The following is a 72,089-nucleotide window of genomic DNA, read 5'->3' as shown; positions in this document are numbered from 1 at the left end:
AGGAATATATATAGATTTTTTCACAGAAAGGGTGTTAATGCTTGAAATGCCCTCCCAGAAGAGATGGTGAAGACAAAAATGGTAACATAGGCGTGGCATAAGTACAGAGGATCCCTAATGGCTAAAGGATGGAAATGAAGAAACAGAGTAACCTGTAGTAACTTTAGGTGTAGCATTTCTGCATGGGGGTAACCCGCATGGAGCAGCAGTTACAACCCTAAACACTTGTTGTAGTAGGCTGGATAGACAATTTTGGTCTTTCATGCTGCTGTCATTTACTATATTACTATAGTAGGAGTGGATTCAAAAATCAAAAAAGTGATAGGAACAGACAAATCTCTTCAAATGAACTATTATTTTTGTTATTCTTATTCTTATGATTCCATGAAAAATGCGAAGATGTCATTTATAAATGGCAGTAAAAATCTCTTAGGCATAGCAATATAAATAAGAAACCACTGATATTTAATCATAGTCCAAATCACCACTCTTATTTATTGAAAGTCACTCATGAAATCAAATACAAAATTTGTGTTATATCTTATAACTTGCTTCTCATTTTCTTTTATTTCAAGTGAAAATGTGAACTTGAACCCATCACCTATTTTTTCATAAAATGCAGCTCAGAATCCAGCCGTATATTCAACATCCATTGTAGCTCAGTGTGCATCCTTTTTCTGGGGGTTTTCTATTTCCTCTAGAGCCATAAAACATTTGTTCTCTGGGGCTGTCTTCTCAGGCATTTTCCACCATCCTGCAGAGCTCAAGGAGTGGATTTTTTCTAAGGGGGTGAAGGTAGTCCTTCGTGGCCCAGGTGATGGTGTGCCTTTCCTTAAGTGTGTGTAATTCTCAGTAGATATGTGTAAGCTGAGACAAACAGCTGGACACAGACTGAGTGTTCAAATAAAATTTACTGATTATTTCCAAAACTTCCATCAGTGTCCAAAAGATATTCCACAAATGAAACTGTACAGTGGAAATATTACAATGTCTCTCAAATGATGGGCTTGTCATTTTCTTCTCAGTATACAAACTGCCCCAGTGTGTGAGGGGCGGCCTTTTGGGGAAATCCTGAAGTCCAAAAAGATCCTACCTGAGTCCATTGCACTGCCTCTTGCCCCAGCCTGTGTCCTGGTGCCTTGGAGTGCATATTCTGTTGAAGGTCTCGAGAATTTATTTTCCTTCTTCCCACGCACCAGTAAATGTGAAATGTGACTTCTCTGAAGGACAGTCATAAGAACATAAGAAATTGCCATGCTGGGTCAGACCAAGGGTCCATCAAGCCCAGCATCCTGTTTCCAACAGAAGCCAAACCAGGCCACAAATACCTGGCAAGTACCCAAATACCAAGAAGATCCCATGCTACTGATGCAACCAATAGCAGTGGCTATTCTCTAAGTAAACTTGATTAATAGCAGTTAAACTTCTCCTCCATGAATTTATCCAAACCTTTTTTGAACCCAGCTACACTAACTGCACTAATCACATCCTCTGGCAACAAATTCCAGAGCTTAATTGTGAAAAATAATTTTCTCCGTTTAGTCCTAGTCCTTCTTTTATCCGAAAGTGTAAATAACCGATTCACATCTACTCATTGAAGACCTCTCATGATCTTAAAGACCTCTATCATATCCCCCCTCAGCCATCTAATGCTCACATGAAACCAGCTTTATAAGCCTAGCTTCCCTGTGAGGATGGATGGATAAAAATCCTCCTCACAACAAAAAAAAAGGAACCTTCTGTACTTCCAAAAATCGCTCTTCAAAGCTAAACATCTCACTCTGGGGTGATGCTGTCTCTGCTGTTCCTTCTCTTGACTAGAAAGGAGACACAAGGCTCTTCATCCACTGGACTTTGGATTCAGAGATGGCCTTCACCGAAAGGTATAGGGTTTCACACCAGCCACTGAAGATCCAAAAATCTTAGTAAGGTCTATCTCTCTCAAAATGAAGCAGACCCTCTCAGGCAGGCCCAACCCAGCAGGGAAAAAAACAAAAATCTTCTCCTCACTTTCCAAAGGCTAACTAAAACTGACCACAATGCTTCTATTCTTAGCCTTCCTAGTAGAATGAGACCTCCAATCACAGCCAGCCTCGGAGGAGGGCTGAAATGAACTGAGGTCTCCCACTAAGCTGGAAAATCATCACATCAATATACAGCTATATTCACAACCCCAACATAGCTGTATTTCAGCAATCCCATCACCTGCTTCAGGAGCTTCACTTCTCTACTGCAATACAATCATTCATGCTGTAAAACCAACACATTTTGAATAACATTACCTGAGAATCACATCATATTCCTCAACCAAGTCGATAAGTTACATATTCCAAACAAACCAATCACACTCAAATTATCTTCTTATCCAAAAGAAAGGGAAAATCCCCAATAAAACCCAAATATAAATTATAACAGGATTTCCCCATTCTATATCGAAGTTGAGGCCAAACTGTTCAGTTTGAAGTTTAAAAGATCTTTTGTTGTTCTCTTTCAGATAATAAACAGTCAGAATCACCTTCTCATCTAGGAGAATGAACGATCAAGAATGAGCCACATAAAATCTTCAAAAGCATGTCCCATTTTTTTAAAGGCTGAGTTATATCGGAGCTGATAGCTTCTTCATCATTATACAGCTCCAATGTTCAATCAATCTGTTTTCACCATATGTTTAGTCTTCCCTACATATAGTAGGGCACAAGGACACTACAATACGTAGATGACAGGCTTTAAAGTACAGTCAGTGGCATTCCTTAAGGGATAACTTTGTCTGGAAACAAGATGTACAAATTGCCATGTTTTAAAAGTGAATGGACACACAGTACATTCTCCATAGCTCCTATGGCCCAGCTGTGGTTTCCTATGAAAAGATATTGATATCCCTAAGAAATGTTTACCATTAATGAATGCACCACGCTACATTTTTCATGGATTCATAACAATAAGAATAACAAAAACATAATAATTCATTGAAGACATTTGGCTGTTCCTTTTCGATTTTTGAATCCACAGGATGATTGAATATTTATAAGTAATAGATTTTGTTTTGGTTTTTTTTGTTCTCCAGTTTGGATAATCACTACATAATAGGAGGGCAGTATGCTACCTTAACCCCGCTCCAATCTGGGAATTTTGGTGAGATACTACCAAATTCCCAGCAGGTTCTTCTTCTTACGTGCTATGTGACTGCCTTACCAGCAAACATTTCTACATCCTTCTGAGAAACGGGCAAGGGCAGGAGGAATTCTCCTTGGATAGTGCTTGCAGCAACTCTATGGCTCCATGCAGCAATATGGGAGCTGATTTTGGGCTCCTGCTTCCTCCTCCTTCCCTCTTGACCCTGCTTTTCTCCCCTTCTCTCTAGTCTCATCCCTTAACACATTTAACTACATTTATATGTCTCCCCTTCCCCTTTATCCTCTGGGTTCCCTCGCTCCCATTTCAAAAAGCCTCAACAGACATGGCTCTTTATCTTGCCATGCACCTTGTATTCCTACTTCTCTTCCCCTCCCGCTTCTCTTGCAGTGCCTTATTTCTCTCCCACTCCCTTTAGTGTTTCCACTCCTCCTCATTCCCCCCTCTCTTTTGTTGCTTGAACATTATGGCATATCCTTAGCAGCTATTGCAGCTACTTAAGGGTTTCTTGGCATGCAAACAGCTCAGCTGCTTGGCAGCATGGACAGAAAATGAATGCTGGTGTTTAATGGTAAAACAAAAAGAAAATAAAGCACCGTGTCAACAGGTCTATGCAGCATAGAGTAGATGCATTCTGTTGCCACAAAAACAGATTTGCATTTGAAATTATGAAGCAAATCTGCCTTTTATAGGGTTAACATGAACATTTAAGCTAATTATGGATTTGCCTTAGTTAAGCTTGCATTCTGTCACTGGGAATCTAATCTTGTTTACACTTACTCAGCATTGCATTATTTGTGTAGGAACAACTTTGAGTGCAGGCCATCAGGAAAAATAATATATCAACTTTCCCAAAGTGAAAACAATGTGTGAACAGCTTTGCATATTTCAGAACCACAATGACATGTTGCTAGCACACATACTGATTAGTCTAAATACCGCTTGCCACAACACAGGATAATTGAACCAAATGCTGGAGATGAATCATTTCTACATGCGGAGGTTGTATTAGGTATTTTGTTATCATGCTGTGTGCAGCTCAGTTCGGAGGTGCACAAACTATATTTTTCTGCTTTGGAAGTCAATACATCCATGTTGAGGCTAGAAAGGAGGATTTAGTGAATAGCTGTTTGAGGCTGCCAACAAATAATGGACCTGATTTACAGGCCGATACAGTACAGTGCGCTCCGGCGGAGCGCACTGTTAACCCGCGTTTGGACACGCGTTTTCGACTCGCTAGCTTTACCCCTTATTCAGTAAGGGGCAATAGCGCGTTGAAAACGTGCGTCCAACCCTCTCTCCCCCCCCGAAACTAATAGTGCCCGCAAATTGCAAATGCATATTGATGGCCGCACATTTTACTTTCAGAAATTAGCGCCTATCCAAAGGTAGGTGTTAATTTCTCTCGGCACCGGGAAAGTGTACAGAAAAGCAGTAAAAACTGCTTTTCTGTACACCCTCCGACTTAATATCCGACTTAATATCATGGCTATACTAAGTCGGAGGTCCCAAAAATTAAAAATAATCAAAAATTTTTAAAAAAAAATGTAAAATTGGCCTGCGGCTTCCGGGTTGAAAACCGTTCGCTCAATTTTGCTGGCATCTGGTTTCCGAACCCGTGGCTGTCAGCGGGTTTGAGAACCGACGCTGGAAAAAATTGAGCGTCGGCTGTCAAACCTGCTGACTGCTGCCACTACTGTCCAAAAAGAGGCACTAGGGACACGCTAGTTTCCCTAGCAACTCTTTTTACCGCAGGCCCTAATTTGAATAATGCTTTTTTCTGAATCGCGCACACAGGAGATTGGCCTGTGCGTGCACTGGGAGAGCGGGCACTCACCCGCTCTCCCGCAAACTTTACTGTATCGGCCTGTTAGTAAGGCTTTTCTCCCAATCTGTGGTCCAATATTTGCTAATCAGTGCTGAAGCAGGGACAGTACTGAAGACTGACTAGGGATTAATAGAACAAAAATGGGCATGTGGAGGGGCAATTTTCAAATAGCCTGGGTAGTTGCAAACTACATAAATGCTTTTTTCGCATGTAATTGTAACCCCCTCTTGGTTTTAGAGTCTCTAATCCAGAGGTTTCAACAATGCCCAGGGCCTCTCTCACCATCCCAGACCTCTAATCTTTTGCTCATGTATGCAGACTATTGATCCTGGATGCTGGGGTACCACTGGCGGAGAGGAGGATCTAAGCCTTGCAGGTGGGTGTCTTACACAGTCTCTTACTCCCAACTCTCAATGTCCACAAGGGAACTCACTTAGATCATCTTCTTCCAAGCTGTTCTCAAGTGGGAGGTAACAAAATCACACACAGGCCGATACAGTACAGTGCACTCCGATGGAGCGCACTGTACTGTTGACGGCCCTATTAGGTATGCCCGCGCAATACAGAAAATAAAATGTGCAGCCAAGCCACACATTTTACTTTAAGAAATTAGCACCTACCCAAAGGTAGGAGCTAGTTTCTGAAGGCACCGGGATATTAAGGCGATATTAAGTTGGAGGTCCCGAAGGGTAAAAAAAAGTAAAAAAAAAGAAAAAACAAATTTAAAATGGGCTGGCAGCTGTTGGGCCGAAAACCAGATGCTCAATTTTGCCGGCGTCTGGTCTCCGAACCCGTGGCTGTCAGCAGGCTCGAGAACCGACGCCGGCAAAATTGAGCGTCGGCTGACAAACCCGCTGACAGCCGCCGCTCGTGTCAAAAAGGGGGCGCTAGGGACTCACTAGTGTCCCTAGTGCCTCCTTTTGCCCGTTTCTACCGCACCACCTAATTTAAATACAGAATCGCGCGCACAGGCGAGTGGCCAGTGTGCGCGCCAGGAGAGCGGGCGTTTGTCCGCTCTCCTGCGGACTTTACTGAATCGGCCCGACAGTAGGGTGAAAGTGGTGTTCAAAAGAAAAATGTTTACTGCAATTTAAAAATAAATCCTCTTCATGAATAAAAGAATGACTCCTAGTATCACTGTTTCCTTTTCCATCTCCCAGCTTGAATTTGTCTCCTTTCTCTAGTGGTTGGAAAGGGAAAAATAGTGAGTAACCCCACCCCAGTGTGCAAATCCAACATGGGAGGCTACTTAAACGTATTTGTTTGCTCTACAGGGAAGGGACCCTGGCTAGCTTCTCTGACTCTTCCCTTCCCAAGCCACAGGTCCTTTTGACTATGGGTATAAAGGCATCCTCTCAGGACACAGTGCAGGGCGGTTAGTTTTATGCGCTGAATTCCCTGTATTAGATTAATTTTCTCAATGTTTAGGATGCTGTGTGCTGGGTGCCAAAGGAGACACAGAGACAACTGAGCAAGTGTCCAAAATAATTCTTTACTATAAACAGCTTGGTTTAGTGGCACAATAAATAAGATTTCCAACTCCACCGTTCACTTTCTTCTCTCACTTACAGGTCGATACAATACAGTGCGCTCCAACGGAGTGCACTGTTAACCTGCCCTTGAACGCGCGTTTTCCCTTACCCCTTATTCAGTAAGGGGCGGAAAACACGCGTCCAACCCGCAGCACCTAATAGTGCCCTCAACATGCAAATGCATGTTGATGGCCCTATTAGGTATTCGCCCGCGATACAGTAAGTAAAATGTGCAGCCAAGCCGCACATTTTACTTTAAGAAATTAGCGCCTACCTTTGGGTAGGCGCTAGTTTCTGCCGGCACCGGGAAAGTGCACAGAAAAGCAGTAAAAACTGCTTTTCTGTGCACCCTCCGACATAATATCATAGCAATATTAAGTCGGAGGTCCCGAAGGGTGTAAAAAGTAAAAAAAAAAAAGAAAAAAAAATTTAGATTGGGCCAGCGGCTGTCAGGCTGAAAACCGGATGCTCTATTTTGCCGGCATCTGGTTTCCGAGCCCGTGGCTGTCAGCGGGCTCGAGAACCGACGCCAGCAAAATTGAGCGTCGGCTGTCAAACCCGCTGACAGCCGCCGTTCCAGGTCAAAAGGAGGCGCTAGGGACGCGCTAGTGTCCCTAGTGCCTCCTTTTGCCCATTTCTACTGCACCACCTAATTTACATACTTAATTGCGCGCACCGGCAAATGGCCGGTGCGCGCGCCGGGAGAGCGGGCGTTTGTCCGCTCTCCCGCATTTTTACTGAATCGGCCTGTTAGTGTACAATTCTTGCAGCCTCTATCTGTGCAAGAATCTTTGGTAAGGCCAGGAATCCAACCACTCTCCTGGCTTAGGTGGAGCAGTGGTTACCTTAGGTTAGGGCTCCTTTTGTGGGCCAAAGCCCCACTCGGATGGTAACAAAAGTCTGTCTTGGCACAGAGAGTTAATATCTCTATCTCTCCAGGGTGTTGGAGACTCCAGATGGGTGTCCTCCCATTAGATCTAATATTTACTTACAGTTGTGGATCCCTGGTGGAAGGGATCCAGGATGGAACTGCAAGTCCACTGAGGGGTAGGAAGAGGGGCAGAAAAACCTTCCTCCCAGGTCTTGAAAATAACTTCTTTGTTCCCCAAAATAGATAACATTGGATGTCCTCTGCAAAATGTCACCACCACTTCAGGGGTAGGTCTTCCCTAAACCTGGGCATCTTCAACTCAGGATTCCCCAGTCCCTGAGTATTGGAAAGGCCCAGACCTTCAGCAGGGCTCCTACTAATCAAAAGTCCAAAAATCGAACTCAGTCCCTGAGCAACCTCTCTGCACCTTGTATGGAAAGATCAGCAATGAAGCCCTGACCTGCCCTGGAGGGGTCTCAGAGTTTCCAAGGCTTCAGGTAGGCCCAAAAAGTAACTCAGGATAAACCTCCAACCTTCCTCTTTAACTTTCAACTTAGATTGCCTGAGAGCCCTTTGCGGAGCTCTGCTATAAAGCCTCCTGCAGGGGATATCCATTTCACCCGCCACTGGGAGAGCCGTCACAGAATGGGTTCTCTATCTAATTCCTTTCAATAACTGCACTGCAAGCCTATATCCAGGGCTTAATGGTAACCCAAAAATGTGCCCAAGTTACAAGTGCTTTGAAAGGTGGGGTATAAAGGTAAAGGCCAAAACAATTCCTCCCCTAAAAATAGTAAAAAACAACAACTTCTCTTCTGCTCAATAGCTCTCCTTCTGAATACTGCAAGCTTACCTGCTGATAAATAGACAAGCAGTCTCAACCCTGCGCCTCCCAGAAAGGGGAGCTTCCCTTCAAGCTCAAAACCCTAAGTCAAAAATTCTCTCTTCTCTGCCTCACTCTGTGCAAGGAAAATCTCTTCTGATCCATGAAGACCCAAAAGATAGGATTTCTCCCTTTAACCATTCTTGTAGGCCGTGGGGCCTACTGGGATCACCAACAACAAAATTCCAAACTTCCAAAACTCAAAACTACAGCCAAACAATTTGAGCATGCTCAACCTCAAAATTTGAGCATGACCAATCTCAAAACAGAGGGAATGGTCAACACCTGATCAGGATATAAAAATGCAAAAATCTCCTAGCAGATGGAAAGAGAGAAAATGTTCGGTAAGGGTGAGAATTCACCATTATATATTTTATGCAGTCCTTCAAAGGAAAACAACCTGCAGGATTTCCCATTGAAAACAAAAAGCTACAAAGTATGTGTGAGAAAGATTCCACCTACAATGCAGCTGCTATTTCTGTGAGTCAACGTGCAGAGGCCTAATAGCATGCATTCAGCTGAAAATCTCCTGTACATATGCTATTTTACTGTCCTGACCTAAATGCCCACAGGAACCTCTCTTTTTAATACAGTTACAAGTACACATCCTATGGAGCCATATTTGAGGAGAATATTTTGCAATCAGGCCATTTTTACACAGGTAAATGTCTTTGAAAATTCCCTCTCAGTAAGGCATTTCGGGCCCACACTGTTCCAAGCTCTGCAAAGCATTAGTTGCCTTATATCCCTATGCAATGACCACATTATCTCTTTTTGAAAAAGCAAAACCACTCAGATGAGGTCAGTCCACTATAGTAAAAGGAGTGGAAATAACACTGAGCATGAGGTCAGCACAATAAAAAGACAATACACCTACTCAGACTTTTATCTCCTCACTGCCTCATCTGAATAATCTCAAACATTTTTTCACCCCAGCTCAAAAGGAATCAATTAGGAAAACGTCAGCATTCACACACAAATGCAGAAAAAAATGTTCATTACAGCTAGAAAACAAACTGCTAATACCTTAGCAAGCTGCAGAGCAAAACATGAAAAACCAACATTATGACCAAATGAAAAAGAAATAACACTTGTTCCCTTCGATAATATCCTTATTCTGCGTCCTTATACAAGCTATGCTTTCCTTGAAGGAACAGCATTTACAGGACATTAGCCACTCACCTTTTCCTTACACATATCATAGAGTCCTCATCCTTGCATTACTTTGATAGCCTCACAATCTCGCGATCCCTTCCACATAGGACAGAAATGTTTGGATTACTGGGCACTAGATCCTTATCTATTATACACAAGGGATTCATCACTATTATCGCTTATTTGGCATTCATAGCAGTAATGCCATAATGCAGAGATTTTGCCTTTGTACATCTCACTTCTGCAAGCACTTTCCCTCCTTCTGCAACCTAGCTAATTATCCATCATACATACTGGCTGGCTGGCATAGTTCCTTTTAGGCCCTATGCACCTTCTGCGGTCACTGCCCTAAACAGAGAAGCATGTTGTTACTTATAGAGGCAACCATGCCATGAGCAAACAAATGGATAAAAAGGTGACTGTTGGTCCATTTGTTTCTTGACCATTGCGTACAAGTAGCTGTTTTTGATATCAAAGAGTACACAATGCCTCTCAGCTGTGTCTAAGCAGCGCCCTCTCAGCTTGGCCTTGGTTGCCCTATAAATGCTAGTAATGTGCCAAGTTATCGGTGGCCCTGGCCACAGTGAAACCATGCAGGCATTACATGTTCATTGCCTGATTAAGACTTTAAAATGACAGAAAGCAGCTCAGCTACCACCTCCAGCTGCTGTCTATTTGCATTCCTGCAGCTACTCCTTCAATGATTGGTCAAGGAGGATTATTTCTATCTCCAGTAAATCTGTTATGTCTGGTCTCCTTTCTTGTGCATGAGAAGGATAGGTTCACACATTTTCTTGATGGGTCCGTTTTGTAATCCCTGCTACATTCTCTGGTCAGATACAAGGGCATTTCTGGGATATGAGGAGCCATTGAACCTCTATGGGGTTTCTGAGTCCTCCCAACAGGGGGAAAAGTCAAAGTTTCATGACCCTTAGGCTTTGATGTCTTCTGCACCTCCTAATAAAAATCTCAAAGCCATACAGTATGGAGTAGTTCCAAAATAAAAGTGTATTGAGGTACTTGATAGATGTGGACAACTTGAAAAATAGTACACTTTCTTCTAGTGCAAGCCATTCAGAAACATAAAATCCAAACACAGTCCAAATGTTACAGTCATCTACAGAATCTTGCTAAAGGATTTTTCCTCTCCCACTTCGCAGCAGAAATGCTCCCAACTCTGGGACTTTCCTCTTATTGGTACCCAAGTTAGGTTGCTGATTCTATTTACCAATAGTAATTTTTTTGTCTTGGCTGAGAGTAAAATCTCCTTTCTCCTTCTGATGCTTCCTCAATTTAGAGAAAGCAAGTTTGCTTACCTGTACACAGAGCTCTCCGTAGGCAGCAGAATGAATCAGCCATAATGCATGGGTTGATATCATCTGACAGTGCCAACATGGATCTAGCTATCAGAGCTCAGAATAAGTCTCACTGAGCATATGCCAGAGTTCCCCTGTGTGCCTCATGAGTCACTCAGTTTCTTCCAGAATTTAAGCTTTAGCAAGACAGAGATGTGGCTGGGTATTGAGTATGTCTGAGTTCATCCTGCTGTCTATGGAGAACCCTTTTTATAGGTAAGCAAACTTGCTTTCTCAGTTGACAAGCAGCCATGAATCAGCCATAATGTGTGGGGAATCTCAAAAGCTGAGGGTTGCCTTGTGGAATAACTACTAAACAGACAATCTGAACCCACCAGTTGGAGACTGGAGGAACAGGCTATGCAGAACTGATTTTCCAAAGTTACCATCTGTTCAGGACTTGCTATCTAGAGAGCAGTAGCATGTAAAGGTGTGGAATGATGACCAAGTAGCAGCTTTGTATGTGTCCTCAATGGAAGTGGTCCTGAAATGAGACATTGAAGTTGCTATGGTTCTCACTTGATGAGCTTTGACAGAGACTGTATTCTCCAAGCCAGCCAGCACATAACAGTTAACTATACAGTTCACTAGTTAATTAGACAGAGTTCTCTTGATAATTGCCCTTCCCAGTCTACTGGGATCAAAGGACATGAACAGTTGAGAAGCTTGACAAGGAAGTTGAGTTCCCTGGGTAATATCTAAACCAAAATGAGGGAAACCATAAAAATCAACCAGTATGGTCAGCAGTTAGTACTAAATTATATATAAGGTATCAGCAAGTCTGTCAGCGTGTCCAAGAAACTGGACTGCCCGGTCAGTTTGATCATCCACCTTATCAATTAGAAGAAAAACGTTTTTTAAAGACATTTTTTTTAAAAGCATGTAAAATAATCACAACAGTCCTGATGTTACATTTAAAGTAAGCCCAACACAGCCTATGTTTCGCTTAACTAAGCTTCATCAAAGGTAGGATACACATTCCATGAAAAATCATCAGACTGTCATCTATAAAATGCATAAGAAACATATGTAAGTCAACATATGCAAATAATAATAGTGAAAAGTACTTATCTGCAAACCAGAGTATACTATTCATCCAGAACCAAAAGTCTCAGCAAATCCAACTGACAAAAACGAAGAGTAGATCAAGGCATCTTAAAGCGTCCCAATGACGTAACCAAGGTAATATGCCAGGACTCTCTTGCAGTCCAAGAAGCAAAGAGCTCATTCTCCTTTGTGAACATGTGATCTTCAAAAGAAAATTGGCAGCACAATAGTTTGATTAATGTGTAAAGCAGCCACCACTTTCACAAGGAATTTTGGGTAAGTACACAGAACCATCCTGTTGTGAAAAATACTGCAGATATGGTAAATATGAAACCAGGACCCATAATTCACTTACTCTTTGATAGAGGACTTGGAAATGATACAATTAATCTATACCTATAACAATTTAAAATTTCCTGTTAAATGTTAAATTTGTATTGTGTTTTCAAACAAGAATGTATTATCTTGATTATAAAGTGTTTAAATTCAATAAAATATAAATTTAAAAAAAAAAAAAAAAGTTTCTAGATGCTTTGACAGAAAGTTTTCTGTGATAGGGCTCCATCAATCACGTCACCCATATGTGAGGACTACATCCTGCTGTCCTGAGATAACACCTATTACAAGGTAAGCAATTTTGCTTTTTCTCCACACTCTTCCTGACTTTGTGCTAAACAGTTTTTCACCATTTAAATTATGCATTATTCAAAAGATAATCCCTAATAAAAGAACAAAGTTTCTCAAAGAAAATATTTTCAGGAATGGACTGGATAAATGACATGAGAGAGGGCAATATTATTTTTTGTTAAATATAATAGATGAGAAAATGCCTTAAAACTGAAACTTATGGTAAAATTGGCTAACACAGTATAGAGTTTCAGGGATCCTATTCCCAACTCTCAGTGGAAGTTGTCAGCTGATTGCGACTGTCACAGCCCATGCTGGAACCTGTTAGTTTACTGTATCCATGGTAACCCCAAATGCTTCAAGTTAAGCTGCCAGGACTGTTGTTGGAGCTGGGCTTCCAGTCAGAGTGTGGCAGTTGAGAGAAACAGAGCAGAAGAATTTATATGTCCCAGCTCTCCCAGATCCTGCTCAGAAACTTTAAAAAATAGTAAAGCACAGAGGGGAAGGCACACACCAGACAGTATGAATATTTGTATGTGTGAGTGTATACAAAGTGTTTTAGTAGTGGGAATTCAGTATATTCTAGGTAAGAATCAGGCTAGAGTCAGTTAATCCCATAAGATTGAGAGGTCGGGTAGGCTTCATGCCTGCCCGGCCAAGATAATATGGCGCCAGGCTCGTGGATGCAAGCCTGGCAGGCGCCATTCCGGGGGGAGGAGAGCCTCTAGGTGACTGGACGGTCACCCGAGCTCCTCGTGTGCTGCTGCTTAGGGATTGGTGGTTCGTTTGAACCACATCGTGGTGGGAGCCGATTGGCTTCCATGGTGGTTCAGTGGGGGGGGGGGGGGGGGGGGGGGGGGGGGGGGGGGGGGGGGAGCGGGTAAGAGGGATTACCTGATTTCCTCGGTTCAGTCCCTCTTTCAGCTGGGCTTTTGGTGCTGCAACAGGGGCTCCGTCGGCGTGGAGGTTTTTTCTTGGCTTTTTCTTCGTTTGCAGCCGGTTCCGATTGCAGGTATGGCGATGGTGGTTCCGGGTTGTGGCCTTGTCGTTGGCAAATCGTGCAGTGATGGCATCCGAGAAGGCTGAGATGGCAGCAGGAGAAATGGAGGGCCCGGTGCCTGATGAGCATGGTAGTGATACTGGAGCGGAGGAGATCGGGTCGGTGGTGAGTTCTGGACGGGAGCGGCAAGGGGTCGAGTTTCCCATTCCCGGGCGCAGGGGACAAAGCTGCGTCGATCGGGAGGAAGGGGGGCTCTTCTGCGGCCCTATTGACTGCTGGGGCTCGGTCGGGTTCCTGTCCTTCACCTTTGTCCCGCGATAATTCACAGCAGCCTGTGCTTGTGCACTCAGAGCTGTCCGGTGCTGCAATGAGCAGAGCTGCAGCAGTTGAGGCTGTGCTGCCTCCCCCAGCACCTAGGCCCAGCGCTGGGCCCGATCCGGGGTTGGGGGAAGTTTGGGACAATTTTGTTAGGGATTGGGGTGGCGCCAGTGGTCGGGCCCCCCCTTTTGGGCCTCCTGGGTGGGCTCCCTCAGGTTCCCCCAGTGTGGGTTTTCCTGGGGCTTCGGGGGTGAATTCGGTTTCGCCAATGGATGATTATGGTTTTTTCCCCTTTGGCGGTGGTACCGAAGAAGGATCCGGGTAAGTTCTGGCTGATTCACAACCTTTCCTTCCCAGAGGGTAAGTCAGTAAATGATTACATCCCGAAAGATCTCTGTACAGTGAGGATTGCTGGCAGGGGGTGCAGGGCAAGGCTGGGGTCCAGGTGATAGCTGGGGTCTGTATTTTCTGCATGGTTGGAGGGTCCCTCGCCATCGTGGTACGGTGGTCTGTCCAGATGGTTCCCTGCTCCTTCGGTTCCACCCTGGGGTGTCTATTCGGGTCCTTGGCATGGTGCTCTGGCCCTGGCCCCTTTGGGGGGGGGGGGGCTCGCAGGGTAGGCCTTACTTTTTTGAGGGGCCATGGGCGAGTCCAGTTGGTTTCGGGTCTGCGGGGCCTGCGGCTGCTGCTTCTTCTCTGTATCCGCAGGTTTCTCGGGAGGAAGAGCTGGAGGATGGTCCAGGACCTTCGTGTGATGGATTGCTGGCAGGGGGTGCAGGGCAAGGCTGGGGTCCAGGTGATAGCTGGGGTCTGTATTTTCTGCATGGTTGGAGGGTCCCTCGCCATCGTGGTACGGTGGTCTGTCCAGATGGTTCCCTGCTCCTTCGGTTCCACCCTGGGGTGTCTATTCGGGTCCTTGGCATGGTGCTCTGGCCCTGGCCCCTTTGGGGGGTGGGGGCTCGCAGGGTAGGCCTTACTTTTTGAGGGGCCATGGGCGAGTCCAGTTGGTTTCGGGTCTGCGGGGCCTGCGGCTGCTGCTTCTTCTCTGTATCCGCAGGTTTCTCGGGAGGAAGAGCTGGAGGATGGTCCAGGACCTTCGTGTTGGAAGGATTGGTGTAATGATCCTATCTCTGCAGCTACCAACATCCCTGGACCCTCGGAGCTGCCGTCTGGTGTGAGTGGTCTGGCCAGTGGATAGAGTGTGTCTGGTTCGGTGGTTCCAGCTTCTGTTGAATCCAGCAGTACCAGTGGTCCGAGTGGTAAATTAATGGCGTCGGGCAGGGGTGGTATTCCGCTGGTCGTCAGCGCAAACGATTTGTCTGATGCTCCTCAGGCTGGGATTCTGGAGCCCATGGTTGCTAGTGCTGGGGCCCCTAAGAAGTGTGCAAAGACTCAGCGCAAGAAGAAGCATTCCCGTTCCAGCTCTTCCACTTCTTCCTCTTCTTCGTCATCCTCGTCAGACTCGTCCGGAACGCTGGTCCTCAAGGGGGGGGGTCGGGGGGACGACTCTGGAAAGGGGGGCTCCCACGCTAGTTAGCTTATCAGAATTTTGGGAGGATGTTCTGAAATCCCTCTGTCGTAAGATTAGGCAGCGGAAATACATAGATATCTTCATGCTGCTTAAGGGCCATCGGGGAAAGAGGAAAGAGAAGAAATGTCGGCTTGGGGATGATAGGCCACATGGTGGGGATCGCCGGGTGGCGCATAATGTGCTTAATTGGACCTGATCGTTCCTTCGGCTGGCCAGTGTGATGGGTCATCGTGACCCTACCCAGTATGGGCCATTACTGGCTTAAGCTGATGCCATTCTGGATGCCAGCCGGGTGTACGAGGGGTGGTCGTGGCTCAATTATGATGAGCGTTTCCACGACTTAATGGAGGAAAATAAGTACATGGCATGGGGAAACAGGGATGTTGGCCTGTGGTTGACCAGATGGGTCCTCTGATGTGGGGAGGGTCTCTAGTGTATCCGGAGTGTGGCTCTTTTGGTCCGGGGCGAGCCCAGCGGGCGGCAATCAAGTTGGGATCACCTTCCCCGATGTCTGTTGGAAGTACAAACCCGCGGCTTGCAATTTTCCCGATTGCAAGTTCAAACATGCATGTTCCAGTTGCAGACTGGGCCACCCCACCACCAAGTGTCCAAAGCGAATGGGTGGTGGGTCTGGGGCGGGGTCATCCCTAAGAACCTCTCTAAGTACAATTTTGAGGGCAGCTCCTACTCCTGTCCATTTGGGAACCATGCTGTCATGGCTGGGTAGGTATCCAAAAGTGGAGGACGCTCGTCTTTTGTGGGGTGGTTTTGAACAAGGTTTTCGTATCCCTTTTGAGGGACCGGTGGGGGTGGGTGGGGGCCAAAATTGTCCATAGGTTTGCAAATTGGCTCACGTAGTTAGGGCCAAATTGCAAAGTGAGATTGCTCTGGGATGGATCAGGGGTCCTTTCTTGGTTTCGCCAATGGATGATTATGGTTTTTTCCCCTTTGGCGGTGGTACCGAAGAAGGATCCGGGTAAGTTCTGGCTGATTCACAACCTTTCCTTCCCAGAGGGTAAGTCAGTAAATGATTACATCCCGAAAGATCTCTGTACAGTGAGGTACGTGTCCTTCGAGTCGGCGGTGGCAATGCTCCACCGTTGTGGCGTGGGGGCCTTGATGGCCAAGGTGGACATAGAGTCTGCTTTCAGGCTGCTCCTGATCCACCCTGAATGTTTTCCGTTGCTGGGTTTTCGATTTCAGGAGGAATTTTACTTTGATAGGTGTTTGCCTATGGGATATTCCATTGCGTGCGCCTGTTTTGAGGCCTTTAGCTCCTTTGTGCATTGGGTGGTGACAGAAAGAGCTGGGATTGCTAGCCTTGTTCATTACCTGGATGACTTCATGTTTGTAGGGGAGGCTTCGGCCACATGTTTGCAGTTGTTGCAGTGTTTCCAGAGTACGGCGGCAGAATTTGGGATTCCCATAGCCGAAGGTAAGACAGAGGATCCTTGTACTCATTTGGCCTCCCTGGGCATCGAGCTGGACTCGGTCGAAATGACTTCACGACTGCCTGCTACCAAAGTAGTAATGTTACAGGATCTTGTCTCCCGGGTGGTGCGGGCCTCCGGACAGGCGCAAGTTGCGTGCACCAGCAGCCTGCCGACACACGATCCTCTGACACAGTGGTAAAGGCACGCGGCCCGTGGCTTTACATGAGTCGCCGGGCCTTTTGAAAATATATCATCCCTATGTACTTATGCACAAAACTGATTGGTAGGGAAAAATCTCAGACAGTGCACCTTAAATGTCATAGAGCTTTTAATGGTGCTAGCAGCCACAAAGCTACCATCATAGGAAAAAAAACCTTCCATTCAAGACCTTTGTTTGAGTCATTTATTCAAGTCATTTATTCAAAACTTCTCTTATTTTCTTCAAAACACAATAGTCCAAAAATACTTATCTTTCAAATATGGTCGATATGAACTCCTATAATCCCAACAAGAGATGCCAACATGACCATGTGTCACAGGTCCTGCTGTTGTTTCAGTGTGTCCTGTGTCTTGTGCATAAGTATCTATATTTAAGATGGCTCAATCATGGAAGACGGGTTTCAGCTATACGGAAGATTATATTAAAAGTTTGTTGCAGGAAGGGATTGGACTTGAATCCACTTCTAATTCGCAATCGACAATAAACTGGCAAAATATAGTGCCATTGTAAAAAAATTGCTACACACTGAATTGCATGGTTCATCTTTGATACAATACTGTCGCCAAGAAAGGATATCCAGAGGATTTAGGATTATGAAAGAACCTAAGTTACATGTAGAGGATGAGGAGTTCTTGTCCAGTTGGGATTCAATTTTAAACAAATGCTCTCTGGACCCAATGGTGTTGATCATCGAAACGACCACTAAATATGGAAAGATCTTGAGGGAGGAGCTAGATGAGCATTTGAATACTTTAAAGACGGCAGCAACCATAGATGTGTATGATTCACATTTTGAAGATCTACAGAAGTCGATGGAAAAATTAAAATTGGATTTACGCTGATTCAAATTACAAAAATTTTCCCAAGATGAAAATAATTATCAAAAAGGATTGATTTGTCTGCAGAGACAGTGGAGGTGTGTATTTATTGTTTCAGAGATTAAAGTTATTCGACTACAGTTAGCCAGTTAAGTTTACACATAACTGACTATATTCAAAATATAGTCAGTTTTACATTTGATTGCCAGTTAAGTGGCAATCTATGCCAACCTATTCCTTTCCCCCTCTCCCTTCCTAATTCTTAGCATTTTTTAAAATGTATCTCTCCAGGAACCCCCAACACTATCCCTCCTACACACTCTCAATACTTTAAATTGGAATTTGTTATATAGCCTGGATCGCAGCAGTGTCCTACTGCTATCTGGGCCCGATGTTTCGACTTTTGCCATTGATAGATTGTGTGGAAGGGAGGAGGGGCCTATAGCCTGTGAACAGAATTATTATTTTTTTTTTACATTGAATCATCACTTAACCGGCTATATTCTTGTCAATATCTGGCCACACAAGGCTGAATAGCTTTGGACTTGCTCTGAAACAGATCTAAAGTTATCTGGCTAACCTAGCTGAATATACTCGATATTTGGTTATGTTAGTTGGATATCTCAGCCCCTTCCTGGAACGCTCCTAGAACACTCCTTTTTTATCTGGCTAAATTATAACTGGATAACTACGTATCTGTCTATAACTTATCTGGATAAATGCTGACTATGTCACATTTGCCATTTAAATGGATAACTTTTGAGTTATTTATTTATTTTATTTATTTGGCATTTTTCTATACCGATATTCTTGTAACAAGTTACAAATCACCTCGGTTTAATCCGTCTAAATGGCTTTGGAATATGGACCTCCCTATGTCCACATTACCTGCTCCTCATTTAAATACAGGCTTCTCAGTCACACTTTCAACCCACTGTGTTCTGTTTTAATTTTTTGCTGGGGGCTGCTGTAATTTGTGTTGAGTTCAGCACCCCATCCACTTTCAAATGTTGATTTCTATGTACACAACGATGCGAGCATATTTGAAAATTGTCCCTACATGTCCCAATATATATATTTAATGTGTTTTATTCCCTCCTTCTTCTTCACCTGTTGCGCCAGGAGGTGGACTCTTGGCCTAGGGCAGGATTGGTAGGCTCCCTGGTTGGACCCAGAGAGCATCTGCCACAAGGAGGTGGAGCACAAGAGGAGATAGAGGTTAACTGGAGCTTCACCACTAGCAACGCAGGGTGCCCTCGGGTTGAGCCCTTGGGTACCCGGGCTGCCTGGTCTTAGGTGGGCCTCGCAGGATCTCCTAGATAGAAAGTTCAGAGGTGTGCTCACCACGATCAAGGGTGCGCGGTCGATATTCAGGCCAGATGTCCGGAATGAGTGAGAAGGCCAAAAGAGAGTCTCTGAATGTATGGCAAGGATCAAGGCCAGATTCAAGGAAGCATGGTCAGCCAATGCAAGGGTCAGAGCCAGTAATCAGTCCGTGAATAGTCAGGCAAAGCAGGGGTCAATTACCAGTAGTCAGTTCATGGGTAGTCAGCCAAAGCAGAGGTCAGGTTCCAGGAGACAGTCAGACATGGTCGTGTTCAGGCAGAGGTCAGTTCCAGGCAGAGTGCAGACGTGGTTGGTAATCAGGCAGAGGTCAGTTCCAGGCAGCATGCAGACATGGTCGTAGAAACAGGCAGAAGGTTGGGGCAGGCAGCGATCAACGTAGTCAAGAACAGGCCGAGGTCAGTACTGAGAAACAGTCTGAGAGGTATTACCTGGGGAGACAAGGAGACAGAAGGACACTGAAACAGAAAGATGCTGGAACAGGACTGAAACAAGGCTGGAAGAGCCTGGAACACAGACTGGAACACATAGGCAAACTAGAAATCACGATGTGATTGACCCGAGTGCTCAATCAGGGGCGCCGCGGAGCTGGGATCCGCCCCTGACCCTTTAAGGCACCGGGCGGTCCGCGCACACACACCTAGGGGTGGGGCCAACACCACAGAGGACAACAAGCACTGCCGTGAGGCCTGGCTGAAGGAAGAAGGCCCGGCGACCGCCACCGCAGGATGCCGAGGCCTGGCTGTCATTGCCACCGCTGCAGGGGAGGACGACCCAGAACCCTTGGAGGAGCTGGAGAGGTGAGCAGGCCCGGGCACCAACCGAGCACGGACGGGACACCCAACATTCACCCATACCTCTTTCCTGTATCTTTCATTCTTCTCCTTGCATTAGCAGGCTAAAATGATTTTTAACCGGCATTGAACTGTGGGGGCAATTTTCAAATGGATTTCCAAAGGTGAATGAGAGTTTATCCATGGAAAACAATCTTTAAAATTGTTCTTCCCATTCCCCCTTCTCCTTTCCCCATGTAGAAAAGAGGCAATACCCGGAACAGGGTTAGAACGGACCAGGTGAACTACCATTTTGGAATCTCCACAGACAGCTTACCCCACATATGTTGCAGCTGCTACATTACTTTCAAAGGGATATGCAGCCATTTTCATAGATCCCTCAGTGTGCGCTGGATAATTATCTCCTTCCAGTGTGACACAATCTGTAGATGTGTTTACAGAAAATATAGACACAGATTTATCTGGAGCTGTTCCAAGCTTCTGACCTTCTAGAATGAATTCTTAGAAAGAGCTGGAGTAAGCCCAACTATGCTTCTGTGCTGTTAGAAAGTATCATAAGGACTTGATTCTCCCTGGAGGCCAGCCCGCTCTCATAAAACATCAAAAGCCCTTACCCTTTACAGCCCCCTCCCCCATCCTAACATTTTGTTTTAATTTATATTTTATTGATTTTCATAATTATCATGACATATACAGTCACAGACAATATGGATATCTATTGTCCTAAATATACAATTGTCAAAATAATATCGACTTTAGTATCTTAAATAAGCAAATATGGCTTAAACCTAGATATCCTCATTACCATATAATAAACATAAATCCAACATTCAATAATGAGCTTTATAAGGAAAATATCTCAAATAACATTTTTAACAGTGAGCGGTACATTGGATTACATTTTTAAAGCACTTAAGTAGATGACTATCCAATTTTAAAGAATCAGTTTTCAAAGATCCAAATGGTTGGGGAATAATTTCTCTCATAAGAACTTTGCTCATAAAAGGAGTATTTGTATCTGACCTCAAGTGCATGCTTATAAAAGGAATCCAGCCACATAAAAAATAAAAAGAGAAAGAGAACTCAAAAAAAATTACAATGAATTATTGAAACAATGTTATTAGCTTGGCTAATAGTACTTTTTGAGGACAAGTGTCAAGTATGCTAGCTGGGTAGTTACTGCGTTAGCCAATTAGATCCCTAGAAGTGAAAACTGTGCTTCTCACCTCAACATACACTTTAGGTGCCTTAAAAAGAACATCCCTGGGTCATATTTTAGGTTGGAGGAGTTAACTACATGCCTAAAACTGGATTTTCAAAAGTTTTTCCTCAGTTCCTCTGTCCACACAAATAGCTGGTGCAAAGTTTGCAGGCATTTTTATATCTGGAGAAATGTCAAGCAAATTCTCAAAGAGAAAGTATCCACGTACTCTCTCATTTAACAAACCCCAAGGACGTCTGGCCGGCGGCTTTTGCTTGGCGCAGACAGCACAGGAACCCACATAATTTTGTACGTCTTTCTTCATGGTTGGCCACCAATAATACCGCTGTAGCATAGCCAGGGTATGACTCTGTCCTGGACAGCCGGCCAGACGGGAATCGTGCACCCTCTTCAACAGCTTCTTCCTTTAATTTCTGGCCACAACCGTCTTCACTGTGGGTACTGCATGGGTGGCTGCAAGGACCACTCTCTCAGGGTCAATGATGTGATGGTGTTCGTCTGGCACATCCTGAGGGGAGAAGGATCATGATAGAGCATCAGCCCGAGTGTTCTTCTCTCCCAGACGTTACTTCAAAAGGAAGTCAAATCTGTTAAAAAACAGGGACCATCTGGCTTGACGGTGATTGAGTTGTTGAGCCTGTCTGAGGTACTCCAGATTTTTCTGATCGGTGTACACTACTATTTGGTGTTGTGTGCTTCTAGCCAAGGATGCCACTCTTCAAAGGCCAGCTTGATTGCGAGTAACTCTTTGTCTCCAATTCCATAATTTCTTTCGGCAGGCGAGAACCGCTTTGAGAAGAAGGATCAGGGATGGACACTGTATATGCTATTCAGAGTAGGTACTGGCCTAAAATGCTATATACAGGGGGTTGTACTTAAATGACTTTTACATGATATGCACCCTACTCAAGTCCAGTTTTTTTAACACAGAATCTAATTTGTTTTATTCTTCAAACTTACTAAATATCTTTTAGGCAGAATATTTTCTGAGTTCCAAATCTGAGTAAATCAGTCCCCAAAGAAGCAGAGTGCATCTATTCAATTCAAAGACTAGTGTTATATGTCATCAGTGTATTTATGAACAAGCTCTTCTCACTCAAATATAGAGGCGTGTACCAACCAGGCCAGCTCAGCACATAATTTGCAAAAACGCCTACCTTGTGATTAGGCTTGTTTACTGTATGACCTTGTGGATGAAAGGCAGCAGTTTACTAGTCAGTCAAAAGACAGCCTCTGACAAAACAGTAGAAGATTTATAGCATTTTGTTGATACATACACTACAGTTAATCTACTCACAAACTACTGTCATTAAATAGTAGCACCGCAATCTAAATAGCACCTCCCTATGACAGAGACCTTTTCCTACTATCGTGGCCACTGTTGGAGACAGGATGCTGGGCTTGATGGACCCTTGGTCTGACCCAGTATGGCATGTTCTTCTTATGTTGGTGAGGTGTTAGATATTTCTGTATTGCAAGTCTCCTATGTAGCAATGGGTCCAGAGCCCACCCAGCAATGTCTGCCGGGTAGGGAGGGGAAGCAGTGATAAATTTAGGATAAACATCTTGAGAACCTCTGAAATAAATAACTCCTAAGTTAAAAGGTTTAACATTTTATTTTTCTAAAAAGAAAAGAAATAGTTTCCTTGCAGTAAACAGCATAAGAATTCAAGTTTTTTAGCATGTACTTTTGGAATAATACTTCAAAAACATTTGCTAACAGTAAACAACAATTGAAATTTTAAAGACTTAACTTTTTTTTACATATAGTAGTACTAAAACAATATTAACAATTCTATTCTCTTTTTTGCAGAACTTTATACTGAATTCAACTCAGAGTCAGATAAATATTACTCTTTGTTTCTCTTTGTCCCAAAGTCCAAATTTGTACCTTAAGAAATTGAATCTATTGTTTTTTTCTCTTTCAGACTCTTTTGAAACAAAGAGGCCTTCTTATTTATTTTTATTCTGCTTTTTGGCACTTCAAAGCAGATACCCAGAGGGCTCACAATCTAAAAAGTAACTTGCCCAAGGTCACAAGGAGGGGCAGTAGGATTTGAACTCTAGTTTGTAGCCTGCTGCTCTAAACACTAGGCTATTCCTCCATTCCTCTTATGGTAAATATCCTTGGGGTAAATATTCAGCCACTGAGTGGCTAGTTAAGTTAGCTGAATACACATATCTGGCTAAATTAACCGGGATATTTAGCAGTGCAACCGCAATTCTGAATATACCCAGATAAGTTAAGTTAGCCAGATATGTGGTATCCGTCTAACTTTAGACCTATTCTAAGGTGCATCTAGAGTTAGCCAGTTACCTCCTGCTCCAGGAATGGCCCCGACTTACCCAGCTAAATTTTAGCCGGATAATTCATTATCTGGCTAGAATTTAGCCAGATAAGCCTTTTAAATATGCGCTAAGCCATTTAGATGGATAACTTTCCCATTATCCATCTAAATGGCTTTTGAATATGTACCCCTTTGTCTTTCTTTGATGTATGTGTTTGTTGCAGTCTTGTTTATCTTTTTCTGTTGCATTCCTAATGAGCTCAATAACTTTTACAAGACTGATAGTCTGGCCAGACCTAGGGTGTGTCTCTCAGATGTGAATGCATGCACTTATCTGGGGTGGCTGGATCTTTGTCTGAGCTCTGTCCATGCAGTGCAAACTCTGAGGTGATGGTTTCAAATGCAGCCGCCTACAGGCAAAGGGTCCTGATGTCACTGGCATTGTGACTTCCTTCATCTGCTTATGCTTCCAGGGCGTACCTTCTACCTGGCTATAACCAAACAATAACAGAGATGCCTCCCTAGCACCAAGTAATTTCCCGCAGCTAAGAGTTCCCTAGTGAGGGTGTCTAACAGCTTAGTAAAACTGATGATATAGTTACAGAAAACAACAGATAATCAATAATTCCCTGTCTTTATTTCCCAGGGAAACAGCTCTTACTTTTTCACAATCTTCCCACTACCTATAACTAGAACAGGTTCAATGAGACCGCATTCCTGTTCACTTTTTTACTGTTAATTAACTACCCTGTCCATTTTTTACCTTAAACCAGGGCATAGGAATCACTATGAATTTAAACTCAGGATTTTCTTTTCTTCCTTGATTCTTCCAAATTTTTCAGTTTCCCAGCAACAGAAGTGTTTCTGGTTCCTGTGGCTGTTCCCCTCAGATACAGGCTGGATCCATCACAATTTCTTTGGAGTGAGGCAGAGCTGGTGATCAGCACTTCTTCCTCCTCCAAAACCCTCCTCTCTTCTCTTCAATTTTCTTCCCAGAGCAGATCCCTGGCTCTGCTAAAGTCACCCAAAGTAGTGCTACTTTTAAAAACTGTTACCTCCCCTGCACTGCCACTCAGCCTTCTTAGTGACAGAGTATAGGTGCCAGCCAGCTCTACTTAATTTCCATAATCTTGTAAAGTAGCTGTTCTGTCCCAAAAAAAAGTCCCCAGGGGCTGGTCACCTTGCTTCTTAGTGCCCCTACATTGGGCAAATCACTGCAAAAGCAATGAGACTAGCTCTCATGATTTTGGGCTTGCTACAGGGGATATAGTGAACTTCAGGCAAAACCTGGACCATATTCCTTAAAAACCTAGAGTACTAGCACAGGGGCTTTCCCTGGCCACATTAAAGCATCCAAACGCCTTGGCACAGGTGATGGGGGCTAGTTCTAGCCACCTCAGTAGTAAATCTGGTCCAAGCATTTCGTTTTATATTGTTTTCTCTGGGGGCTATGCTGCCTCCCAGAACTTCTCTCTCTCCCAGGAACACTCTCCCATCTTTGCAGCAGAAGCTATCCTAGGATCCCTTTCTGCTGACCCTACTCTAGCCCTGTGCATGCTGTTATTCCCAGGGAGGGGAAGCCTGTTGTACTCATGGCCCCGCATCCTGCTGGCCGTTCCTTCTGGCTCCGTTCCTTGAGGCCGGGGGGTCCTCCCCGCTGTGGCACCAGTGCAGGCCTTCCAGCATGCAGGACGCAGCCGGCAGCATCCTCTGCCAGCCCTCTGCTTAGGCTTGTGCGCGCGCCTTCAGAGGAGATTTAAAGGGCCTGTGGCAGGAGAATGCCGCTGGCCTTTTACTGACGTCAGGGCCCTGCCCTTTATAACCAGGTAGCAGATGTCTTTCCGGCGACTTGGCAACAAGTCTCTTTTCTGCGCTCCTTGTGGTTTCTTAGCTTGCTCCAGTTCCTGCTCCTGCCTACCTGTTCCCACTTCCACCTTCCAGCACCTGGTCCTGCCTTCCTCTGCCTGTTCTGGACCCCTGCTCCTTAACTCAGGAGGATTTCCCTGGTTTGACTCTTGGATCGGATTTCACCACACTTGTTTGCCGCCTGCCCCGACTTTTGGACTGGACAACACCTCGCCTGCTCGCCGCCTGCCCCAACCTTCAGACTGAGCCTCTCCTCATTTGCTCACTGCATGCCTCGGACAGTCGGATCGGACTTCTCTACGTACACTTGCCACCTGTCTTGAATCTGACCCTGTCCTGCCTACCGGCATCTCCTAAGACCAGCCGGCCCCGGTACCCAAGGGCTCAACCTGCAGGGAACGAGGGCTGGTAGTGGCGAAGCTCCAACTGGCCCCTGCTCGCCTCAGGCCTCGCCTCCTAGTGCTGGTGACCCGTGGGAGCTCAACCCTTGTGGGTAGTGTCAACATGAACCTAGGCCAAGGGTCCACAACCGCCACCCAGGCATAACAAAGCCTAAGCATCCTGTCACTGTGGGGAGAGGGGCTTAGTTAGGGCCCCTGTTACTTCTTGTCCCTCCCCGTGTCTTTTACTTATTTTTAATTTAATTTTAATTTTCTTCTTTTTTAAATTTTTTTTTTTACTTTTATGCTACCTCTGCAGCGCCTCTGTCACCCGGCCTCTTTAAAGAGTGCCGGATGATGACATCATTGCCGGGTCTGCAGATCCAGAAGAAGCCTATTTTGCATTTCATGGCTCCCTACCACTTGCTGCCCTCTTCTCCTAACAGCCCCGTGCTGCTGCAGCAGTGGTAGGGGCCTCCTTTATCTGCCATGGCTGAGCAGAGCTGTGGCAGCAATGTAAGTCTGGGCTCCTCTTCCCAGTCCCTGAGGCAATGAGGGACCACAGGAGGCAGAAGGAAAGCTACCCTGCAGTTACTGCAGCTGGTCTTCTCTCTCTCTCTCTGCCTCTCCCCCCCCCCCCCTGCGAATATTATGGATCTATGGGAGGCAAAGGGAAAGACTCCCTATGGCTGTTGATAACTTCCTGCTCCAGCCTGGCCAGGTAAATCTTTTTATTTTTCTTTATCCTGTCCACACCCATATTAGCATTATACTGTACATAGACATTGAAACGTGACAGCAGACAAGGACCGTGTGGCCAATCTAGTCTGCCTATCCGCTCAACTAATTTAGCTTTACAATTCTTATCATTCCTTCAGAGATCCCTTGTGTTATCCCATCTTTTCTTAAATTCAGATACTACTTTTTTGCCCATCATCTCTACTGGGAGGCTGTTCTATGCATCTAGTACCCTCTCTGTAAAGAAATATTTCCTAAGTTTACTCCTGAATCTACTCCCTTTCACCCTCATCCCAAACCCCTCGTTCTAGAGTCTCCTTTCCATTGAAAGAGGTTTGCCTCCTGGGCATAGAAACTTGGAAGTGTTTAATTTATCATATCTCCCCTATCTTGTCTTTCCTGTAGGGTATACATATTTAGTTCTTTAAGTCTGTCCACATATCCTTTGGAATGAAAACCACTGATCATTTTAGTGGCCACCCTTTGGATCAACTCATCCGGTTTATATCTTTTTGAAGGTGCAGTCTCCAGAATTGCACACAGAATTCCAAATGAGGTCTCGCCAGGGACCTATACAAAGGTAATATCACCTCCCTTTTTCTGCTGACCATTCCTCTCCCTGTGCAGCTAAGCATCCTTCTGGTTTTTACCATCACTTTATCCATCTGTTTGGCCAACTTCAGATTATTAGATACAATCACCATCAAATCCCGATATTCTGTCATACTTAGAAGAATTTTACCTACAGTACTATATCTTTCCTTTGGATTTTTGCATCTTAAATGCATAACTCTGCACTTTTTAGCATTAAATCTTAGCTGCCAGATCCTAGACTATTCTTTGAGCTTCACTAGATCCCTTCTCATTTTTTTCACACCTTCTTGGCTGTCTATTCTGTTGCAGGTTTTGGTATCATTGGCAAAAAGACAAACTTTCCCAACAATCCTTCTACAATGTCGCTCACAAAAATGTTGAAAACAACCGGTTCAAAGACCAATCCCTGAAGCAAACTACTAATAACGCCCCCCTCCTAAGACTGAAATCCATTCCATTACCCTTTGTTGCCTCACGCTAAACTGTTACATTTGGTGGTCTATGGGCTATCCCCACGAAATGCTGCCCTCACTTTCAGTCCTGGGCTAGCTGTGCCACTCCCTGACATGGCAATATGCCATTGGACCACAACATAGCAGGACACCACTGACTCCAACATGCCGCACCTCTCCCTAGGCATGCGCATCACTCCCCTACTCTTAAAGGGATTGTGGCAGGAAAGCCCCACAGCCCCTAGATATGACATCATCATTGTTGCCCTATAAAAGGGCAGCTCCCCAGAAGCAACTCACCTCAGCCAAAGGCAGTTACCATGAATAGTGTATGTTGTTTCTCACTATGTTTCTGCCTTTGTCCCAGTCTTCATCTCAGCCTGTTTCAGTCTTTATCCAGTATTCATCTTAGCCTGTTCCACTCCTTGCCTGCCTGTCTCAGCCCTATTTGTCCTTCCTCCTTGGATGGATACCATGTTTGACCTTCACTTGGACTCTGGATATACATGACAGTTGCCTGCCCTTGACTCTCGCTTGGACCCTAGACATGTCTGTTCACTGCCAGCCTATAACCTTAGCCTTGCCTTGGACCACCTCTTCTGATATCAGAGGCCTTTGCCTAAGTCCTGCCAGCCCCGGCACTAAAAGGCTCAACCCAAGGGGAATGTGGGCTAGTAAAGGTGAAGTTCCTGATAAATCCCTGCTGCTCCTGGGTCAGCCTGCTGACGGTGTGAACCCACAGGGTTCCTCTCTCCAGGTAGAGCCAATCTTTCCTCAGCTCAAGGGTCCATAAACACAACAGGATCTTGCAATGCATTGGATTCAAGAAAATGCACTATCCTCTGTTTTAGCATCAGTTCCATTAATTTTCTCACCACAGAGATCAGACTAACCAGCCTGTAGTTCCTAGCCTCTTCCTTACTTCTACTTTTATGAATTGAAACAACATCTGCCCATCTCCAGTCCTCTGGAACTACTCCCAACTGTAAAGAAACATTGAAAAGGTCAGCCAGCAGTGTGTCAGAACTTCTCTTAGTTTCCTTGGATGTATCCTATTTAGCCCCATCGCTTTATATACTTTAAGTTTAGTTAGCTCCTCAAAAACACATAGGGGCGGATTTTAAAAGGCGCGCGAATAGCCTACTTTTGTTTGCGCTCCAGGCGCAAACAAAAGTACGCTGGATTTTAGTAGATACGCGCGGAGCCGCGCGTATCTGCTAAAAACCTGGATCGGCGCGCGCAAGGCTATGGATTTTGTATAGCCGGCGCGCGCCGAGCCGCGCAGCCTACCCCCCTTCCCTCCAAGGCCGCTCCGAAATCGGAGCGGCCTCGGAGGGAACTTTCCTTTGCCCTCCCCTCACCTTCCTCTCCCTTCTCCTACCTAACCCACCCGCCCGGCCCTGTCTAAACCCCCCCTTACCTTTGTCGGGGGATTTACGCCTCCCAGAGGGAGGCGTAAATCCCCGCGCGCCAGCGGGCCTCCTGCGCGCCGGGCCGCAACCTGGGGGCGGGTACGGAGGGCGCGGCCACGCCCCCGGAGCGCCCCGGGCCGTAGCCACGCCCCCGTACCCGCCCCAAAACGCTGCCGACACACCCCCGAAACGCCGCGACGACCGGGTCCGCCCCCCGACACGCCCCCCTCGGAGAACCCCGGGACTTACGCGAGTCCCGGGGCTCTGCGCGCGCCGGGAGGCCTATGTAAAATAGGCTTCCCGGCGCGCAGGGCCCTGCTCGCGTAAATCCGCCCGGTTTTGGGCAGATTTACGCGAGCAGGGCTCTGAAAATCCGCCCCATAGTTCTGAAAATTAATTTAGGTTTTCTTCACTTCCACTCTTATATGACCCCTGTACCAAAGGGCCACCTTCCCAGCCCTAAGGAGCATTTGTCTGGCTTTCCCAGGTTGGGGAATAGTCTCTTACAGGGTGTAGGGCCAAATTGGTTGTAGACACTCTCAAATATAGTCTATAAAGTCCAATGTCCACACCTCTCTTGTGCTCCAAACATAAACACATTTATTGTAATCCACAAGGATAGAATTCAATTACCCCAAAATTGACTGGGTAAAATGTAACATCAGGACATGCTAGAGACATAAAGTTCCTGGATGTAATAAATGATTGTTTCATGGAGCAATTGGTTCAGGAACCAATGAGAGGGAGCTATTTCAGATTTAATTCTTAATGGAACACAGGATTTGGTGAGAGAGGTAACGGTGGTGGAGCCACTTGGCAATAGTGATAATAACATGATCAAATTTGAACTAATAACTGGAAGGAGGACAATAAGTAAATCTGCAGCTCTAACACTAAATTTTCAAAAGGGAAACTTTAATAAAATGAGGAAACTAGAAAAAACTGAAAGGTGCAGTTGCAAAGGTTAAAAGTGTTCAACAGTTGTGGACATAGTTTAAAAATGCAGTCCAGATGTATTCCATGCATTAAGAAAGGTGGAAGGAAGGCAAAGCAATTACCAGCATGGTAAAAAGGTGAGGTAAAAGAGGCTATTTTAACCCAAAAACTATCCTTCAAAAATTAGAAGAAGGATCTAGTCGAAGAAAATAGGAAAAAGCATAAGCATTGCACGTTAAGTGTAAAATATTGATAAGGCAGGCTAAGAGAGAATTTGAAATGAAGCTGGCCGTAGAGGCAAAAACTCATAATAAAAACTTTTAAAAATATACCCGAAGCAAGAAACCTGAGAGGGAATCGGTTGTTCCGTTAGATGACCAAGGGGTTAAAGGGGCTCTTAGGGAAAATAAGGCCATTGCAGAAAGACTAAATGAATTATTTGCTTCTGTGTTTACTAATGAGGATATTGGAGAGATACTGGTTCCAGAAATGGTTTTCAAGAGTGATTAGTCAGATGAAATGGAAGATGTAGTAGGCCATATGAACAAACTAAAGAGTAGCAAATTACCTGGACTGGATAGCATGCATCCCAGGGTTCAGAAGGAACTAAAAAATGAAATTTTAGATCTATTAGTTAAAATTTGTAACCTTTCATTAAAATCATCCATTGCACCTGAAGACTGGAGGGTGGCCAATATAATCCCAATATTTAAAAAACGGCTCTGGGGCAATCTGGGAAACTATAGACCAGTGAGCCTGACTTTAGTGCCGGGAAAAATAGTGAAAACTATTCTAAAGATCAAAATTACAGAGCATATAGAAAGACATGGTTTAATGGAACACAGTCAACATGGATTTACCCAAGGGAAGTCTTGCCTAACAAATCTGCTTCATTTCTTTGAAGGGGTTAATAAACATGTGGATAAAGGTGAACTGATAGATGTTGTGTCTTTGGATTTTCAGAAGGCATTTGACAAAGTCCCTCATGAGAGGCTTCTAAGAAAACAAAAAGTCATGGGATAAGAGACAATGTCCTTTCGTGGATTACAAACTGGTTAAAAGAATCACTGCTCATTCCAACATTAGGGTAGTGTTTGATCTAATGGGATCATTGGATCAGACTACCATATATAGCTATTCTGTGATGGTAATAGATGACACCATTAGATATCCATGGGCAATCCCCCTGTAATCAGTGATTAGACCAAACCATAAAGAGAATGCTATGGAAGTCTGTTGCTCCAGATACCCACAGTTGTGGCAAATTTATATGCCTGATTTTGTTTGCCATAAGAGAAGTACTGCAAGCCTCACTGGGTTTCTCACCCTTCAAACTGGTATTCAGTCATAGGCCTAGAGTAATATTACATGCAGTCAAGGTGTATTGAAGTGAAAAGGACTTGATACATACAAATGAAATTTGTTGTTTCCAGAGGATGTGGTTAGTGCAGTTAGTGTAGCTGGGTTTAAAAAAGGATTGGATAAGTTCTTGGAGGAGAAGTCCATTAACGGCTATTAATCAAGTTGACCTAGGGAATGGCCTCTGCTATTACTGGCATCAGTAGCATGGGATCTTCTTAGTGTTTGGGTACTTGCCAGGTTCTTGTAGCCTGGTTTGGCTACTGTTGGAAACAGGATGCTGGGCTTGATGGATCCTTGGTCTGACCCAGCATGGCAATTTCTTATGTTCTTATGTTGACTATTCAGGTGCTGCAGAAGCTCCAAGTAGTAGTGCATTGTGCAAAAGTCAGCCCAGGATGCCTCACCATTAGGATCAAAAAATAAAGGAGAAATCACTCTGCATAGTATCAATATTGGGCAAAAGCAAGCCCAGGATGCCTCACCATTAGGATCAAAAAATAAAGGAGAAATCACACTGCGTAGTAGCAATATATCAAGGCCAAAAACCGACAGTGTCAATACTTAATCACATTTAACCATAGACACAAAAAAATGAATTTGTTTTTATATATATTTATTTATTTATTTAAACACTTTTATATACCGAAGTTCGTATGGACATTACATCGGTTTACATAAAACAAAGGAAGCAGAGGTAGCGAAATTGGAAAAAAAAGTTACAATAAAACAATTAATTGATTAAATAAGAGGATCTAAGAAAGAAGAGGAGGGAAGAGACAAGCAGAGAGGAGAGGGGGTGAAAGGTAGAGGAAATGTTAACTGGAGAAATATATATATATGTAAAGGCATCAAACCTGGAGCTTCACCATGAATTCCTTAAGTGAAAGATTCCACCCCATGTCATTATATGCCAGTCTTTTATGATTATATACCTTTAAACAAGTGCAATGCTTATACTAATGAAGAACATTTGAAAAGCTTCTAAAAAAAAAAGCATCCTTTGTTGAAAAGTGTCAATTTTAAAGACAAAATCAATTCATAGTAGTGCAAAACACTTAATTCTAAATTTGATGCCCATATCAATCAACAAACAGGTTACTTAACTTTTGCAAAATTTCCCATGTTGCTTCATGTGTAAAGGATCTAATAATTCCAAAATGTATTCAGAGAGTAAAAAAGTCCCAACACTGATGTTTCGAAACTGATCTTCATCAAGAGACCTGCACCAAAAAACAGGGGTTACGGCACTTTCCTCTAAGTGCAGCTGCAAGGATTTCACAGCATCCCATGGCAATTTGTTTTTGAAATCTATCTTGGCAGGGGCCGTCTTGAAAATCCAGAAGAGCATATGATAATACTTTGATGAAGCAGACCCATTATTTATTCTTCCATTTTCATGGTTAAAAAAGTATAGCCCTGTTTTTGCCTCCTTGTGTTTATGGTTAAACGTGATTAAAGTATTGACACTATCGGTTTTTGGCCTCACTATTAAGATCAACAGGTGTGACTACAGGAATGTCAGCTGGGGGACTGGGTTCCCATTCTGCTCCCCACTAACAGGAACAAGCTATTAGTACAATGGTGGGACGGACTGACTGAGGAAAGCCAAAAATATCTCTGAATAATAATGGATAACACCCTGGCAGTTTCAAGGATTAAAATGCACACCATTTCTTTCTCTGACCTCTTTTTTCCTTTGAAAGGTCTTCACCTTCCAAAGATAAAACAAATGTTTAAACATTTTCAAAGTTTCTCCTTAGCTATTTTCAAAGTCATGGATCTAATTGAATTGGAACACTGCATTATTTATCATCATAATCCCATAAATACAGCTTTAACAGCTGCTGAGTAAGCTTCAAAGAAATGATGTATTTTGTAACTCAAGATGCATTGTCATAATAAAAAGAGCGCACCCATTATTTCAAAAACATTTCAGTATGTCAAAATAGTCTATGATGAGGGTGTGGTGTAGGTAAATGGAGTTCACTCTGAGATAAAAAGAATGACCAACAGGATGTCTCAAGGCTCATTTATGAAGCCAGTTCTATTCAATGTTTTTGTATGCAATATTACAGAGGGGTTCACAGGAAAGGTTTGTTTTGATTTTTAGATCACACTAAAATGTATAATAGGGTTAACTTGCCAGTAAGAGTGGAAAATTGAGGCATGGTCTGAAAAAGCCTGATGTAGTTGAGACTTATCAGATAAAATTAAATGCTATTTGGGAAAGTGCATGCTGCGCACATAGCAAATATTAGATGGGTTTTATAGCTTATTTACTTCCAGCTTCATTCCCAGTCTCCTCTTGCTCCTTTCTTTTCCCTGCTTTCTAAATATTCCCTCCCACCCCTACAGCTGCTCAATCCCTACCCTGGTGACTAGTTCACATTCTCATCCTCCTCCCCTCTTCCTTGCCCCCTGCCAGTACAATCCCTAACCCTGACTTCCCTTCCTATCCCTATCCAAATTTCAGTTTATTCAAGTTTATTAATCACTAATATTTATAGTTCTCTATGCGAGGTACACCACATGATTATATAATCATAATAAATGAATAATAATGTAATATAAAATAAACTGTAAATAAAAATCACGATCAAATAATAAAAACCTAACATGTATAAAAGCCAAAAATGACAGAATACATTAATAGCATAAACCACTACTGAATGTTTTTATACAATACAAAAACATAAGAAATTGCCATGCTGGGTCAGACCTCCAACAGAGGCCAAACCAGGCCACAAGAACCTGGTAATTACTAGGGATGTGAATCGTTTTTGAACGATTAAAATTATCGTCCGATAATTTTAAAATCGTTCTAAACCGTTAGAGTACACGATACAATACAAATGCCCACGATTTATCATCAGGAGCATTTATATTGTATCGTTAAATAGGGCATGGGAATTATTTGGGGGAGGGTGGGAAAACTGGCACACCAACACAACCTCTAAACCCACCCTGACCTTTTAAAACAAATTCCTTACACTCCCCCACCCTCCCGAACCCCCCCAAAATGTTAAATTACCTGGTGGTCCAGTGGGGGGGGGTCCCCGGCGCGATCTCCCGCTCTCGGGCCATTGGCGCCATTTTGGCTACCACTGATAAAAAGGCGCCGATGGCCCGAAAAAAAAACCCCACCCCGACCCTTTTCAAATTACCCCTTTGCTTCTCCCACCCTCCCGACCCCCCCAAAAACCTTTTAGATGTACCTGGTGGTCTAGCGGGGGGTCCAGGAGCCATCCCTTCAATCGTGCCGGTGCCGGTGCTGGAGGTTTCAAAATGGCGCTGATCGCCTTTGCCCTTACCTTGTCACAGGGAGCGACAGTCGCTCCCTGTGACAAGGGAGTAATTTGAAAAGGGGTAATTTGAAAAGGGTCGGGGTGGGGTTTTTTTTTCGGGCCATCGGCACCTTTTTATCAGTGGTAGCAAAATGGCGCCGATGGCCCGAGAGCGGGAGATCGCACCAGGGACACCCCCCCCCCCCCCACTGGACCACCAGGTAATTTAACTTTTTTTGGGGGGGGGGGGTCGGCGTGGTTTTGTTTATTTGCTCAGGCCTCACTAAAAATTTAACAATGTGAATTGGAATCGGAACGATTCCAATTCACAATCTCTAACAATTCGATTTTTCCCTCCCACCATCTGAACCTGATCGTTAAGACGATCAGGCACACGATTCACATCTCTAGTAATTACCCAAACACCAAGAAGATCCAATGCTACTGATGCAATTAATAGCAGTGGCTATTTCCTAAGTAAACTTGATTAATAGCAGTTAATGGACTTCTCCAAGAACTTATCCAAACCTTTTTTGAACCCAGCTACACTAACTGCACTAACCACGTCCACTGGCAACAAATTCCAGAGCTTAATTGTCATTGAGTGAAAAATAATTTTCTCCGATTAGTCTTAAATGTGCTACTTGCTAACTTCATGGAATGCCCCCTAGTCCTTCTATTATCCGAAAGTATAAATAACCGATTCACATCTATTCGTTCAAGACCTCTCATGATCTTAAAGACCTCTATCATATCCCCCCTCAGCCGTCTGTTCTCCAAGCTGAGCAGCCCTAACCTCTTCAACCTTTCCTCATAGGGGAGCTGTTCCATCCCCTTTATCATTTTGGTTGCCCTTCTCTGTACTAAAAAATTAAGCTGCCACAATAAACATCAGGTAAAGGCCAGAGTAAATTTTTTAAAAGTCTCAACAAGTTTCATAAACTCAGAAAGTTGTGATCCGGGTATCTAGTGGCAAATGGTACCAAAGATTCAGAAATGGCACATCTCAAGTTCAATCTAATCAGTTTTAGGGAGGGCTGTACTAAAGCAGCTTGCATGGAGCATAGCTACTAGAGATGTGAATCGGAACCGGAATCGGTTCGGATTCCAGTTCCGATTCACATGTGGGTTTTTTCCATCGGGCCCGATCGCATTTTGTTTATCGGCTGCGCCCAAGCCGATAAACAAAAAACCCACCCGACCCTTTAAAAGTAACCCCTTAGCTTCCCCCACCCTCCCGACCCCCCAAAAACATTTTACAGGTACCTGGTGGTCCAGTGGGGGTCCCGGGAGCGATCTCCTGCGATCTCCCGCTCCGGGCCGTCCTCCCGGCTCCCGGGCCGTCGGCTGCCACTAATCAAAATGGTGCCGATGGCCCTTTGCCCTTACCATGTGACAGGGTATCCGTGCCATTGGCCGGATCCTGTCACATGGTAGGAGCACTGGATGGCCGGCGCCATATTGTGCTCCTACCATGTGACAGGGGCTGACCAATGGCACAGGTAGCCCCTGTGACATAGTAAGGGCAAAGACTATCAGCGCCATTTTGATTACTGTCAGCCGACGGTCTGAGTGCAGGAGGTCGCTCCCGGACCCCCGCTGAATCTTGTACTGGATCTCACTCTGCTTGTCTACTGCCTGCCTCTGAACCTCGGACTGGACCTCACTCTGCTTGTCTGCTGCCTGCCTTGGAACCTTGGACTGGACCTTACTCTGCTCGTCTGCTGCCTGCCTCGGAACCTTGGACTGGACCTCACTTTGCTCGACTACCCTACGGCGGGATCAGGGCTCTTGGCCATCCCTAACCAGCCTGCCCTCTGACTCTAGGCAAGCGCCCTCCTCCTACTCCTGCTGCTGGCTCCTGAACTCTGCCTGTCTTGCCTGCCAGCCATCTGACTCCAACCGCACCCCACTCCACATCCAGACCTGGCACCTATACCATGCCTCAGGGGCCCACCTAAGTTCAGCTGGTCCCGGCACCCAAGGGCTCAACCCACGGGGAATGTGGACTGGTATTGGCAAAGCTCCAGCTGGCCCCTGTCTTCCTCTGGGCCTCGCCTCCTGATATTGGGGACCTGTGGGGGTTTAACCTCTCAGGTAGCATCAACCCCAACTCAGGCTAGGAATCCACTGACCATGCCATGGTTTCTATACCAAGGTACTTGATCTCAATTCTCCACACAGAGTTCCCACATCATTTCTCCAAACCATTACTGAGCTGATTTTATGTAATAACATCTTAGTTTCCCAGCAGAATTCTTTCAACAAATTCACAGAGTAGCAATGGGATCTACAGCAGCTCCTGATGTTGGCAATCTATATGTTGCCAAATCTGAAGAACATTTTGTTTATCCATCTGAAAATTTCAAGTTCGTTTGTCTCTAGAGTCATTACATAGAATAATATTAATTTGGGTTAGTTCTGAGCATAACCTACAACCATTTCATCAGTTGTTCAATTTACAGGATAAAAATCTTCATTTTACTATGACCTAACATCATAATTCCATCACTTTTTTGGACATTTCCATTTGCCAATGTGAGTCCTGGCTTGACACTACCATTTACCATAAACCTATCGAGCACAATAATTTATTGCCTTTTGAAAGTCACCACCTGCGCCCCTTCAAATGTGGATTAACTGAAGGACAACTCTTGCACTTAAGTCGAATGTGTTCAATCATCACAAAATTTGATGCACAATGTATAGAAATGACTTGTCGCTTTACCCAGCAGGGTTATCCCAAAAAAGTCATCAGAGCAGTTTGTTTACTGGCACGTTTTTCGGACCAACAACAATTGCTGGAGTATAAAGCACAACACAGACAAGAAGACATTACATGTGTCCTAACATTTTCCAAAATTACACACATGATTGTTTCTTCTATCAAGGAGAACTGGCACATTCTGCACTATCACTCTGTGTTCAACAACTCACCGCTATTTTCCTGTAGATGAGAAAGAAATGTTAAGGATTATGTAGTGTCAGTGGTGCCGTGTAAAATTCCAATTGCTAATGCTCAGACCAAGGGTCATCAAGCTTGTGGCTCATGTCTTATGTGCAAGACTACGATACCAGGAACTGAATGGCAATATCTTCAATCTGGCATAAAAGTTGCTTTGACAAATTCCACTGATTGCAATTCACAAGCTGTCTCTTATTTACTGCTTTGTCCATGCTCTTTAATATATATGGGGTGCACAGCTAGGAAATTACAACCAGGCTTATTGAACATAAGAGCCACATTAAAACCCAGGTGTTCTATAATTCCCTGCATGGCTCACTGTATTCAGGCTTGTCACTTTTTTTTTATATACCTACATTGGACCATTCTCAAACAGGTTCTATTCCCCCCTCATCGTGGGGACATAAATGCAATCCTGAACAGATGTGAGAAGTTTTGGATTTTTTATCTGGATTCTATGGCATCTCATAGTCTGAATAAAAAAACAGAGTGGCACTCTCTTTAATGTCATCTGCGATTGTTTCTGTAACATGTTCAAAGTAATCTTGTTTCTGACTAGTTAGAACAGATCTTAATTGACAGGTCCTTTCCCATGCTTGTTCCTTTAAGATGGACAGGTTTGACAGGTCCTTTCCCATGCTTGTTCCTTTAAGATAAATAAATAAATATAAATTATTTAAATAAATAAATTTAAATAAATGGCATTTGACAGTGGCCAACTCCTCTGTCAAAGAAATGCTGCAGAAACAAGTGCTGCTCTCATGTAATGTATTTAGGTTTATAAAGCAGTAAGTAATGTTACACAATTTTATTCGGTATATTTAGTGAACCTCAGTTGTACAAGTGTGGTATTCACCTTTCAGAAGATTCTCTTCCTGCATGATATGATAATCCTTAAAGATGTTTTTGTCTCACTTTTATTTAGCAATGCTGTTGATTGCTTTTAAATTTTACTCCAGGATACAATGTGAGCTTTGATTCAAGTCCATTACTGAGTGCTAATTCTGATCCATAAGAACATAAGAAAGAACATAAGAAAATGCCATACTGGGTCAGACCAAGGGTCCATCAAGCCCAGCATCCTGTTTCCAACAGTGGCCAATCCAGGCCATAAGAACCTGGCAAGTACCCAAAAACTAAGTCTATTCCATGTTACCATTGCTAATGGCAGTGGCTACTCTCTAAGGGGCGGATTTTAAAAGGTCCGTGCGCACCGGCGCGCCTATTTTGCATAGGCCGCCGGCGCGTAAAGCCCCGGGACGCACGTAAGTCCCGGGGCTTTCGAAAAGGGGAGGGAGGGGGCGTGTCCGGGGGCATTCCCGAAATGATGCATCATTTCGGGGGCATGCCGCGGCATTTCGGGGGCGAGCCTGGGGGCGTGGCGCTGTCCCGGGGGCATGGTCGAGGCCTCCGGACCAGCCCCCGGGACCGGAGGACGGAGAGGGGCTGCCGGCCGACGCGCGCAAAGTAATTTTGCTGGCAAAGGTAAGGGGGGGTTTAGATAGGGCCGGGGGGGTGGGTTAGGTAGGGTAAGGGAGGGAGAAGGAAAGTTCCCTCCGAGGCCGCTTCGAAATCGGAGCAGCCTCGGAGGGAACAGGCAGCACCCCTGGGCTCGGCACGCGCAGGTTGCACAAATGTGCACCCCCTTGTGCGCGCCGACCCCGGATTTTATAAGATACGCGCGTATCTTATAAAATCCAGCGTACTTTTGTTCGCGCCTGCTGCGCGAACAAAAGTATGCGCTCGCGTATCTTTTGAAGATCTACCTCTAGGTGAACTTAATAGCATGTAATGGACTTCTCCTCCAAGAACTTATCCAATCCTTTTTTAAACACAGCTATACTAACTGCACTAACCACATCCTCTGGCAACAAATTCCATAGTTTAATTGTGCGTTGAGTAAAAAAGAACTTTCTCCGATTAGTTTTAAATGTGCCCCATGCTAACTTCATGGAGTGCCCCCTAGTCTTTCTACTATCCGAAAGAGTAAATAACCGATTCACATCTACCCGTTCTAGGCCTCTCATGATTTTAAACACCTCTATCATATCCCCCCTCAGTCGTCTCTTCTCCAAGCTGAAAAGTCCTAACTTCTTTAGTCTTTCCTCATAGGGGAGTTGTTCCATTCCCCTTATCATTTTGGTAGCCCTTCTCTGTACCTTCTCCATCGCAATTATATCTTTTTTGAGATGCGGCGGCCAGAATTGTACACAGTATTCAAGGTGTGGTCTCACCATGGAGCGATACAGAGGCATTATGACATTTTCCGTTTTATTCACCATTCCCTTTCTAATAATTCCCAACATTCTGTTTGCTTTTTTGACTGCCGCAGCACACTGTACCGACGATTTCAATGTGTTATCCACTATGACACCTAGATCTCTTTCTTGGGTTGTAGCACCTAATATGGAACTCAACATTGTGTAATTATAGCATGGGTTATTTTTCCCTATATGCATCACCTTGCACTTATCCACATTAAATTTCATCTGCCATTTGGATGCCCAATTTTCCAGTCTCACAAGGTCTTCCTGCAATTTATCACAATCTGCTTGTGATTTAACTACTCTGAACAATTTTGTGTCATCTGCAAATTTGATTATCTCACTCGTCGTATTTCTTTCCAGATCATTTATAAATATATTGAAAAGTAAGGGTCCCAATACAGATCCCTGAGGCACTCCACTGTCCACTCCCTTCCACTGAGAAAATTGCCCATTTAATCCTACTCTCTGTTTCCTGTCTTTTAGCCAGTTTGCAATCCACGAAAGGACATCGCCACCTATCCCATGACTTTTTACTTTTCCTAGAAGCCTCTCATGAGGAACTTTGTCAAACGCCTTCTGAAAATCCAAGTATACTATATCTACCGGTTCACCTTTATCCACATGTTTATTAACTCCTTCAAAAAAGTGAAGCAGATTTGTGAGGCAAGACTTGCCCTGGGTAAAGCCATGCTGACTTTGTTCCATTAAACCATGTCTTTCTATATGTTCTGTGATTTTGATGTTTAGAACACTTTCCACTATTTTTCCTGGCACTGAAGTCAGGCTAACCGGTCTGTAGTTTCCCGGATCGCCCCTGGAGCCCTTTTTAAATATTGGGGTTACCTTTGCTATCCTCCAGTCTTCAGGTACAATGGATGATTTTAATGATAAGTTACAAATTTTTACTAATAGGTCTGAAATTTCATTTTTTAGTTCCTTCAGAACTCTGGGGTGTATACCATCCGGTCCAGGTGATTTACTACTCTTCAGTTTGTCAATCAGGCCTATCACATCTTCTAGGTTCACCGTGATTTGATTCAGTCCATCTGAATCATTGCCCATGAAAACCTTCTCCATTACGGGTACCTCCCCAACATCCTCTTCAGTAAACACCGAAGCAAAGAAATCATTTAATCTTTCCACGATGGCCTTATCTTCTCTAAGTGCCTCTTTAACCCCTCGATCATCTAACGGTCCAACTGACTCCCTCACAGGCTTTCTGCTTCGGATATATTTTAAAAAGTTTTTACTGTGAGTTTTTGCCTCTACAGCCAACTTCTTTTCAAATTCTCTCTTAGCCTGTCTTATCAATGTCTTACATTTAACTTGCCAATGTTTATGCTTTATCCTATTTTCTTCTGTTGGATCCTTCTTCCAATTTTTGAATGAAGATCTTTTAGCTAAAATAGCTTCTTTCACCTCCCCTTTTAACCATGCCGGTAATCGTTTTGCCTTCTTTCCACCTTTCTTAATGTGTGGAATACATCTGGACTGTGCTTCTAGAATGGTATTTTTTAACAATGACCACACCTCTTGGACTTTTTTTTTACTTTTGTAGCTGCTCCTTTCAGTTTTTTTCTAACAATTTTTCTCATTTTATCAAAGTTTCCCTTTTGAAAGTTTAGCACGAGAGCCTTGGATGTGCATACTGTTCCTTTTCCCTTCATCCATGATAAAGAGGAATTCGAAACGCCACATCAGGTGATTCAAGAGACAGCGTTTTAAGCTTGGCCAGTTCCTGTGGACTCAAAGAGTTGTTTATAAGCTCATGTTAAAGTTTTTCTTCTGGAGATTCAAAGATGTTTCAGCTTATAAATTTATCTTTAGTAAAGGACACTTGTTATTTGCAACAACAAAAATATTTAAAAAAATATATACTTACCTGGGATTCTTAGATATTGGATTCATCCTGGGCCAATTATAAAATGTACAGGCACTCATTCTATTTACAAGACTTAGGACACCACATTTAAGGGTGCAATCTAAGTGCCCTATTGTATGAGGTCTTTTTGAGTAAAGCTCTTATATACAGAAAAATCATTTGCTCGCATTGCTACTGTAGGTGAAATCTTGTTTTGTGCTTTAGAGTTTTTTCACTACTTGGACTTTTCACTTTTTGAGTCTGTGATTTCTGCATAAAACAGAGGAACTAAAAAACATTCCTCCTTGCTCTATGACTTTCAACTAAAAGATCCATACATCCACTAAGGATCCTGACCTTATATAGGAGCAGGCAGCAGCCACAGCAGCAGCCTCACATGTAGGTGCTGTGAAATACATGATATGCTCCTCTAACACTAATTTACCTGCCAGCCTTTCTGCAAAGCTACATTTTAGTAGGGATCCCACTGGAGCCCCTCACTAATAGATGCCTTTTTTTTTTTTTAAGGAAACACACCTAAAAGTGCAGAGTCATGCATTAAGGGCGCATAAGAAAAGTTAAGATAGAGAGTCAGAAGAAGAATCAGAATAATATCTCAGTCTCTCTCAATAGCAAAATGCTGCACCTCATGGGCAGGGAAGCTCTCTGGGGACAGAGCCTTCCATTCTGGGATCTCCCCTAGCACCTGTTTGGGATGCAGCTCTCCTCTTTCAAACTTAGTGCAAATAAGTCTCTGCATGATTCTCTCTGTCAGTCAGCAACTCTGTAGGTTTTTAAGGGGGTTTTACTCGAGTAAATGCACTTTACTCGAGTCAGTGGGCTTTTGAAAATTGCTTCAATATATGCCTTTGAATTGTCCATAGGATTTACTTGAATAAGGGCACTTTACTTGAGCAAATGGCTTTTGAAAATTTCTATGGTAGCATGTTACATTTATGTGTGTTTCTCCTTTGAAAATTATCCCTTTGTATTTATTCCCATATCTCTTTCAATTTATCTGGCTGGGCATTCATGATAATTGAATTTTGATTTAATTATTTCTCTTTCCAAGCCTGTGCTAAAGGTGAATTTCATACAGGTTCAATAGGTAGTGAGCTCCAGGGAGGGCTTACGCTCTGAGAGGTCAATTATCAAAGGCTTTGGCCAGCTAATTTTTGGTGTTAGCCAGACAAAAAACAAGATTTAAATATTTACCCCTGCCGAGCAGATATATTTTGCGCACACAATTCACTGGGGTAATTTTCATTGGGGGTTATGTACAAAACACTTTTATAAAGTACTTTTACATGCATACTAAATAGGCATTTCTGGAGGGAGAACTGGGGCTGGATTGGGACTTTCGATTCTCAATTGTATGCATGCAAATCCACGTATATAAAGTAACTTTGTTCATGTATGGCACACACAGGGTTCTATGCAACCTGCAATCTAAAAGCATGTTTATTTACATGATTTCTTACCCACCCTTTCATAGGTCAGGACGGGGTACAATAAAACATCCATAATAAGTTAAAAACAGAGTACAATAATACCATAGACCATTTTTATGTATAAATCTCCTTTGAAAGTTCTGGCTGAAGTCTGCAGGTAAAAAGTACCTGCAGGCTAAACTATGTGTGGGTTCTTTGACACTTTGCACAAAATGTATCCTGATAAAAAGAGGTGTCGCTGGAGATGTTCTAGAGCAGGGTTAGCCAGATTTTGAGAGCTATCTGTCTAAAATTACATGCTTGCATCTGGTCAGAAAAATACCTGTCCTAAAGTTATCCAGTTAGTGATGTGTGTGACCTTTTCTGTGTATATTCAGCAGCAGATTTATTCAGATAAGCCCGGCTAAATATCTTCCAAATTTACATGCATAATTTTGCTCAAATAACTTACCCCACTCACCAGTTCTCTGAATATTGACCTTAAGTTGGTATATTGTGCTTTCTTCATTTTTTGTTAGAAGCTCTCATGCAGTAAAAAAAAACTAAGGTACATATCCATCCAAACTGGATATGGGCTACATATATTTCTCAGGTGTACTTTGGGAACCTCTTTAGATGAAAGGTGTGAACCCCCTCTTGGGATAGGGGGAGAAAAAAGATGCTGCCTTAGAAATAACTACAATAGGAAAAGATAGTGTAACACCAGATGCCAACCTGGGAAAACCAGAGCAAGACTGAAAACATTATCAGACCACTCCTATGAAGGTGATTAAACCCCCATTGAAGAGATGAGTCAGAGGGTCAGGTTAGGGGAATTGCAAATGACAACCCATAACTATTACTGTGGATTACAGTGAACTATCGTGTCACAAACAAATAATGGCAAAATCTTAAATTGTACAACATTGATTAAGAGTTTGTGATGGAACTGTATTGAAAGACAATCTTATCAAACAAACAAATCCTTGCCCTGAATGACAAGGGGAGTCAGAACCCTTGGGTACCTGGTTTTCCAAGCAGAATAAAAGGCTATGCAGGATAGGAGAGCTTTCACTTGTTTTTCTTTTCATAATCTTGTCTTGATCTTGGTCTTGTGGCTGGTCCTTCCAGGCTGGGGAAAAGTGGATAACAGGTTATCGACTTAGCTGAGCTAGAAAGCTATGAGCCTAGTTGAGCTATAAACTCAAGTATAGATACTTAGCGGAGATAAAAGATATGAACACATGGGGCAGATTTTCAAAGGGTTACGCGCGTAACCCCAAAACCTGCTCCTGTGCGCGCCGAGCCTATTTTGCATAGGCTCGGTGGCAAGCACAAGCCACGGGACACGCATATTCCAGGGGTGGTCCGGGGGCAGGGCCGAGGCCTCCAGCACAGCGGCTGTGCTGGGGGATGGTGCGTCGGCAGCCGGCTGGTGTGTGCACGATACGCCTGCCAGAGGCAGGCGTAAATAATTGAAACAAGGTAGGGAGGGGATTTAGATAGGGCTGGGGGTGGGTTAGATAGGGGAAGGGAGGGGAAGGTGGGGTGGGAGCGGAGGGAATGGGGAAAACCATCGGGGGCTCTCCTAGGGCTCGGCGCGCGCAAGGTGCACAAGTGTGCAACCCCTTGCGCGCGCCCCCAAATTTTATAACATGCTTGTGGCAGCGCGTGCATGTTATAAAATCAGGTGTACATTTGTGCATGCCGGGTAGCGCACACAAATATACCTCGCGTGCGCATATTTTAAAATCTGCCCCATATTGATCACATATCTGCTTTTGCTAGACTGCATTGGCTCCCTATTCAAGCTAGAATAGAGTATAAAGCATTAATGTTAGTACACAAATTAAATAGTAACACTAAAGTGCCATGGCTAGGAGCTACTCTAAGGATTTACACTGCATGCACAAAATAAAATTTTATTGGAAACCCCAACAATTCATCAGGCACATATAGTCAAGGTTATGGACCGGGCCTTTTCAGTAGCTGGCCCTGTTCTATGGAACACTATGCCAGAAGAAATAATAACCTTACGAGATATTAAAATTTTAAAAAGATCTTGATGACATGGCTATTTAAACAGTAATTTGAAGAATAATTTCCCACAGGCTACCGATTTTTTTTTTTTACCAGCAAATCTAACTAGTGTGGCCATGTTGATCTCACAGCAGCTGTTGTATTGTTGTACCGTTGTTTTAAAGTTAGGATGTTAGTTGTGTTTGGTTTGTAAACATGACTATTTTAATTATGTATGTTATCTTGTTAGCCGCTGTGATTTTTTGGAGCAGGTGGTAAAGAAATATTTTTAAATAAAAAAATTAAAACGTAAAGGAAACTATCCTATTGAGCAAGAAAGCCTCATGACATTGGCTGTGTTTCCCAGGAAGATGTGAACTCCAGTGGCTGATTGGGAGGTGGAGTTGGGTGCCCCCAGTAGGGCATGGATCTCAGCAGCACTGAAACAGCAGTCTGGACACAATGGATCCCCCCTCCCTCTTTATGACCAGCAATACCCTCCCCATCCCAGCTACATTATAGACTGGGTACAGCTACATTATAGACTGGGTAAATGTATCATCAGGTCACGCTAGAGAGATAACGTTCCTGGATGGAATAAATGATAGCTTTATGGAGCAATTGGTTCAGGAACCGACGAGAGAGGGAGCAATTTTAGATCTAATTCTCAGTGGAGCACAGGACTTGGTGAGAGAGGTAACGGTGGTGGGGCCACTTGGCAATAGTGATCATAATATGATCAAATTTGATTTAATGACTGGAAAAGGAACAGTGTGCAAATCCAAGGCTCTCGTGCTAAACTTTCAAAAGGGAAACTTTGATAAAATGAGAAAAATTGTTAGAAAAAAACTGAAAGGAGCAGCTACAAAAGTAAAAAATGTCCAAGAGGCGTGGTCATTGTTAAAAAATACCATTCTAGAAGCACAGTCCAGATGTATTCCACACATTAAGAAAGGTGGAAAGAAGGCAAAACGATTACCGGCATGGTTAAAAGGGGAGGTGAAAGAAGCTATTTTAGCCAAAAGATCTTCATTCAAAAATTGGAAGAAGGATCCAACAGAAGAAAATAGGATAAAGCATAAACATTGGCAAGTTAAATGTAAGACATTGATAAGACAGGCTAAGAGAGAATTTGAAAAGAAGTTGGCTGTAGAGGCAAAAACTCACAGTAAAAACTTTTTTAAATATATCCGAAGCAGAAAGCCTGTGAGGGAGTCAGTTGGACCGTTAGATGATCGAGGGGTTAAAGGGGCACTTAGAGAAGATAAGGCCATCGTGGAAAGATTAAATGATTTCTTTGCTTCGGTGTTTACTGAAGAGGATGTTGGGGAGGTACCCGTAATGGAGAAGGTTTTCATGGGTAATGATTCAGATGGACTGAATCAAATCACGGTGAACCTAGAAGATGTGGTAGGCCTGATTGACAAAATGAAGAGTAGTAAATCACCTGGACCGGATGGTATACACCCCAGAGTTCTGAAGGAACTAAAAAATGAAATTTCAGACCTATTAGTAAAAATTTGTAACTTATCATTAAAATCATCCATTGTACCTGAAGAATGGAGGATAGCAAATGTAACCCCAATATTTAAAAAGGGCTCCAGAGGCGATCCGGGAAACTACAGACCGGTTAGCCTGACTTCAGTGCCAGGAAAAATAGTGGAAAGTGTTATAAACATCAAAATCACAGAACATATAGAAAGACATGGTTTAATGGAACAAAGTCAGCATGGCTTTACCCAGGGCAAGTCTTGCCTCACAAATCTGCTTCACTTTTTTGAAGGAGTTAATAAACATGTGGATAAAGGTGAAACCGGTAGATATAGTATACTTGGATTTTCAGAAGGCGTTTGACAAAGTTCCTCATGAGAGGCTTCTAGGAAAAGTAAAAAGTCATGGGATAGGTGGCGATGTCCTTTCGTGGATTGCAAACTGGTTAAAGACAGGAAACAGAGAGTAGGATTAAATGGGCAATTTTCTCAGTGGAAGGGAGTGGACAGTGGAGTACCTCAGGGTTCTGTGTTGGGACCCTTACTGTTCAATATATTTATAAATGATCTGGAAAGAAATACGACGAGTGAGATAATCAAATTTGCAGATGACACAAAATTGTGCAGAGTAGTTAAATCACAAGCAGATTGTGATAAATTGCAGGAAGACCTTGTGAGACTGGAAAATTGGGCATCCAAATGGCAGATGAAATTTAATGTGGATAAGTGCAAGGTGATGCATATAGGGAAAAATAACCCATGCTATAATTACACGATGTTGGGTTCCATATTAGGTGCTACAACCCAGAAAGAGATCTAGGTGTCATAGTGGATAACACATTGAAATCGTCGGTTCAGTGTGCTGCGGCAGTCAAAAAAGCAAACAGAATGTTGGGAATTATTAGAAAAGGAATGATGAATAAAACGGAAAATGTCATAATGCCTCTGTATCGCTCCATGGTGAGACCGCACCTTGAATACTGTGTACAATTCTGGTCGCCGCATCTCAAAAAAGATATAATTGCGATGGAGAAGGTACAGAGAAGGGCTACCAAATGATAAGGGGAATGGAACAACTCCCCTATGAGGAAAGACTAAAGAGGTTAGGACTTTTCAGCTTGGAGAAGAGACGACTGAGGGGGGATATGATAGAGGTGTTTAAAATCATGAGAGGTCTAGAACGGGTAGATGTGAATCGGTTATTTACTCTTTCGGATAGTAGAAGGACTAGGTGACACTCCATGAAGTTAGCATGGGGCACATTTAAAAACTAATCGAGAAAGTTCTTTTTACTCAACGCACAATTAAACTCTGGAATTTGTTGCCAGAGAATGTGGTTCGTGCAGTTAGATAGCTGTGTTTAAAAAGGAGTTGGATAAGTTCTTGGAGGAGAAGTCCATTACCTGCTATTAAGTTCACTTAGAGAATAGCCAACTGCCATTAGCAATGGTTACATGGAATAGACTTAGGTTTTTGGGTACTTGCCAGGTTCTTATGGCCTGGATTGGCCACTGTTGGAAACAGGATGCTGGGCTTGATGGACCCTTGGTCTGACCCAGTATGGGCATTTTCTTATGTTCTTATTTCTCACATGTGTGAAATTTTGGGTACACAGTAGGAAGGATAAAAAGAGGGAGAGCAACACAAGTTGCTCTTTCTTTACCATATGGTGGTACCTTGTGGGGACTAATATCCCCAAGTAGATAAATGTGCTGTTTGATAAAACTTGTAGAAATGTATATAGTCATGTAATCAAATAAAGCTCATACCTACTTGTAAATACAGCCAGCCCTAATTACAGTCCCCATCTGTTTTTTGGGTTTTCTTGGGGTGAAGGGAAGGAAATTCCACCCAGTAACACTTTCTTCCCCAGCAGGAAGCACCAAGCGCCAAGCACAAGAACTGACAGAATCTGCCTGAGTGGGGGTGAGGGCTCCCACCAGATTGTTCCAGACCAAGGAACACCCACACAAGGTAATCAAGCATGGGGATACTACAGGTGTCATATCAAGTAAAATGTGAAGCATTCTATGAAAATCTAGTATTATTTGGATTCAAGTTTAGGACATAAACCCACAGATTCTAGTCCCAGCTCTGGTATTAACTCTTTGGGGCAGTCATTTTTGTGTGACTCAATAAATTCCTGCACAATTAAAAAATAATAAAATAGTTTATGATCTCTTTGGGGATGGGGATGATGTACTTTGTTATGATTATGTACAGTGCTGTGCAGATACCATCTTATAACTACTAAAATAATGCTGTTATTGTTACTGTTGTACATCACCTCCTTTTACACTGCTTCTCTAAAGTGTCACTGCCTTGGGCTCCTTCCAGAGTCCACCAAGAGCCAGAAACAAGCTCTTCAAATAAATATTGAAAGGTAATAAATCAAGACAAATAAAATGCATATTGAATCAAATCAAAAGTATCTTGTAAGCTTACTATCATCAGCGCCACAATGGAGACCATTTGCTTTTGAGATGTAGCATTTGTTAGGGGTGTGCATTCGTTTACGCCGTATCGGCGATCCGCAACGAATATGTCGCTATTCGTTGCATTCATGGGGAGGCGAAACACATTGCGACTCCCCATGAATATAACTTATCATCTGTTTAATACGTTGCGTGGCGCACTTTTCTTCGCCGCCATTTGCAATCATTTCACAAAATGTCAGCGCTCATACCCTGCATTCTGGTATCCGTACCAACCTGTCCGACCCTTTCCTGTGACTCACAGGAAAAGGTCGAACAGGTTGGCACGGATACCGGAATGCAGCGTATCAGCGCTGACATTTAGTGAAATGCACTGAACACAGCCAATCGCGCTGTCATTCAGTGCTCTGTGACGATTTTACCAATGACCCAGCACTATATATACTTCAGCATGAGGCGTGCCACGCACTTTCTTTGCAGGGGGTGGTGTGGGGAGGTGGCTTTGTGGAAGGAGGCTGCACTGAGAGCAATTTTGGCAAGTTAGGAAAGAGAATAAAAAGCTTTTTTTCTTAATTTGGCTGCAGGTGTCTGTGCCAGCTAGCCCTGTTTGTGTTCATTTTAAGCAGTTTATTATTTAGGTGATCTGAGATGGTCTCTCTGTGCCAGGGAGAGAAGCTGCTAGCAGTGCCATTTTTTTTTTTCATTCACCCTCTGGGCTAGGCTGCAAGCAAGCACGATTTTGGTGTTGTGGCTGGGAGAGAGATATTCAATTTTGGTAGAATTTGCATTGGAAAATATATTTCATCCATTTTCCTGCTGTGGCAACAATTCCCAGCTTATTTAAACTGAGTTTGTTTAATTCAACTCACTCAGTATCTCTGTGCACTGGGCATCAGTAGCACTGGGTAATTTAACAGACTGACTTTATTATTGGGATGGTCTGTGTAGTGAAATCCCCAGTCTGCCTCTTTTGTGCTTACAAGCAAGTTGTGTGTATGTGGACACCACACACATTACATTAGTGCATAGCAAGGCACCGTGATAGTGGGCAGTGGGTAGTTTAGCAGACTGAATTTTATTATTGGGACAGTCTGTGCAGTGAAATCCCCAGTCTGCCTCTTTTGTGCTTACAAGCAAGCTGTGTGTGTGTGTGGATACCATACACATTACATTAGTGCACAGCAAGGCACCGTGACAGTCGGCAGCCGGTAGGCACTAGGCAGTGACATTAAATCCATAATGTCAGGGAAAGCTAGATGTAGTCTAGTAATTGGGACTGGCAGAGGAGGCACTTCAAAAGACACTAGTGCCACTCCCCCATTAAAGTTAAAAAGGCACCTGTCGCAATCTAAACTCTTTGTAGAGGCAGGCAGTTCCATCCATAAAATAATGAAATCTGAACATGATACATCACCATTGCCACCACCTGTTTCTGGCCCTGTAGTTTTGGAGGTGAGGGAAGGGGAGGCTGAGTCATGCCAGACAAAATGTCAACAACCAAAAGCAACAGGAGGACAGAAGTCTCAACTAGCACTTAGCGTTGACAATGTAGCGTAGTCACTGTTTGCTTCTGATTCAGATGAAGAATCATCTTGTGTGGGATTCTCATCTGAAACGGAAGAAGTAATAGCTGACGAAGCTTTAGGAGGATCAGTTAGTCCTGTCTTAGCCTCCACTTCCATGCAGCAGGGGAGAGATGAAACTGATGAGGAGGAGGAGGAGGAAGAGGAGGAGGAAGAGCAGTCAGCACAGGCACAGAGGGTGACTGAGGCCCCTGGCATTGCTTCTCAGGGTGCACCCACTACCTCAGCTCCAGGGCCAACATCCACCCCCAAGGCTTTAGAGAAGGGAGGATCACGAAAGACATCTGCAATATGGAGCCACTTTAAAGTGACGGATGACCCGCGTTTTGCTCGGTGTAATTACTGTGGCAGGGATATTAGCAGAGGCAAGCAAATGGGACATCTATCTAATTTTGGCATGATGCATCATATGAAGAGGCAACACCCAACAAGATTACTGCCATCTGGGTATGGTGGCAGTACCAGTCAGGGGACCCCTTCCAAGCAGCATAAAGTGGTTCAAAAGCAGCAGGGTCAGCCCACGCCCTCATCCCCTTCTAGCAGTCAGGTGGCAGGCCAGCAACCCCCTGACATGTGGCAGAAGTGACAACCCACCATGGAGGAAATGGGGTGGAGTGCGGTAACGCTATCCCGGGGTAGGAGGCAGGCAGCCTCAAAAGTTGTAACCAGGAGCATTGGGGAAATGATTGCCCTTGATGACCAGCCTTTGCAGTAAGTGCAGAATGTGGTTTTCAAGCATTTTCTGAAGGTCATAGTTCCAAATTACAAAGTCCCCTCCAGAACCACATTTAGCAGAAAGGTCATCCCCAGCCTGTAAAAGCAGTGTCACAGTCACATGCAAGTGCTGCTAGCTAAGGCAGAGGGAAGAGTGCATTTCACCTGCTGTATCTGGACTGCCATAAATGCTGCACACTCTTACCTCTCCCTGACAGCACACTGGTGGGACATGGCTGAGGCAGGGGCAGCCAGCAGCTCTATTACTGAACAAGTATCAGGATGGAGGTGGGCTTTACTGCACACCCACCTGACGGACCAGGCCCATACTGCAGCCAATATTCTAGCATGCATCAAACAGATGCTGGAGGGCAGGCAACTACACCAGCGAGACAGGAATCCTCAGGCAGGGTTCTTTTTCACAGACAATGGTGCAAACATGGTTAAGACAATAAACGACGGGCGCTTTAAGAACATCCAATGTTTTGCACACACTCTGCACCTGGTAGTGAAGTCAGCTCTGGGGCTGGATTCCAATGACAAAGAGAATGAATACCTGCATAGGTTACTAGAGAAGTGCAGGAACATAGCAGCCCATCTCCACAGAAGTGTGAAGGCGGGGCAGGTTCTCAGACAAAAGCAGACTGATTTGGAGATGCCTCACAAGCGTCTCATTCAAGACATTGCCACCCGGTGGAATTCCATCTTTATGATGCTGGAGAGGTTAGTGGAGCTGCAGATACCCCTTCATGAACTTTCTGGTACAATGGACATAGGTGTGCAGAATCCCCTAGGGCACCATGATTGGTTAGTCATCAGTCAGCTGGTAAAAATCCTGCAGCCCTTCAACGATGTCACAGAGGAGCTGAGTTACAGAAGTGCCACCTTGGCTGACATCATCCCTATAGTTAATCTCCTGGATGAACATTTGGAGGCCTTTAAACAGGAAGAGGGAATGACAGTTGAGGTGTTGCATTGTCAGGACATTTTGCAGCAGCAGGTGAAAGAGAGATTAAGGCCTTTAACAGAACAGAACACAATCATGCTTGCCATAGTCTGTTGTCCCCGTGTGAAAGGGAAACTCGCCCTACAGTACGATTGTCTCTTATTGGTGAAGGACCTGCTGTTAGCTAAAGTCCGTGAACAGGAGCGTCAGAGGTAGAGACAGATTAGGCGTGAAGCAGAGGTAGAAACAGCGGGCACTTCAGAGAGTTGTGCTGCTAGCCCAAGCAGGAGCAGCACTGTGTCAGCAACAGATAGTACCTCCTCCTCCACTTCAGAACGCCAAAGGCATGTTGCCCAAAAAGAATCATCTGTTGTGCAACGGGCGAGAGAGAAAGCAGCTGGCATGAGTGACTCTCAGCCCACCCAAGCAAAGGAGACACCAGCACAGCTGTCAGTGACACGGTATCTCTCAGAGCTGACAGAGAACATACAGACAGATCCGCTGGCATATTGGGCACACAAGTCCACTATCTGGCCACACCTAGCCAAAGTGGCTCAGCGATATCTGTCATGTCCACCAACAAGTGTGTCCAGTGAATGTGTCTTTTCAATGACAGGGGATATCATGAGCCCTCACCGCTCAAGGCTGGCACCAGTGTTGATGGAAATGCTAGTGTTTCTGAAAGTAAACCTGCCTTTGCTTGGGTTTCCAAATTTTCCCTGTGAATGGTAAGATGAATAAAAGCAATTTAAAGCCTTGTAGCAGCTCCAACTGCCTCCTAAGCTCCACATAATATAAGCACTGCAACACATGTACCTGTCCTGAAACGCTGTGCCTGACCGTCCACTGTCCAGGCTGTATGTCCCTACAAGGGCCTGACCTCTAATGCGGTGCCTGTCCGTCCACATTTGGAATGTAAGAACATAAAAAGCTGACTTAAGATGTTTGGTCCTTGCATATTTCATATGCTCAATATTTTTCATGACCTTGCCAACAGTAATGTTTCAAGTACTATTGAAAACTGTTGGTAGTTGCACTCTAGTTCATCCTCTGTGTTCTCATTGTTTGTTTACAGAGGCACTGTGTAAACCACAAAGTCAACATAGATTGATATTGTAGATTTTGACTTGAATAGCGGTTTTCTTATTTCTGAGAGCTCTTCATATTCCTTTGTCATCAGCTGAAGTGCATATTTAAGTACAGTTCATAGCTTCTGGGTATTAAAAAATAAACTCCAGCTCAGTTCTTGCTTCACAATTGGCAGTCTCCATTGCTCTAAAAGCATCCTCTGTTGAATTATCTTTCAGAAATGAAAAAGATGCCATTTTCTTCTGGCAGTGAACCAGTTCAGGAAGAAGTGACAGGTCAAACCACAACATACCTGCACAAAGGAAATCCTTTATTGCTGTGCCTGTCCATCCAGGTCTTATGTCCCTACATGGGATTGAATCTGTCCTCGACTGCTGTGCCTGTCCGTCAAGGCCTTATGTCCCTAGGTGGGATTGACTCTATCCTGTATTGCTGTGCCTGTCTGTCCAGACCTTATGTCCCTACATGGGATTGACTCTGTCCTCGATTGCTGTGCCTGTCCGTCCAGGCCTTATATCCCTACAAGGGTTTGACTTAGATTGTAAGCCCTCTGTGGATAGGGAAATACCTATATTACCTGAGTGTAATCCACTATGAAGTGTTGGAAAAGCTTGAAAAGAGGAATATAAATAAATTAAAAAAAAAATTTCTGTGCCTGTCCATCCAGGCCTTATGTCCCTACGTGGGCTTGACCTCTGTCCTCGATTGCTTTGCCTGTTCATCCAGGTCTTATGTTCCTACAAGTGTTTGACCTCGATTGCTGTGCCTGTCAGTCCAGGCCTTATATCCCTATGTGGGCCTGACTCTGTCCTGTATTGCTGTGCCTGTCTGTCCAGGCCTTATGTTCCTAGGTGGGATTGACTCTGTCCTCGATTGCTGTGCCTGTCCATCCAGGCCCTATGTGCCTACAAGGGTTTGACTTAGATTGTAAGCCCTCTGGGGATAGGGAAATACCTACAGAACCTGAGTGTAATCCACTATGAAGTGCTGGAAAAGCTTGAAAAGAGGAATATAAATACATTTAAAAAATAAATTGCTGTGCCTGTCCATCCAGGCCTTATGTCCCTACGTGGGCTTGACCTCTGTCCTCGACTGCTTTGCCTGTTCATCCAGGCCATATGTTCCTACAAGTGTTTGATCTCAATTGCTGTGCCTGTCAGTCCAGGCCTTATGTTCCTACAAGGGTTTGACCTCAATTGCTTTGCCTGTTTGTCCAGCCTTATGTCCCTATGTGGGACTGACTCTTCCTCGACTGCTGTGCCTGTCCATCCAGGCCTTATGTCCCTAGGTGGGATTGACTCTGTCCTGTATTGCTGTGCCTGTTCGTCCAGGCCTTATGTCCCTAACAAGTGTTTGACCTCAATTTCTGTGCCTGTTTGTCCAGGCCTTATGTCCCTACAAGTGTTTGACCTCGATTGCTGTGCCTGTCCGTCCAGGCCTTATGTCCCTACATGGGATTGACTCTGTCCTCGACTGCTGTGTCTGTCCATCCAGGCCTTATGTCCCTAGGTAAGATTGACTCTGTCCTGTATTGCTGTGCCTGTCCGTCCAGGCCTTATGTCCCTACGTGGGCTTGACCTCTGTTCTCGACTGCTGTGCCTGTTCGTCCATGCCTTATGTCCATTCCTAACGGCTGAACCCTCGTTGCAAAGGGAAACCACAGTCTCTGGCAATTCAAACTAGTAATCCTTCACAGCATGGATCCTTAAATAAAACAGTTTTCTTTAGTTTCAGGGCAGAGAAGAGAACTTCCTCCATCTTGCTTATGAAATCATGATCTGTTTGCAAATGCTTAAATCCTAAAAGTTTGTACCATTATACACTCTATGGGCCAACCCATTCAGGGAGCCCTTTCCTGCTCAAAGGAACGGGAACTCTCCCCATTGTTGCAGCCTATTTCTTACCACCTGTTGACCCATGTTCAGAACAAGAAAAGATCTCCAAAGCACTTAGACTGTGGCAAACACAACACAGTGAGAACATGCTCACAGTGAGACCCTGCTTCAGGTCGCCATGCTTCGAAGGCTCGTGCTCCACTCTAGGGGCCAACCCATTCCGGGGAGCCCTTCCCGGCTCAAAGGAAAGGGAACTCTCCCCGGTGTAGCCAGCCTGTATCTACCTTCTGACCCATGTTGAACCGCTGTTTACATGGTAACCTCTTCCGCCTCGGCCTTGAAAATTCTCTTTTGTATATCTGCTAACTCTACCAGATTTTAAAAGACCAGCGAGAGCTCACTAGATGCCAACGGAAACACCCCACTCTAGGGGCGAACCCATTCTAGGGAGCCCTTTCCTGCACAAAGAAAGGGAACTCTCCCCAGGTGTAGCCAGCCTGTATCTATCCTCTGCCTCTGTGCCTTGCTGCCGTACACCAGATGACTCACTCAACTCTTTGTGGTGTTCTGGCCACTATCATGGTTGCTCAGTGTGTTGGTGCTAGTCTTTCTGCTTGCTATGTATGTTCCTCCTTCATTGTGCTGTAGGATGTCAATGCCACTTGTCTTGCCGCTTTGCCTGTCTTGCTGCCTTTGAGGGTTCATGCATTTGTTATTGGTGCTCTCTTTAGAAGCTGTTGTGTGTTTTTGATACTTTCGCTGCTGCTTTGTGCCTCTATTAAAGCACTCTTCTTGCCACCCCTTTAAAGTACCTTAGGCTATTCATGCACTTTGGTGCCACTTCGCCACAGTCTAAATACCTTGGAGCTGTTTTGTTGTTCTGATGATTGCTCCCCAGAAGTTTAATCAAAATTGATAATAAAACCCCAATTCTGCAGCCAAAAATAGGCTGTAAATACTTCCCCCATTGACTTTAATGGGAACCAGAAAACGAATGCATGTATCAACGTATCTGGGCGCCAATTTACGAATGCAACGAATATGCCCCCCGATGCAATTTACGAATGCAACGAATATTTTCTGGCTGCACATCCCTAGCATTTATGTGGACCTGCAGGTCATTATAACAAATTATTCTGTCCTCTACACAATACTTGGTATAGCAAGGTTGTTACATGTTCCCCTCATGAAATCAAAATGTTTGCAGTTTTTACAAACATTTCTATTTTTAACCAACAATACAATGTGTTAAAAGAACACCAGCAAAGCAATTGTCTGGAACTGACACTATTATTAGGCTAACAAATGTTTTAAAATGCAAGCTTTTGGTGCTACTAAGGTCCTAAAGGGAACTATATCCAACTATCCAACTATTTTGTTGATGCTTTTTTTTTTTTCAATGGGGTATTTGATTTTTAGACTGAGACAGCTGGGAACTCTATGACCTAGTATCATCAACACGATCTACAAGATTCTCAGAGAATTCATGACAATGCATTTATCATGTAAAATAATTACTTTGATCATGCAGAATTGTTTCAAACAGATGGTGTTCCAGTGGAGGCTTCTGGTTTGCTAGATGTGGTAGATTTAAAGAATAATACATGCCGTGGAATTCTGACTATTCAAAGATTTACATTTCACAGCCATGTCATTTGCCTGCAGCCTGCGCTAAATTCCTAGAGTGGGCCTTGGACTTTCAACAAAGCAGTGAGCAACAAAGCAAGTGAATTTCTGGCACAAGGCAGTACGTTTACTGCCAGCCCCAAACAATCAAAAGGACAGTCACAAGTTCACTAGTTTAATAGGGAAAGGTGGAGAAACAGGAATAACCTCTCTAGAAACTAAACAGCTACCCCTGAAGGCAATTAGACCACACTATCAATGCTCAAATTATTATACTCAGTCACTGTAAATCTCTATCTAAAGACGAACCCTGAGGTACTCCTAAGGTTGCACCATTCTCCACCACGTGTTATCATTTTGTTGTGCAACATGTATAGCAAGGGACAAGCCCTCACATAGAATTAAGAAATGTGTAATTAAGTCAGATGAAAAGTACAGTCCATTATTTGTTTTCATTCACATGAAAAGATTTGGTTGAACACTGTTCCAAGGTAATTGAGGCACTGGGGATTTTTCTTTTATTACTTTGTTTTGTGGTTTCTCTTCTGTTCCTTAACTTTTTCAAACCCAGTCAGGACATGTCCCAAACCCACACCAAGCCATAAAAATGAGGAGGGGGGCAAAACCTTGTGTTTGAGATACCATAGGATCAGCCTTCCAGACCACAAAATATTTTCTCCTTGCATTCAACTTCTCTTCCCAAACAACTCTGCAAACTGACACTCTCAGAGAAACCTCGCTAAAGCGACACAGGGGGAAGCAAACCCAGAAACGCCCTCCAGAAGCCCTTGACTCAGGCTTGGTCTTTGAGCACAGTGCATACAGCTCCTTCTCCTTCAAGTGCATGTGCTCCCACCAGCATAGACCCAAGAAGCAACAGTGAATTTGTCTCTCATCCTTACACTTCCTGCTTCTTAGCATGGAGTTGTACTGCCAAGCCAGCAGGATGCCCCTTGAATACAAAATATTAATATTTTTCAATCCCTCGGTTCTCAGTCTCTCTCTCTTCTCTTGCTCTTCATTTCTCTCTTCATCAGCTGAACCAGAAGACTTTGGCAAACAGAAAAGCAGCTACCCAAGCGACACCCCCTTGAAGAAACAGTTTGTGAAATGCACATAGCAAGGTTGTTATGCTTAATCCACAGGGAAGGAAGATAGCCCTGGTTGCCAATTTTTTGTGTCTTTCACCCATGAAATGTGAATCAAGCATTGGTATCAGTAACTCTGGAGGCGTGATTAGGAGGTCATTTTTTGTTTTTTTACTGAAATTGTTTTCGGATTCATGGTTTTGAGATGGGTTCCCCAAAGATATACTTGATCTTTGCAGTGCATAGCTTGTGCATGTGAATTTACACACAGTGGAGAATTTTCAGTTATGCATGCAAAAATTAGCATATATGCAGGTAAGAAGCATGCACGCACGTAATCAGTAATTTATAAAAATTGCAAGTACGTGCACATATATGCGCATAGAAAATGGGGCGGTCTAAGAGAGTTCCAGGGCAGGCCAACAATTTTTATATATGTAGCTGTTTTAAAAGACACTTGTGCATTTGGCAACTTGTGTAATTTTACACCTGCTAACTATCTGATGCAATTGCTATTAGACTTGGGTTATTGTGTATTACTGCCTGGGTAGAAGATCTGGGTGAACTGGGGCAAGTTCAGGCTGAAGCACCAGAGAGTCTCAATGATGTGGAGAAGGACTGGGAGAACTGGTGAAGCATTGGGAAATGGTTAATTTCAATTGTGCATGCATGCTTTAGAATTGTTGTGAGGGCGGCTATAGATGGGGTGTTGTAGATAGCACCTCCTGGAGGACTGGAACAGAGCGTGTGGGTAGTCTGGTGAGGCTGAAGCAAGGGACAAGTGCAGTCTGGATTGCAGTTCAAGGATGCAGTGCAGGAAGGAATGAAGATGTGGAATGCTGGAACACCGGAACAAACTGGGCCTGGATGCAGGTAAGAGTGAACTGGAACAGCTGGAACAGACTGAATCTGGGTGCAGGTAAGAGTGAACAGGAACAGACTAGATCTGAGTGCAGGTAAGACTGAACTGGAACAGGTGGACCAGGGTACAGGTAAACATGGAGGTGGAATACTGGAACAGGGACTAGGACAAGACAGACTACAACAATACAAGACAAACCAGGACAAGAACTACACAGAACATGGAACACAGAATGTCCTAAGGCAGTATAGATAAGGAAAGCCCAGATGGATAAGGCAGAGAGAACCTAGAGACAAGGAGAGAACTAGGAGTCTCAGGGCTAGGCAGGAAGTCAGGAAACAGGGCAGAAGGCCGGGAGGCCACAGGACAGGAATAGGATTAGAAGGCTCGCAGACCTCAGAGCAAACAGGGAACAACTGGGAACAGAAGGCCAAGGGCCACAGGCGCAAGCAAGGCAGAACAGAGATCGGAAGCAAGAGTAAGTAAAGCAGGGACCAAGGAGGACTCAATGCCGAGGCACTGAGGGGAAGGACAGACAAGATTAAGTAGGACAAGAGTCTGGGTGTGGTGCAGGCAAGAGAGAAGGACTTGGCCAGCCAGAGCCAAGAGCTCATGGAGGTCATCTGCTGGCACAGAGGCTGTAGGACAGGAAGAGGCCAGGGACCAAGGACGTGTTGGTAGTGCAGAGCCAGGCTCACCAGGGTCATTTCGTGGAGGGGTGGCCGCACAGTGGCCGGAAATGCAAAAAGAAATTTCCGACTTACACATGTAAATCGGATTTTACACAAGTCCTACTGTTTTTTCATGTGTAAAATATGTGCACACATATTTTTAAAATAGGTAGGAAAAATACACACATTCAATGAAATGAAATACTTGCTTTCAAACCATTGCAGTCAAACATATACATGTTTGTTCTGGGGTTTAAGATTTGCGTGTACACACGGGTTATAAAATACTATTGTAGATCTACAGAAAGTCATATTTAATGTAACACCAAGGACCTTAAGGTCTTTTCCCATAGATGCAGAACAGGAAAATGGCTTAGTGAATCAGGTCCCTATTGAATGATGATAATGATAATTTTGTATTTCTAGATCACCTTTACTACACTTTTCAGGTATAATTCCCTACCTAAAAGAGCTTATAATCTAAGTGGGTACTAGAGGCAATGGGAGATAAAGTAATTTTCCAAAAGTCACAAGGAATGTCAGTGGGAGATATACGATTTGAACCATGGCTCCCCTAGTTTGCAATCCATTGCTTTAACTACTAAATCACATCTTCCTGACCAATGTAGTATGTACATCTCTTCAGGCTTGGGCAGGACTGGGGTAAAGTCCCAGACTCCAGCCTATTGAGTTGGCAAGTAATATATCAGGAGGCATGTCTATCAATGTAGCCATGCAGAAAACAGGGGCAACAAAAAATCAGCGATCACCAACAATACACCAAAAATAAGAGAAATGTAAATTCTACATTCTTTAAACAGCAAAAAGGAAGGTTCTGAAAACAGAAATTTGATTTTCAAGTAGGATATTTTCTCTTGCTTAAGTCTTAAACTTCCTGATCCCAAAAGTACTCATGTGAAAATTGAAGGTGCACTGCAAGAGAACCTGTTGCTTAATTCACTGGATACCACTTTGCCACATTGACTTAATGTATTTAAGATGAACTAAAAGAGCACAGCATGACCTCTAAAGTCAGACTGCATTAGCACCAGGGCTATCCCAAGGGCACTGTCTTAGGGGAGAGGGGGAGAGAGAGAAGCTGCCATGCTGGCCTTTTGAATCAGTCTGCGAGCCTACAAGCACGCAAACCCAAGAAAAGGAGAATGCCACAAGCAATCCCTGCCCTGGGTGCCATTTTGCCCAGCAACTGTCCTGATCAGCACTGTGAAATGTGAGCTGCAGTGAGTGTGGTGAAAAAACACTGAGCTACTGCTATTTTTACCACTGAAAGGAACAAAATGCAATGTGATTGTGCGAATATGATCATGGTAGAGCTCTCTATCCAGCAGTGGCACTGCCGAAAGTTACATCACCTTGCAAGATGAAACTGGGAAAACTAAATTATGACACAGTAACGAAGATTATGAATAAACAGTGATGACAAGAAATGCTATGGTCTTGTTATCTACCCCATGTAATGAAAAACCTCTTACTGACTTATAAGTAATTATAATACTAACTGCATGTAACTTGAGAAGAAGAGACTGAAATCTAGAAAGGCAAAACATTAAAACACAGACTTGCAAATATGATTTCCTTAAGAAAAAAAAGATATTACCGGTCTATGCAGTGAGGCAAAACTAGGCCTGAATCAGTTCTGAAAAATGAAGCCAGGTGGTTACCCTAGCTGTCACAGAGTGTCTTACATGTAACTTGAAAAAAAAACCAATTACGATAATTATACAGTTAGCTAAAGGCATATTAATTGGCTTGTGCTTTTTAAAGATTTACAATACAGTATTTTCAATGAATATATATTTCCAGCATTTCTGCCACATAATACAAGTCTACTGTAAGTTATCTAAACAGAAATGTTCATACTCTAGCGTCTAAGAACAGTTTACGCTACGTTTCTCCTCGCCAAGTCCTGGCTGTCATAGCTGGCACAAAGGCATGGCTCCTTGGGTCTTGGCATCAGGAGGCAAACTCTCCTGCACCCTGAAAATCCATGGATGGTGCTTTAACTATTGCCTGGCAGGGGTCACTCAAAGCAGCAGCAGCATCTCTGCAGTGCATGTGATTTTGCAGTGCCCCGTGATTACATCTCTGATTTAGTTGTCCTGCTGGTTTGGTGAGGCACCGTGATTTTTATCACGGCCAACTGACTTTGCGGAGCTGATGCCTCTGAGCTTATTTATACCTGACACCCTTCCCCAATTTCAATGACGCTGCTGAACTGTCTTCCACTCTAAATTACTTTCTGAGCCTTGCCCAACATTGATTTATCTATCCACTACCATGTGCTGCTGCCACTCTACTCTGGGCTTGCTACGCACCACACCACAGAAAAACATTCCCTAAACCTCTGTTTTCATGTTGCCTGGCAACAATATCACAGGTTATGGGACAAGGATTAGAGTTGCACAGGTCAGATGGGTTTCTCAACTTAGCGTGGGAGTGGCACAGCCAGCTGAATTCTGCTGCAGTGTGCATATACTTGTACTGTACGTGCCTAGGTCATTCCTGTTTAGTCCTGAAGAACATCTAAACACCAAGCCATAAAACATCTAAACACCAAGCCATAAAAATGAGGAGGGGGGCAAAACCTTGTGTTTGAGATACCATAGGATCAGCCTTCCAGACCACAAAATATTTTCTCCTTGCATTCAACTTCTCTTCCCAAACAACTCTGCAAACTGACACTCTCAGAGAAACCTCGCTAAAGCGACACAGGGGGAAGCAAACCCAGAAACGCCCTCCAGAAGCCCTTGACTCAGGCTTGGTCTTTGAGCACAGTGCATACAGCTCCTTCTCCTTCAAGTGCATGTGCTCCCACCAGCATAGACCCAAGAAGCAACAGTGAATTTGTCTCTCATCCTTACACTTCCTGCTTCTTAGCATACATTTTTATGGCTTGGTGTTTAGATGTTTTATGGCTTGGTGTTTAGATGTTCTTCAGGACTAAACAGGAATGACCTAGGCACGTACAGTACAAGTATATTTTGTTCCAGCAGGGAAGGGAAAGTGAGAGAAAGAAAGGAATGGCAGGATAAGGAAGTGGAATGAACAGAGAAGTAAGAAAGAATAGAGGGAAGAACATGAAAGTACAAAAGAGAAGTACAGAGAGAATGAAAGATAAAAGGGTTAGTGGGAGGGAGATGGAAAAAGAGGAGGAAGGGAAGGAAGGAGACAATTTAAAAGACATGAGAGGAGAAACCCTTAAATGGTAACTGTTAAAAAGGTGCGCAGGCACACATGTGCGCGTTTGTTAGGCCCGCACCCGGGGACAAGGGCATTTTATAACCCGCATTCGTATATGCGCGTTTCTTACAAAATAGCCTGACCGCACGCATGTGTGCACAATTTTAAGTGGATGTGCACCTAAGCACGCAAATACCGCTTCTACCATGTAAGTGGGGGAATTTTAAAAGACATGCGTGCCAACACATGTTTGTTCCCAGTTCCCCCAGATAAGGACTAGGACTTCCAAACTCCCCTAGTTTAATAGCCTCCCTTCTCCCCTGTTAACCCTGACCCTTAAAAGCCCACCGATCTCATAGCAAAGTTTCGTAGCAGGGAACCCCAGCCTGCACCTGTGCACATAAGTATTTACATACAGATTTCAATGTGAAATCCAAGGTCGCCCATGCTCCAGTCAGACCACGACCCCACTCCTTTTTTTGGAACTTTTCATTTGTGTGCGTGGCAGCAGGTATGCGCATATGCGGGCGTCTTTTAAAATCCACTGCCCAACTCGTGTGCGTATCTCCAGGTTTTGGCAAGTGTCGGGCTTTCTAAATTCACATTTAAGGAACTAAAGAGCAGCACAGCAAGACGAGACAAAAATATCGAACGTTTAAAACATTTTAGCAAATTTAAAAAAATGCAACTAAGAATGTTTTTCTTGAAGAAGGAATTGAGGGAAGGAAAGTAGCATGAGGAAATTTCTCTAGAGGTTTGGGTGGTATTTGTCTGAGTTTTCTAGACCTTCATAGATTCACATCAATAAAAAAAAATAGTATATAAGGTAATATATAGCAGTTTTCCCTCATGATCAAGGAGCAAATGCTGTCAGATATCCATCAGGCTGCAATTACATCTACAATGCCTGTGAACACACATCAAATCTCAGACACTCATATCCAGAGATCATATTTCTTGATTGTACATTGTGAAAAGTGAAGCAGATCTTTTTTGTTTTGCAGCGAAAAATTGTTTTGTTTTTTTTGTAGCATTAGCTGCTAAGCAGCTTGGATGCCCTGGCAAGGCCATCTGCTGGCAGGAAGAAAGCTTTGCCCTGAAAATCTCAGGTCACTGTGGGGATTGCAGCCTTGGCTCAGCAACAGCCTTGGGAGAGGAGTTAAATGAGGAGGAAAGAAGATGCAGCCCAAGAGATGTTCCAAAAAGGAGAGAAAGGTTGGGAAAATGTGTACTCAGTTTCTGTCATTATACATTATCTGCAGTCTTTTGAGTTACAAACGTTTTTTGTGTCGTAGGCCCTGAGCATAGAAAAGGGCAATTTTCAAAGCCGTTTTCACAGGCAAGTAAATTGCCCTTCTCTAAATATTCTGGCTAAAAGTACGTTGGGATTTCCATAGTGTATGCACCCTTACCTGGACTGCAAGGAGGTGTTCCTAGGAGGGATGTGCTTTTGTTTTTAACAACATTGTCTTTTTTGTTTCATATAACTTCTAAACAGAAACGATAAAAACATTAAAAACATTTTTTTTTAAATTTGGTGCTCAATATTACAACTCAAAAAGTGCACACTAACTTAATGTACTCTAAATAAAAAATAGTGTGCGCTAAATCAATAACAAAAAAATTTAAAAAAGAAAGAAAACCTAATAAAACAAACCATAAGTTTTATGGTTGCACACTCCTAGTTCCTAGAAGTTATATTTAGGTCAAGGGGGAAAAGTAGCCTGTATTCCTACAGAGCTAGGAAAACTGAATGTGGAGAAGCCATTGGGGCCAGATGAAGATGTCCTGGCGAGTCCACTAAATGACCTGTTCAACAGATCCCTGGAAACAGGAGTGGTGCTGCAAGATTGGAGAACAGCAGTTGTGGTCCCGCTTCATAAGAGTGGTAGGAGAGAGGAGGCTGGAAACTACAGGCCAGTTATCCTTACCTCGGTGATGAGAAAATTAATGGAGACGCTGCTGAAAGAAAAGATCTGAACTATCTACAATCCGGTAAGTTGCTGGACCTGAAGCAGTATGGATTCACCTGAGAAAGATCCTGTCATACAAATCTGATTCATTATTTTCATTGGGTGACTAGAGAATTAGATCGAGAAAAAGTGTTCAATATCATTTACTTAGATTTCAGCAAAGCTTTTGATACCATCCCACATAGGAGGCTTGTCAACAAAATGAAAAGCTTGAAAGTGAGCGCCAAGGTGGTGGTGCAGATTACAAACTGGTTGACTGATAGGAAACAGCATATAATGGTAAATGGAATCTACTTTGAAGAGAGAGCCATGTTAAGTGGAGTGCCTCAGGGATCAGTATTGGGAATGGTTCAGTTCAGTATCTTTGTGAGCGACATTGCGGAAGGGATCGAAGGTAAAGTTTGTCTATGTGCAGATGATATCAAGATCTGTAACAGAGTGGACATGCCTGAAGGAGTAGAAAGAATGAAAAGTGATTTATGAAAGCTTGAAGAGTGGTTGAAGATTTAGCAACTGGCATTCAATGCCAAGAAGTGCAGAATCATGCATCTGGGATTCGGTAATCCAAAAGAGTGGTATGTGATTGGGGGGGGGGGGGGGGGGGGGGAGAATGGCTGATATGCATGGACCAAGAGCGGAATCTTCGGGTGATAGTGTCTGGCAATCTGAAGATGGCAAAGCAATGTGATAAGGCAATAGCTAAAGCCAGAAGAATTCTGGACTGCATATAGAGAGAGGAATAACCAGTAAGAAAATGGAGAAGGTGATGCCCTTGTACAGGTTCTTGGTGATGCCTCACCTGGAGTATTGTGTTCAGTTCTGGAGCCCTTATCTCAAAAGGGATAGAGACCGGATGGAGGCAGTACAGAGAAAGGATGCCAAAATTATGTGGGGTCATGTATATCCTGAAAGAGAGGAGGCTCAGAGGTGATATGATACAGACCTTCAGATACCTGAAAGGTTTTTATGATGTGTAAACCTCAAACCTTTTCTGTTGGAAAGAAATCAGTAGAACTAGGAATCATCAAATGAAACTCCAGAAAGGACAACTCGGAACTAACATCAGAAAAAATGTTTCACAGAGAGAGGGTGGTGAATACCTGGAATGCCCTTCCGGAGGAGTGGTGAAAATCAAAACAGTGAATGAATTCAAAGGGACATGGAATAAATACTGTGGATCCCTAAAGACTAAAGGATGGAAATTAGAAAAGAGTACATTGGGGTAATTTGCTGATGTGGTGGTTACTACCCTTAATCAATAAACCTTGATACTGATGATGCAACCCATCATGGCTCTCAGCTTCAACAGCAGGAGGAAAAGGGGAATTGGATTCGTACAGCAACCAACGAGGACCCTGACTTTTATGGTCTGGGGAAACAAGTAAGTATGGGAGTAACTTGCTGATGCGGTGATTACTACCCTTAACCAATAAGCCTGATATGTTGATGCATCTCACTTTGTTCTCTGCTTCAACAGCAAGGTGTAGGGTGGTGTGGGAAACTGATAAGATTGGGGGGAATGGGGAACTGTATACAAACAGCAACCAATGAAGGCAATATCTTTTCACCCAGGCATTGGGACTTAGCCTCCGGGTCAGGTTGTGGCATTGGGCCTGAGTCTGGGCCAAGGCCCCGGCCTTAGGAACTGACCTCCAGGCCGGGTGATGGCATTGGTCCTGGGTACGGGCTCTGGCCTAGGCATCAGGAGCCAGCTTCCAGGCCAGGTCCCGGCCTCAGGCCTGGGTTTGGCCGAGGCGTCAGCCTTGCATAGGCTAAGGGAGCAGTAGGTCACCGTGACCTCGGCCTACGCAAGGCCGAGGCTTCAGACTTGGTATAGGCCTCATTGGTGGATCATCTCCAGATCAGGAAAATGGGGGCCGGGGGGGGGGATCCTGGCCCTGGCATTTTTCCAGGTGGGCGAGCGGGAGACCCCATTTTTTATTTTTGGCTGTTTTTATTATTATTATTGCTTGAATTGTTTTTTTTTTCTCATGAATTAAACAAATCAAGTAATCCATGAACTGAAATTCGTGGTGGGGGGAGACTGAAAATCAACCAAAAACGAATATTTTTCTCCAGCACATTCTGCTTCTTATTTTTGCAATCCAGACTTGGATCCTCTTCTTTAAGTTACAGTAAAACCATCTTTTATTTGAACACCAACTATAGACTCCAGTGTTTTCTCTGCGTGTTCCCCATGTGGATTTATGAGGAGGACGGATGGACCCTTTTGTGATTCCTGGTTTCTCCTGGTTTTGCTAATTCTGGCTTCCTTGCTCTTATTTTTTATTATTTGGCACTTCTGGAACTATTTGATCTAGAGTGTGACATGGTCATGGAGATTGTGATAGACAGAGCCAGGGGCCCTGGAACAGAAATCTTCCTCCCTATCTAGACTTGAACCCGGATCCATAGCACCCCTAATCGAAGATAAAGCACCAAAATGAGGGATCCGGTACACGTACTTCACAGAAAATAGGCAAAAGTTATACCAATAGGTGGCATAACTAAGGAACTCGATTATTCAAAATCAGACAAACAGGAGAAAGGCTGGTCCCTACTTTAGGACCAGCAATTGAAAAAGTACACATCCTATCATTCTCTGCTTTTAACATACATATTTGCACTTATTTTAAAGAAGAAATTACCCTCTTTATAAATTAGCTCAAAACCCCTGCATACTTTACCACAAAGTGGGCTAGTTGAAAATTGCCCCCCCCCCCAAAAAAATTTCAGAGTAAAATATTTCATTCATATCAAGTTTGTATTATTTTTTTTCACATACACAAACCCCTCCCCCCATTAATTTGTTGCGCCAAGTGAATTCCAAAAAAAAAAAAAGGACTGGTAAGGGCTGCCCTGGCTGCTTTCCTGCACTTCAGGGATCCAGGCCCTGAGAGTGACTATGTTTAACTCTCGGCTTCAAGAGCTTCCGATTCGGGAAACTGTATTGGCATGAGAATGTGTGCATGTCTTGCCAAAGTAATATAAGTGTAACCCTCGGTTCGCCAGGGGTCACCTTCCCGGCCTCGGGAAGCATTGTAGTTACTATCCTGAGGTAAGGAAATAAATCTCCGGAGCCATGAGCTGGGGGCAGGGTAACCAGCCAGTACCAGGCTGAGAACACTCCACATAAAAAACCATTCTCCAGGCTCAAGTTGTGCTCCGAATAATAGAGAGTTTACTGTAGAATCTTCAGGATCAAACGTAATGACAGTGACAGTTCAGTTAGATGCAGAAGTGAAACAGAATTACAGTTCCAGAAATCTTAACTCTTCTCCTTATAGCTCCCCTCCTTAAACAACAGTTTCTTCTTATAGCAACACAGTAGTCCTGGTTACTTTGTTTCTCTTCTCCTTAGTCTTTGCACATGCACAAGCTTACCTGGTACTCTCCTTAATTAGCAAAATAGTTACTCACAAAATGTCCTGCTCAGCTCAAGGAAAAATTCCTCTGGGACAGCCTCAGGATCCTCCAAGCCCCAAAACAAGTTCCATCTGGCACAGTTTGACTTCCTGGCACAGATGAGTTCCTGCTTTAGCTAAGTGCACCTTTTATCTTTTACCTTCCAGGCTGTATTGCACTCTCTTTACTACTCTTCTGCTCTCAAGCCTCTGGGGATTTTTAAGGGAAGATCTCTGCACTACTGGCTGCTCCCCTTCTGAGATCCTGGGAGAGGATCATAGCTGCATCCAAATCTCTTTCCTTACAATCTGGAACAGCTCATTTCTCAGGAGAATCAGGGTCTTTTATCACCTCTGTACCCCCTTGTCTGTCAAGAAGGTAGGTTACACCTTTTTATCCAGGGCTCTGGAATATTCCTGTGCTGATTCCAGCTTAACCTTTTGCCCCATGCATATCCTGTGCATTTTCAGCAGATGTTTACTAGGGATGTGCATTCGTTTGCAACGTATTGGCAATCCACAACAGATGCCATATTCGTTATATTCGTAGGGGTCACGAAACGTATGGCGAACCCCCACGAATACAATGTATCACTAATGAATAAACCCACACCCCCCAAGACTTGCCAAAAGTCCCTGGTGGTCCAGCGGGGGTCCTGAGCGATCTCCTGCACTTGGGCTGTCGGCTGCCGGTATTCAAAATGGCGCCGATAGCCTTTGCCCTCACTATGTCACAGGGGCTACCGATCCCATTGGTCGGCCCCTGTCACATGGTAGGAGCAATGGATGGCCGGCGCCATCTTGTGCTCCTACCATGTGACAGGGGCTGACCAATGGCACTGATAGCCCCTGTGACATAGTAAGGGCAAAGGCTATCGGTGCCATTTTGAATACTGGCAGCCAATGGCCCGAATGCAAGAGATCGCTCCAGGACCCCCGCTGGACCACCAGGGACTTTTGGCAAGTCTTGGGGGGGGGGGTCAGGAGGGTGGGGGATTGTAGTTAATTAAATTTAAAGGGTTGGGATGGGGTTTTTTTGGGAAACAAATACATATGTAACTAATGAACGGATCAGGGTCCTCCAAGAATGGATGCAACGGATTTGGGTACCGACGAATTCGAATACCGAATGGGACGAATCCGTCCCTGCTGCACATCCCTAATGTTTATCACTATTCAACACCATTCAAGACTCCCATAAAGAGGAAATCTGCATTTTACCATCAAATCTGTTCAGTACTTCTAACATCTGTGCTCTTTTTGTGGCATCGGTGCCACACAAGGAAGGGCAATTTCTAAAAAGTCATTTACCCAAGTAAATTGATTGAATACTGCCCATTGTACACAGGTAAAAGTATGCATGGGAGATCAATAATATGCCTGCATTTTTATCCATAGGAAAAGTAGATGGGATCAAAGGCGAGATTAAGTCAGCAGAGGCAACAACATACACTTGTGAATATTTTAAACTGTGCACATTGTTTCTCAAGAGAAAAGTATCCGCAGAAAATACAGGGGCAAATCTCCGTTGATACTTTTTCCATAAGTAATTTTCAAAGGGAAAGTATTGCTCATGCTTTCCCTTTTAACACTGTGGCAAAGCCCATAGGGTAAAATCCCCATGCACCTTGCAACAATCTAAATAGTTTTGATCATTTCCCCATAAAATGATTATAATAAAAGAATTATTAATATGGAAAAGTGGGAATCCAAGGTTAATAAGATAATTAAGGAGGATAATAGGAGAGATTAGGCCATAGAGATTACTAGTAATTAATTAAAAAGATTAAGAAATCAAAATGAGATGATAATAAAAGAAAACCAATCTTGACAAGAAAGATGGAAAATCTCGAAAATCAGATGCGTAGTAGGAATTTGAGACTGGTAAACTTCCCAAAGTGCCAGCCTTATCAGCGAAAGAAATGTGGAATAAATTTGACTTAGAATTTTTGAAAATTCCTCAGCAAGCTTTGCCTCCACTTACCCAAATATATTATCTTCCCTCTTGGAAAATTAGTTCTGGGAAAGATCAAGATTTTCAGGTAATATCACCATTAAATGTTACTGAGATTTTGGAATCCACAAATTAGGAATTGGCTCAGCCAGCCACTTTGATTATTTCCTTCTTGTTAAATTCTGCTAAAGAGTGGTTCCAAAAGTTATTTTTCAGAAATATTAAAGAAATATTTTGTCAGTTAAATGTAAGAATATTCCCAGATGTCACTAAAGACACTCAAAAGAGAAGGAAAGAATTTCTTAATTTAAGACCTAAACTTTTGCAAATAGGAGCCTTCTTTAAACTAAGGTTCCCCCTGCAAATGTTGCATAATATATCAAGCTGTCAATTATTGCTTTTATCAGCCGTCACATTTGATTGCGTTCATTACAGATAGAGGCACAGAGCAGAATATAGGAGCAGCGACCCCTTAGAAATGTAACTAGAATTGCTCTCTAAATGGTAATAAGACTCTTCAGTTACGATTGTCTGTATTTCCTGACAAATAATGTTTATAAATAAGCCTTTAAAATGTTTGACAGAATTTCCCCTATGTTGAGGACTTAGAAACTATATATGGTTTAGACCAGGGGTGGGCAATTAATTTTCCCATGGGGCCGCATGAGAAATTGGGATGGTTTTAGAGGGCCGGACTAATATAATTAACTCAGTTCTCAATAGCCCTACTTATGAAAAGACAGCAGTTTACCACCAATGTATGTCCTCTGAGAAAACACAACAAATAAGACCGATACAAACGCTTACATGCTAGCAAAATATCTCATCTCGGTAACAGACACAGAACCGACCTAACATACTCCCAGGATCTGTAGTAATGCACATAAACTAATCCGCACACAGTTACACCTGTATTATGGAATACACTCAAACAGGAGCAACCCTATCTATGAAAAGGCAACACTACAAATATTACATCAGACCCTAAACACCAATACACCTCTTATTAGGAAAACAGAACTAACAAGCAGCTATAGATCCCCAAACAGAATATTGTAAAACTATACTAATAAGCAGAATAAATGTTTCTAAACAGCTATGAACAGAATAACATCCAACAATTAAAAACTCATAAAAACTATTAAACATTCTCCAAACACCAATAAAATATTTCAAAAAAGCAGACATCACACAATTAAAATGGCAGTCAAGAAAAATAAACTTAAAGCCACCTTACTTACCCCCTCCAGCAGCTCTCCTACTCCCCTTCCCTGCAGGCCATGGCACACACCAGAAGCAGCAGTAGAAGCTAAGCTCTATACTTATGGTCCTCTTCCTTAGTGCCCATGTCTCTCACACACACCCCATACCAGTCATGCCCCATGACCAGTTTCTGTCTCTCACACACCAATCATCTCCCAAACAGTCTTTGGCACACACACACACCAGTCACCTTCCTGAACAGTTTCTCTCATGCCATACACACACACCCACACACACAGGCTTCCCACTCCCGTGTTCTACTTGCATATATGGTCTTCTCACTCTCATAATCACTTTCTCTGTCTCTCTCTCTCACACACACACACACACTCACTCACCAGTCTCTCACTCCCATGCTTGTTCTCTCCACATGCACAGGCTTCTCATTCCCAAAATCACTTTCTTTCTCTCTCTCACACACACACACACACACCAGTCTCTCACTCCCATGTTCTCTTTCAGATATACCCGGCTTCTCCCTCCATGATGTGTCTCACACACACCCGGGTTTCTCACTCCCATGCTCACTCTTCACATGCACAGGCTTCTCATTCCCATAATCACTTTTTCTCTCTCTCTCTCACACACAACACACACCAGTCACCTGATCTCACTCATGCATACACACACACACAGGCTTCCCACTCCCAAGTTCTCTTTCAGATATACAGGCTTCTCCCTCCCATGCTGTGTCTCACACACACCCAGGTTTCTCACTCTCATGCTCACTCTCTTCACATGCACAGGCTTCTCATTCCCATAATCACTTTCTCTCTGTTACAACACACACCAGTCTCTCTCATTTCCATGCTCACTCTCCACGTGCACAGGCTTCTCATTCCCTGAATCACATTCTCTCACATTCACACACACCAGTCTTTTTCTCTCACACACACAGTCACCTTACCAAGCAATCTCTCTCTCTCATGCATGCACACTCACCCAGGTTTCTCACTCCCACAACTCCAGGCTTCTTATGCTCATGCTTTCC

General features: G+C 43.8%; 1 long non-coding RNA gene across 1 annotated transcript; it reads right to left on the bottom strand.

Annotated features, from left to right (window-relative positions):
- Nucleotides 1-19,387: 19,387 nt before the first annotated feature.
- Nucleotides 19,388-67,983, bottom strand: LOC115080879. Its single transcript, XR_003853696.1, has 4 exons — nt 67,898-67,983; nt 43,971-44,077; nt 20,205-20,310; nt 19,388-19,525 (listed from the first exon to the last, which is right to left on the bottom strand). It is a non-coding gene; the product is annotated as an uncharacterized LOC115080879 (long non-coding RNA).
- Nucleotides 67,984-72,089: the final 4,106 nt, after the last annotated feature.

Source organism: Rhinatrema bivittatum, chromosome 1 (genome assembly GCF_901001135.1).
Source record: "Rhinatrema bivittatum chromosome 1, aRhiBiv1.1, whole genome shotgun sequence".
Lineage (NCBI taxonomy): Eukaryota > Metazoa > Chordata > Amphibia > Gymnophiona > Rhinatrematidae > Rhinatrema > Rhinatrema bivittatum.
This window is presented reverse-complemented; position numbering and strand designations above follow the sequence as displayed.